Genomic DNA, 72,089 nt, shown 5'->3' with positions numbered 1-72,089 from the left:
ACTGCAATGTATTGCACACTTCTTGCTGACTGATGTAATTAAGCAATATTAGGCGCAGAAAATCGAATATGAAGCATTCAATTGCTTATAGATAAATTAGTATATGAAAATCACAAATCACTAAGGGGCTGTTTGGTAGCCTCTTAATGACCATTCAGATGCTACCTCTTAATGGTTTAAAACTTCTGAATGAATAAGAGGTAACCTCAAGTCTGAATGGTTAAGAGGTAACCTCTGAATGGTAAATCATCACATGTCACATTCTTCTACCTTCTCATTGATAAAATTCTTAATGGTTCCATTAAGAGGTAGCCTCTTAATGACAATTCAGAGGCTACCAAACAGCCCCTAATACTTCTTTATAAACTACATTTGTCGTTTTATTAGTAGGTTTGCCGTCGTTCTCCAAAATCAAAAGTTTAACTCCTTGTCTGGTTTTTACTCTGGATAAAGCAACATACAGCTGACCGTGGGTGAAAAAATATGTATGCTTTCATAAGTTTTTCATACCCAGACTTCCCATGTGCAATACCTTTGGCTTCACATTCAGCTTTACACTACCAACAATATGTAAATGGGTAGACTCATATTTTCACACAAAATTTTCAGGATACTGTAATTCTTATGCACATCAGCACATATATATCCTATTCTTATACACATCAGCACATACATATCCTACGCTAACAAAAAAAAAAAAAGAAACCTTGATTCATATAACACGTATTAACCTCACTTACAGCTACATTAATGGATTTCCACTTCTCTCTACCAGCTTTCCCTAACCTATTAGAGTAACAAATACATCAAATATAACTAAATTTTATGATAAAATGCAAAAGAAGATCTTAACCACACAGAAGTACTTACATCCGACACAACATTGATGTTAGCATTTTATTTCTTGCATGTTACCCTAAACTCCTTACTGAAAAAGAAGATGACTAGAATCAACAACAGTATATATCAAACAATCAACATAACTTACATTTTTTAGTTTTAGTAAATACATAAAGGACAACAAAAAGTGCACTTGGAGGTCTCTTTGGCTTGTGGGGATGTTTAGCTGCCTTAGCCTTGTCTTTGCTCGCTACCGTCTTTTTCCTCCCTGATTTTATAAAAGATTAATACTTTCATCATCTAAAAAACACAAAGCATAGCATTAATATAATAAACAGATTTACGGCTTCTGAAAATTTTTTCCTTATTATAGTCATTACAAAATTAGACGTGTACTTTGGTCTTAGTATTCAACTCAAAAGAGAGGACATTTTTGGCTCGTCAAACCAAAACAACAAACCATGGTAATCACAAATGCAGTTACAGTCTCCCAAATCTAAGTATTGTGGTGCGAAAGGCGCCGAACGTGTCATCTCATGTGGCATGGTGGCAGTACACGCCTCCAAGCCAGCCATATTGTGGTTACATCTCGACATCTGAAGCATAGACGAAAGTGTTAAAAAATTGAAATAAGAGTAAGAACTAAACATCATTTATACCAAACATATTACTAATACATAAAGTTGAATTTATCATCAAAAAAGAGGATGTTTTTTCATCTAACTTTAAAACTTGTACTGTCACACCCCGACCACGTAGAACATACAAAACGTGGCGGAAACGTCGGGGAGTGTTGTAACAGAATCATTGTTTCATAACACATGGAAATTTAAATATTGTTTTATTGATTAAATGAACTCGTTGTTCTATTACAATCACATAAGTACAACTATGATCTTCCAAGTTTTAAAGTTGCTAAGGCACGAGTCCATCCTAAATGTAGCATGCATCAACAATCATCTCAAGACAGCACCTGAAACATGTGTAAAAATAGGTACGTCAGCATAAAAATGCCTGTGAGATACATAGGTTTTGTGAAAACGGAGTTCATGACTTGAGTTTGAGAAAATGTTTAGTCATGAACCTCGTATTTTTGCTTTGTCTTGTAAATCATTTGAAAAACGATAGGATCAGATGATATGTATAAATAAGAGAATAATGTATGGTTAACTGAATAACCATGTAAAATGAGTTTGTATAAGTTAAGTTTGTTTGAAAAACAATGTTTTAATAAAACGTTTATGGTATATATAAAATATACCTTGGTTTTAAGAAAGTTGAATAAGTAATATATTAAAATATATTTCAGTTCCAATATTGTTAACCCAAGTGTACTAAATAACGCCACGGTATGTAATGCAATGAAAACACTTATATATAAGAAGTACCAGCGGCGTATCTACCATGTTTTCATCACATTACACTCGTTCTGTTATCTAAACACTAACCAAAACCAAATCGTTTGATAGATAGTATATTAAATATACTTTAGTTGTTCAAAATAATAGTTTTCAGTAGTATATTACAGGTATACCTTGGATTTATAAATAACACTTTAAACTATGCTTTAGTTTTGTAAGTAACATATCAGAATATGCTTTGGATGTGATAAATAACATATTAAACTATGTCTTGGTTTGTAAATAACATATCAAAATATGCTTTGGATGATTACAAAATATATGTTGGTTCTGTACAACACCACACATGAGAGTATATCAAACTATACTTTAAAGGTGCGATTTAAGAATTCATTCAGACCTGATGCATCAAACTACACCTTTGAGACTATAGGGATACCACAAAGGAAATCCCTATTTGGATGGAGAAACGAATTGGTTTCAGACATTCCATGACAACAGGAATGGGGTGTCTAGTCCTATAGCGCTATATCATACTACCAATCGGTCTGGTGAACAAAATAAGTACTATTCCAACAATTACTTTTGTAATTTTTGAGAAATCAGTGTTTAAACCATAGATAGTCATTTAGTTTGTCAAAAGATAAATACTATCATGTATAATCAATTATACTTTGAAATCATGAAAATAACAGATAGGTACACATGCTTCACCCCAAAACAGTTCAGAAAACAGTAAAAGAGGGGAACTATGTACTCACCTGAGATTGCTTTGGATTCCTTATATAATAACCGGATAATGCTAAAAATCACGGAATATCAACGGCACCTAATAGGTAGCTTATGTTAATATACCGGACCAAATCGGAAGGATCGGACAGTACGCGGGTTCGTAAGCCAAACGAGTATGGAGACTCGTGTAATATGGCTTAGCAAAGCCTACATACTAAAATGAAACCTAATCTAAGTGCTTACGGTCCATCACGACCCGTTTAGGTAGCTTATGCTACCCTAACGCGTCGTTCGCGTAGAACGCGTTCGGAACGCCTAATATTGCGACCACACGGTATAACCTCGGAAGGTTATAGCTATGGTCACCAAATGTGTTTGGTCGGGTCCTAATGACCGACCAAATGGGTCGGGTTCGAAAGTATAAGCGATGGTTTAAATCGCTTACCTTACGACCCTATATAAGCACTAAACTAAAAGTGACGAGCTAAGCATGTTAGAACATGCTTAACTAAGTTTAGAAACAGGTTTGGCATCAAAACAAACGGCTTTGATGCCCACGAGTAGTTTGGTTACAAAATACGCAAGAATGCGCATTTTGGCCGAAACTACGACTCGTCACTGAGCCTAGATAACGTGGTAATCAGTAGGTATGGTCACTATGGACCATAACCATCGTGATCACGCTCACGTTATGAAGTTTCATGAACTTCACATTGACCAAAAGCTGGTCAATGCAGAAAGTCAACAAAACGTTGACTTTCGGACTCGAAAAGCGAATAAAAGAGCGAAAGAAGACTTACGGAGGGTCCCCGAGTGCTAATCAAGACCAAATAGCTCAGGTATGAAACAATGGTTTCAACTTAGAGCTCTAAGATCTGATTTTGTGAATTTTACACTAAAGGGGGGGGGGGGTATTTATAGGAAAAGTAGAACCGTTAGGATCGTTTTATCGAATATCGTGCCTTGATCTCGTGCGTACATGTGTCCAAGTGGATAAGTTCAGTGAACTTGACCCTTGGCTCTTCGTTGGGTGAAAAGGCATCGCCCCTTGATCGAACGAAAGGCCAGATTCTGCATTAAATGCAAAATCTTCTGTCAGACATGTTCACGCGGCCCGCCTAAGGATTTGGCAAATCCTTACGCGCCCCGCCTAAGGTTCCCAGACCAGAATTTTCAATTTTGGTCCCTGCACTTCAGAAACACGTATTTTGGCCCATTTTTGGCATGTTTAAGCCCCGTTAACCTCATTTCAAGGCTCTAAGATGAAGTTAAAGTGTAGGGGACTTGAAATATGCTCAAAAATATTCCGGATGTCGGTTCGTTTGGCCGTACGATCGCGATGTTCGCTTAATTACGACGGAATGCGCATAAGCGTGAAAGACGATCCAAATGACGCGACAAATGGATTTTTCTCATGCCAAACACTAAGGCATAATATAAGGATGCTTACATAAATTTTTGGATGTCCGGATGTATTCAGAACGTGAGTTATGCGCGAAAGTGCAAACTTATGCACTTTTTGACACATTTAGTCCCTGAATGATCCAAAAGTTTGTTTTAGCATACCAAACCCCTCAAAGCCTATTTCTAAGCTATGTAAAGGATATATATGGTATGTTTAACTTATGGACATGTTCCGGAATGTTCGTTACAGTTCAAATTGGCATACTTTCGCAGTTTGTCAAGTTTAGTCCCTGTAAGCGAATTAACTTGTTTTTGCCATACCAAAGCCTTCAAAGCTTATTTCTAAGTTATGTAAAGGTCATTTAAGGTATGTTAAGTGTATGATGGTCTCCCGGAGTATTTGTCGCATTAAACTGAGTACGTTTATGCACCAGTTTGCGTATAATTCTCCAGAAAGCGTTGTAGAGTATGAAATTGAACAAGAATTGATATGTGCAAAGCATACACATATTTATACAAATCCCAAGTATGAAATACAATATTTCCTTGGTTTGGCATTTGTTTGATGGTTGGAGTGACACAGGTGTCACAGTCTCCCCTACTTTAGGAAATTTCGTCCCGAAATTTAATTCTAGAGGAAACTCGTGAGGACAGCTGTGAAGGTTTCGCCTTATAATAGATCCATTGAACCCTTAGGTAAAACCCTGGGCCATGTTAGGATTCTTAGCGAATTTGTTAACCCTCAGAGTGAATTCCTTGAAATAGTAAAACATGAAATTTTGAACTACTGATTGACGAACGTTTCTTATGAAGGCTTATCATAGGAAAACTTGGTGTGTGATTGAGATCAGAATTGGGGGAGTGTGAGAATAAATGACATTGGTCGAGGTCCGAGACTTCTCCCGTATCATTATTCTTGTCACTAGGTCTTAACACATGATGAAACTTCCTGTGGTTCCTGTGCACTGAATTCCATAATTATGTAGGCCTCCATAATTACGTAATTCCTTGCACAGTCCGCACAGTCCATTTCATATTCCGTAGGAAAAATTTCTTGAATAAATATGAAGCGATTTGACTAGACCACCAAAGGATCCTTTTAATTCGATCAACGAACGATCTTTTTAACTAGATCAACACATGATCTTCTTAACTAGACCGTCGTACGATCTCTTTAAATAGACCGCTTAAGGGATCATTTTTATATCATCACATGATATTTCTAATCAGATTTTCAAAATCAATCTGTTTAAGCAGACCTTTCAAGAGGTCCAATTATAGAACAATACTTTATAACCCGAGTGACTTAACTACACTGTTGAAATCCATTGAGGGTTTAAGATAGTATCTTTGGATATCCCATTATGAATCTCTCGTATGAAGATATGAAAGATTCTATGAGGATTTGGATGGATCACATACAACCACAAAACATGTAAGAAAATACATAAGCACAAATTTAGTTAACTTGATTCTTTATTTTGTTATCCTTAGGTATGGATATTAAGGCACACTAGGAATCCAACCTATGGATTTCATTTGGCACTTTAACGATTTATGAAGATCTATCTATAAAGATAGAGGGATTCTCAATAAGTGTTTGACTTTGTTTCTTAAAAGAAACGAGAGTTTAAGGTTCTTGGGGAGATCACAAGTGATCATAATATGACAGAACCATACGAGTAGTTTGTTTTTTGGGTTGACATCATAAAGTTGCATCAAGCATTCACACAAACGCATAAATTTTGCATAAATAAAAACAACAAATCTTTATTTATGTAGCAACGGATTTGTCTTGAAGTGTCAAAAGATAGCAACTAAGGAAATACAAAACACTAATTGTTCACTGCTGCCTCATTGTTCATGTTTGCCTCATTGATGTTGAACACTCGTCCACGCGCTGGAGGTATGTTAACAAGCCTTGGGCAATTGTTTCTGTAGTGGGTAAGGTCACCACAGTTATAACATGACCCTGGAGGGAACCGTGCTTGAACAGCAACAGGGTTTGCAGCAGTTTGATTTGCATAACGACAAACATTGATCAAATGTCCCAACCGCCCACAGTGGGTACATTTGTGACACTGCTCTTGCTCTAGATGATGACGGTTGCATTTGTTGCACAACGGTGCAGTACCAACATAGTTTTGTCTTTTACGAGGTTGTGTTGGCTGGTTTGGTGCAACTTGTTTGTCTTGAGCAGTTACAGCGTAGCTTTGAGAGGCTTTGCGCTTTTCCTTCTTGGACACCTCAGCACTTTCTTCCTTTGGTTCCACATGAGCAGTCTTGTCAGATGGTCTTAAGTCGCCCTTCCGAAACAGCTTGCGCTTCCTGATTTGGGATTCAGTCAGAGTGGCAGCCAATTCAATGGCTTGTCTGATAGTAGTAGGGTTGCTGCCAGTAACGATGTCCTGAACTACGTCAGGAAGCCCATCAATGTATTTCTCAATCGCCTTATCCAGAGGCGTAACCATAGTAGGGCATAACAAGCTCAATTCCTCATAGCGATCAGTATAGGCTCGATGTTCCCCACTGTCTTGCTTTAAATCATCAAATTCCCTTTCTAGAGCCCTAAGCTCATGACGAGGACAGAACTCCTTCATCATAAGAGCCCTAAGCTCGGCCCAAGTCTGTGCTAATGCAACCTCTGCACCGCGGTCTCTCATAACCCCATTCCACCATGTAAGAGCCCTCTTCTGAAACACACTCGAAGAAAACTCGACCTTGCGATTTTCAGGACACTGAACGTGACGGAAAGTGTTCTCAATGCTCTCGAACCATTGAAGAAGACCAGTTGCTCCCTCAGAACCATTGAACTTGAGCGGTTTAGCTGAGTTAAAAATCTTGAAATTGCATGGAGCATTGTTGTTGATGGCTTGAGTTATTTGAGCATAAAGAATTGGGAAGGCAGCAGCCATTTGTTGCGCGATGATTTCCGCCAGTTCGGCATTCGCCATTTGATTGTCGCGTCGAGGAGGCATTCTAAAAGAGGAAACATGAGAGGAAACGAGTGAGAGAATTAGACGAAAAGAATGAGATGGAACAAATCTGATGAAAGCAAGGATAGTGGCCGTCTGTCTGTTACTACAAAGCAACACACGACCTGGTGATTAATCAAAGCAAATAGGTCAAAAATAATGTATCGCGAAGACATGCTCGCCTATAAGTGGACACTCACCCCAAGAGTTCCCAGGTAAGAGTGACTGGTCCGATTATGTGGATTTGTACGAACACTCTAGCCTTAGACAGAAAACTCAGGGTACAGGCACCCACCCTTCCAGTTTGCATGTGTTCACAATATTTAGACCAACTTTGACGAGAGTTTTGAAAATTCAAAGGGGTTCAAAACCTTATAACAGAGGGTTCAAAACCTAGTAATCAATCATCCTAGAACAGATGATTAGTTTTCAAAGCGGTTTTGAAATTTATGTTCTTGTTGCGGTCGTCGCCTAAGGATAGGTGACGGTGTTGTTTTATGACTAAACGCAAGTAAACTCGCGTTAGGGTCCCAGGAAGGTTATAGACTAGGTCAAAGCATTACTAATAACCTAATTCCCTATAACCATGAGCTCTGATACCAACTTTTCTGTCACACCCCGACCACGTAGAACATACAAAACGTGGCGGAAACGTCGGGGAGTGTTGTAACAGAATCATTGTTTCATAACACATGGAAATTTAAATATTGTTTTATTGATTAAATGAACTCGTTGTTCTATTACAATCACATAAGTACAACTATGATCTTCCAAGTTTTAAAGTTGCTAAGGCACGAGTCCATCCTAAATGTAGCATGCATCAACAATCATCTCAAGACAGCACCTGAAACATGTGTAAAAATAGGTACGTCAGCATAAAAATGCCTGTGAGATACATAGGTTTTGTGAAAACGGAGTTCATGACTTGAGTTTGAGAAAATGTTTAGTCATGAACCTCGTATTTTTGCTTTGTCTTGTAAATCATTTGAAAAACGATAGGATCAGATGATATGTATAAATAAGAGAATAATGTATGGTTAACTGAATAACCATGTAAAATGAGTTTGTATAAGTTAAGTTTGTTTGAAAAACAATGTTTTAATAAAACGTTTATGGTATATATAAAATATACCTTGGTTTTAAGAAAGTTGAATAAGTAATATATTAAAATATATTTCAGTTCCAATATTGTTAACCCAAGTGTACTAAATAACGCCACGGTATGTAATGCAATGAAAACACTTATATATAAGAAGTACCAGCGGCGTATCTACCATGTTTTCATCACATTACACTCGTTCTGTTATCTAAACACTAACCAAAACCAAATCGTTTGATAGATAGTATATTAAATATACTTTAGTTGTTCAAAATAATAGTTTTCAGTAGTATATTACAGGTATACCTTGGATTTATAAATAACACTTTAAACTATGCTTTAGTTTTGTAAGTAACATATCAGAATATGCTTTGGATGTGATAAATAACATATTAAACTATGTCTTGGTTTGTAAATAACATATCAAAATATGCTTTGGATGATTACAAAATATATGTTGGTTCTGTACAACACCACACATGAGAGTATATCAAACTATACTTTAAAGGTGCAATTTAAGAATTCATTCAGACCTGATGCATCAAACTACACCTTTGAGACTATAGGGATACCACAAAGGAAATCCCTATTTGGATGGAGAAACGAATTGGTTTCAGACATTCCATGACAACAGGAATGGGGTGTCTAGTCCTATAGCGCTATATCATACTACCAATCGGTCTGGTGAACAAAATAAGTACTATTCCAACAATTACTTTTGTAATTTTTGAGAAATCAGTGTTTAAACCATAGATAGTCATTTAGTTTGTCAAAAGATAAATACTATCATGTATAATCAATTATACTTTGAAATCATGAAAATAACAGATAGGTACACATGCTTCACCCCAAAACAGTTCAGAAAACAGTAAAAGAGGGGAACTATGTACTCACCTGAGATTGCTTTGGATTCCTTATATAATAACCGGATAATGCTAAAAATCACGGAATATCAACGGCACCTAATAGGTAGCTTATGTTAATATACCGGACCAAATCGGAAGGATCGGACAGTACGCGGGTTCGTAAGCCAAACGAGTATGGAGACTCGTGTAATATGGCTTAGCAAAGCCTACATACTAAAATGAAACCTAATCTAAGTGCTTACGGTCCATCACGACCCGTTTAGGTAGCTTATGCTACCCTAACGCGTCGTTCGCGTAGAACGCGTTCGGAACGCCTAATATTGCGACCACACGGTATAACCTCGGAAGGTTATAGCTATGGTCACCAAATGTGTTTGGTCGGGTCCTAATGACCGACCAAATGGGTCGGGTTCGAAAGTATAAGCGATGGTTTAAATCGCTTACCTTACGACCCTATATAAGCACTAAACTAAAAGTGACGAGCTAAGCATGTTAGAACATGCTTAACTAAGTTTAGAAACAGGTTTGGCATCAAAACAAACGGCTTTGATGCCCACGAGTAGTTTGGTTACAAAATACGCAAGAATGCGCATTTTGGCCGAAACTACGACTCGTCACTGAGCCTAGATAACGTGGTAATCAGTAGGTATGGTCACTATGGACCATAACCATCGTGATCACGCTCACGTTATGAAGTTTCATGAACTTCACATTGACCAAAAGCTGGTCAATGCAGAAAGTCAACAAAACGTTGACTTTCGGACTCGAAAAGCGAATAAAAGAGCGAAAGAAGACTTACGGAGGGTCCCCGAGTGCTAATCAAGACCAAATAGCTCAGGTATGAAACAATGGTTTCAACTTAGAGCTCTAAGATCTGATTTTGTGAATTTTACACTAAAGGGGGGGGGGGTATTTATAGGAAAAGTAGAACCGTTAGGATCGTTTTATCGAATATCGTGCCTTGATCTCGTGCGTACATGTGTCCAAGTGGATAAGTTCAGTGAACTTGACCCTTGGCTCTTCGTTGGGTGAAAAGGCATCGCCCCTTGATCGAACGAAAGGCCAGATTCTGCATTAAATGCAAAATCTTCTGTCAGACATGTTCACGCGGCCCGCCTAAGGATTTGGCAAATCCTTACGCGCCCCGCCTAAGGTTCCCAGACCAGAATTTTCAATTTTGGTCCCTGCACTTCAGAAACACGTATTTTGGCCCATTTTTGGCATGTTTAAGCCCCGTTAACCTCATTTCAAGGCTCTAAGATGAAGTTAAAGTGTAGGGGACTTGAAATATGCTCAAAAATATTCCGGATGTCGGTTCGTTTGGCCGTACGATCGCGATGTTCGCTTAATTACGACGGAATGCGCATAAGCGTGAAAGACGATCCAAATGACGCGACAAATGGATTTTTCTCATGCCAAACACTAAGGCATAATATAAGGATGCTTACATAAATTTTTGGATGTCCGGATGTATTCAGAACGTGAGTTATGCGCGAAAGTGCAAACTTATGCACTTTTTGACACATTTAGTCCCTGAATGATCCAAAAGTTTGTTTTAGCATACCAAACCCCTCAAAGCCTATTTCTAAGCTATGTAAAGGATATATATGGTATGTTTAACTTATGGACATGTTCCGGAATGTTCGTTACAGTTCAAATTGGCATACTTTCGCAGTTTGTCAAGTTTAGTCCCTGTAAGCGAATTAACTTGTTTTTGCCATACCAAAGCCTTCAAAGCTTATTTCTAAGTTATGTAAAGGTCATTTAAGGTATGTTAAGTGTATGATGGTCTCCCGGAGTATTTGTCGCATTAAACTGAGTACGTTTATGCACCAGTTTGCGTATAATTCTCCAGAAAGCGTTGTAGAGTATGAAATTGAACAAGAATTGATATGTGCAAAGCATACACATATTTATACAAATCCCAAGTATGAAATACAATATTTCCTTGGTTTGGCATTTGTTTGATGGTTGGAGTGACACAGGTGTCACATGTACCTATATTATCAGCCCAACCTAGAGATTGCAAAGCAGCCGACATTTCAGGGTTGTCCATATCTTCTTCGGTCACTTCAAAGTTGACATCGACATGGGGCCCATCGTCCATGCGAAGAAGATGGTCAAAGTCAAAGTTAGGATTCTGATCATTCCCATGTGATAGAATATCTTGTTTATCCATATCATGCTACGAATCAACGAAGCGAACTCATCATCTTAATCTTCATCGTCACCTAACAATTCTTGCTCTTCAATTTGCTTTTCAAGTATTTTAGCTCTCTTTAACTCTTCTTTAGCTTCGGTAAGCTTCACTTCACGTTAAAGAGTGAGTGTGTTTTTTTTAATAGCAACCACTTTAGATCGGTCAATAACAACAATACCCTTTTCAGGTTTATTAGTCTTTTGAGAAACTTCTTTGAGCAGAGACGATAATTTGTCCTCTAAAGTCATACTTACGGGCTTCTTATCAGCATCATGAAGATCATGATTTGACCATCCAAGTCCTCTCTGACCAATATACTGTCATCACTACCTGTCCATTTAATAAATATTGAATTTAAAAAATTATTTATGAGTTTAAATTGGCAAAAAAAAAAATTAAACTCTGATGTGGCTTATGAATGTTATTATTTTCTATTTGACCAAAATCCCAAAAATATGACATTGAAAAACAAATGAGGCTTATGAATTCCGGTAATGATTTAGACAAACTCTCTTCAACATCAAAAAACCTGAGCAAACAAAAGCAATCGTCATATTGCACAGGGTACCAATGCCCCGGTGTAAGAGTGTAATCAATCGAAACAACGCCATGTACTTTTCTCACCATCCTACACGTGGAGGATTACATAGATTAGCGAATCATTTTGTTTGTTTATCAAGTTATAGTTTATAAATAAAAACTTAATTAATCATAAATAAGGAGGCAAGAATCAATCACCTTAATTGAAGTTGCTTGCTAATCCCACATTTTTCCTTAATGTCTTCAGCAAGTTTCTAAGCCCATAAAAATACATAACTTAGCATAAAAACAATCATCAAGGTCTATATCAGATGCATTATTATAACACATATATAACAACCTAATAGTAAATTTAACAACCTAATTTGGTATTTAGACACACATGCCTCTGGTCACATGCGGAGCAATGATCTGGTATATAGATTCCATTGGCATTAGCACCTGCACCTGCCTCGATGTAAGCCAACTCTGCATTTCCGATAACTATTTCAAAGATCGAACTCTGAAACCCTAGATACGTATGTAAAAGCACTAATGAGTGGCTTATTGGTTCATACTAACTTTCATTATAGTAGCAACCCAATGACTATTGGTGCAAGATGTATGTAATTCAATCAACGCTATAATAAATTCTTCCTAATTCAGCCTATAATATTAATGGGATCTGTCAAATAAAATAACAAATTCGGTGATAATAATTAAGCAAACCAAAACAATTATAAAACATGATGAATAAGCCTTTTTTATCAGCGATGTCATATTTCTGACATAATGATTCAAGTCCACTACTTTTTTTCTACTCTTTTCATCTTCATTCATTTCCTTACAACACAAAAGCTTAATGTAGAAGAGTTTAGAGTGATTCTACAGCTCGATGAATCACTCGATTATTTTGTAATAGAAATAACAATATTAATAATAACTCATACAATTACAGAAAAAGCTTTACGAAACCATTTCTACGCACACAAAAAGAGAAAAAACTGTGAAATTTTGACATTAGAGCTAAAACTTCACTAACCTGAAAAAGGTATAATAGTCTTTGTCAATGAGTTTTTGCTTAGTTCATTCATAGCTTGTTTGTTCTTAACTTGCATCGCTTACATCTCGAGCAGCACTTCTACATTAAAAATGTTTAGATCTCACTGTGTTGAAAATAGAAGTGATTTCTTTTAAACTTTAGAAGATATGAAATAAAAACGGATGGGCAATTGCAAGGTAACACTACAAATAGCATTTGAGGAAAAAAAGTACAACCATTTGTATAACTTCATGGCTAAAACAAAAGATCTCTGTAAGAATAAAAATTTCGATTAATTCACTTATCATGGGTCAATTTGTCTTTTGCTTTAACTCAATCAGGCCAAACATGCCAAAAATATTAGCTGTAAGAGGAGCAGGTGAAATGAGTTGAGAGTTTTAGCAAATTCATGCTATCTAAAGCTAATGATACATTCAGATACATTCAATGTTTCATAGTTTAAGCCAAAAAAATTATAGAAACTCATGAATACTTCATGATGCAAAAAAGTCCAACCAATGATCAAGTCTTATTTGAGGAATAAATTATTTCCTTTGAAGTGGGTCGCTAAAAAAGAGCTCTAGTTTTAGGTGACATCCATATCTAAACAACACGTTGTGAGTCTTTAACCTCGTGTTTTGATGTAGACGGATGAAGGTATCTTTGTATTTGCAGGAAGCTGTATGCATGTACCATGAAATTGTTAAATTAGCGACGCCTAAAAATGCAAAAAATAGGTTAGAAATGTCATAAATTATAAACCAACTTGAGGAATCTTGGTGTATTTTCCCTCACCCTCAAATTCCCAGCCATGGTACAAACATTTTAAGCGGACGTGAAATTTATTGTTTTTTTTTTGTTGCTTTCCAACCTTGTTACAACTTATAGAGTAAGTCCGCTCAGCTGCACATAGGTTAGGTTATCTTCTTTGGAGCCTGACACACAACCTCTAACGCCCTGGTCGAAGTATTCATGTAATTCCAAATAATTATGAATTTAGATGTCAAAATGCATAATAGAACATGAAGTAAATATAAAACTGTATAGGGAATGACAACTTCAATATATTAAATTGGACATAGTAGCCTAACGTGCCAACACATGAAAGATGAACACTAATATGAAGCAATTAACTAATGAAAATAAAAAAGGAATATTAAGAAATTAAATAGTTAAAAGTAGATTCAAACTTAATGAAAATTGCCTCATAATACAAAAGAAAACATACCAGAAAGAAGACATTTCTTTTGGCCCTAGGGTTGTAATTCAATACATTTGATAAGTCAGCTAAATTATACATGTTATAAAATAGAAAAGAAGACATACCATTCCTTTTGGCCCTAGGGTTGTTTTGACTAAGTCAGCTATTGCCATGGCTCCAACAAAGGATGCCTGCATCATGAAAGATAATTTGCATCCAATAAATTAGTAATGATTTTTTACAATAAATAAAAGACATGCTAGTTACTACCAGTGTTTTCGATACCGAACCAAACTGAGAACCGAACACATAATCGGTTCAGTTGTCTCTTTGAAGCGCCTTAATTTAAGCCAGCTAGCTAGAAGCCGAACTGAATTTCATTTTTTTTTCTACATCAGAAATCTCATTTTCTGATTTATTACTTTTTATTATGTTTATTTGAGGCTTTAGATTTTACTAATATTACAAAATCCACAAAAAAAATAAATTTAATATTACTTCATATTGACAACCCTGCTGCTAAGGTTCTTATTGGTAAGCCATTACAGAGAGCTCACTATCATCATCTTCTCCATGTAAGTTAAAAGAAACAAAATCCTAACCCACCCAAAATGGACTAATATTAGCCATTATTTACCCTATAATCAGGTTCAAGTGGCAATTGAGCAAAAGAAAGGTTCATAAAGAATCCTGAAGCTCGAGTTGTTACCTTAAATGAATGAATGACGGATGGAGAGATTTGTTGGGATTGAACCCTGCCAAAAGAACAGATAATAAAAGCCAAAACTGGATCAGAGCAGTGGATCCAGAATAAGCAGATGTTTTGAATGCAAGTCTCTCCCTTTGAAAGTGGTTTCAACATCTGCTGACCTCCTATCTACTGATCATACAAACTGCTGACCTACAACTGCTGAGCAAAGTCAAAGACTAATGAAGAACTGAAGCTCTGCTGCTCAATCTACTACCTTGATTCAAGCACCGCTGATCATGACAAGTACTGCTGGGCTCACAGCAGTGGAAGGATGCAGCAGCTATTTATTTACTTTATGTTATGAAATGTAATATCAGTAGTTAGCATAAGCAGTATTTGTATAGGTCAGTTGTTAGAGTTTGTTAGGAGGTTAGATGTCACTTTCATGGTGACGTCAGCTAAGATGCTCAGTGGTTTGTTGCGTGCCTATAAATAGAACAGTGCTCTGCTCTGTTCTGTTGAGCTCTTCACCATCTTCTTCCTGCACGAACAAATTTATGAGCTCAGGCTGAGGGGGAGTTTACGAATCATACATGCAATTGTAATCAAAGTTTGAAATAAATTTAAGCATTTGGTTCTTTGTTGAAAATGTATGATTGAAAGCATTTCTTCTGTTTGATTGTGAAAGTTTGCTTCCATTTAATTTCCGTTGCACTACTCTTTCATTGTTCATCTTAATTCAAACACAAATCACAATCAATCCAAAGTCAGATCCTAACAATTGGTATCAGAGCTTGGACAGTCAAATTTGATTTAACAATCATTTTGACATAAATAGTTCAGCTCACAATCGTTGATACTGATAGTTTGTTCGTTTCATTGAAAAACAGAGCAAGGTTTAATCACCATTAAAGTTGATTAATCAGTGCCTATAAAACAACCATGATGACGTCACAATCACAAGATGATAAGAATAACATCGGTTCTCTTTTCAAACCACCCATGCTTAAACGTAATGAGTACAACATCTGGGAGAGAAGGATGGGTCACATCCTTGCTCAATAGAACACTGGATGTTGGAGGTCTGTTGTTTTTGGTCCTCATGTTCCTATGGTGCCAAGTGCTGAGGATGCAAAGAAGTTCGTTCCAAAACCAACTGAAAACTATACTGAAACTGATTTTCAAAAGTTCGAACTCGATGCCAAAGCATTTAGCATCATAGCTTCTGCATTACCCAACGAAATCTATGCTGGGCTGTTACACTGTAACAGTGCCAAAGAGTTGTGGGATGCATTGAAGGAACAATTTGGGGGGACGGAAGAGGTTATTGAAAACAATAGGGAAATTCTGAATCAGCAGTATGAAACATTTTGTCACATCAAAGGGGAATCACTAACCCAATAATTTGAGCGTTTCAGCTGTCTCATCAGTGAACTAAGGCTTGTTAAAGTTACATTTCCAAATGCAACTCAAAATAGCAGGTTCCTTAGATCATTGCCCGAAAAATGGGACACAATTGCTTTTGTCACCAGGAATTCAGCTGAGTTCAAAGATCTGACCCTGACCCAACTCCATGGTAGACTCCTGACCTATGAAAGGGAGTTAAACCAAAAAAGGAAGTTGCAAGAGTCTGGTAAAGTTGCTGATGACTATTCATTTTGCAGCACAACTCTGTTTGGTCAGGAAGAATCTGGTAGCAGTAGTAAGGATCAGAGTTATGATCATTTTATTGACATAACTGTTGGTGCTAATTTTAACAACTCTGATTCTCACTCTGTAAATTATGCTTTCACTGCAAATAATGAAAACCAGATGTCAGATAACTTGTGCTTTGAACTCAATGATTTGCAACATTTTGATCCCACTGACTTAGAAGAGATGGACATATTGCATCAATCAGCTTTGCTTAGTGTTAGAACAAGCAAATTCTACAAAAGAACAGGGAGAAAATTCCCAGGGCTTCATGGGAATTTAAGGGTGGGGTTGGATAAGTCGAAAATCAAGTGTTACAAGTGTAATAGGCTAGGTCACTTTGCTAGGGAATGTAGGAGTTAAACCACTGGTCCAATAATTATTCATCCTAGTTCAAACCCTAGACCACAACAGCAAAACACTGTGCACTATACCCAATATGCCCCTGCAGCACATGTTAACACTGCTCATTATGCTGCAACCCCTGTGCCTGTGCATTATGTTCAAACCACTGTTCCATAAATTCAGTATGTTCAAGCCCCTGTTCCTCAGGCACAAGTGCAACCTGTTGCACCTCAACAAGCTGCTCCAATAGTGACATAACCAGATCAGCAAAGCTTTTTCACACAAGGCTTTGATGATTGGAGCAGTATGCCTGATGAACTTGGTGATGAAAATTTTTCTCTCTATGCTTCTAATGATGCTTTTGATGATGAATTTTGTTTGATGGCATTAGAGTCAATACTAGAAGGGGTTGAAACTGAAGGTGAACAGCTAAGTGCTGAAACAGTGGATGAAGTTGCTGAAGCAGTGGTTACTGCAGTTGCTGGTGAACTACTGCTGGGAGAAAATTCAGAAACCCTGATTGAACCACTGTCCGACCCTTGGTCCAAAGATGACAGAGAGAAAGAAGAGTTGAAGAAAGCTGGTGAGGGAGAAGGGAGAGCTGATGGAGAAGATGATCATCAATGTAATTGTGCCATGATGGCTGCTGCCAAGGTAACTCCTCAAGTTCTTGAAAACTGTGTTCAGACAAATGTATCATTGCATTTGCTAACATCAAAGAGGTAAATGAAAACCTTAGGGATAAAGTCTTGTCTGATGAAGTCAAATTTGAAAAGTCATTAAAAGAACTTAGAAACAAATTGACTGAAAAAGATAGAGAGATCAGCAGTTTGAAAGAAGAGCAGAGCATAACCAAAACTCAACTTCAAACTATGGTAGAAAAATACTAAGTTTGCAAAAAAGAGTTGGAGTCTACCCAGATCACCTGTGAAAGATGGGTGGAGTCTTGTAAAGGGTATGAGGTTATGCTTGCAAAACAGCTTGAAAGCAATGTCAAGTTTGGAATAGGACATGGAAAATATGTTGAACTTGTAAACACTGCTGAAAAACAAGCTGGTTCAACTGAGATAATACCAACCAACAAAGATGGCCAAGAGGTTAAAATAACCGACAAACTTGGTAAAAAATTACTCTGGAAAGATCTGTGGGATCCTCAACTTTTGAGGAGATTGAGAAATATCAATTTAAACCCACATGGTCTGATGAGTGTGATATCCTGGAAAACTTCAAACCAATGGATTTCACAACAACTGATGGTGTAAAAGCTCCAGAAGCAAAGATCATTCCAATCAAAGATATCCCAACAGTGGTTCAAAACTTTGTTGCAAAGGAATCTGAGAAAAGGAAGAAAAGAGAAAAGATTAAAAACTTGTTTTGTGATTTTTATGAAAAAATGAATCATCTAACAAAAGACTATTTTCATTTAAAAGCACATGATCTAAACAAAACAAGTAGCATTGTACCTGCTGAGAGCTGCACCATCTGTGGTAAAGATAACCATAAAACTAAGGAATGTGTGTATCTCAAAAACTTTGATGAGAAAAAGAAGGAGTACACAGCAAAAACATTCTTAAGTTCACCAGCATCATCTGTCAAATTCACCAAGAAACAACCACTGTTTGTCCCAGTCCAAATAGTTGTCACAAAACAGCTGAACCAAACATCTGTTCAAAGGGATGTTCAAGTGACTGATGCACCCCCTGCCAATCAATTCAGGAGAGGCAAAGGACAACCATGATACCAAAGGATTCCACATGTTTATGAGGCTTACAAAAAGCCCTCTAAACCAAGAGTGAACATGCATCCTTTTGGTTATCAACAGGTGATTGGCCAAGACCCCCAACAGTGGTTAGAGAAAAACATTCCCAAAAATGTTCAAACCCCTGAGCTAACCACTGTCCATGCATCTGTCATCATCCCAGACACTGTTGAGACCCCATCCAAAGCCTTATTGGCTTTGGAGACCTTAATGAACTAATCCTTTTACTTCATGTGCAGGGAGCTTCTGCATGCTTGGATAGTCTTTGGTATGTAGATAGTGGAGGCTCCAGGCACATGACAGGATGTAAAGCCCTACTCAAAGATTTCAAAATCCATGGAGGGGGTGACATATCCTTTGGGAATAATAGTAAAGGGAAAGTTCTGGGGTCTGGTACAGTTCAGTCTGGAAATATAAAATTTGAAAATGTCAATCTGATAGACAATCTGAAATTCAATCTCCTGAGTGTCTCACAAATGAGTGACAAGGGGTATGGGACATTCTTCACAAAGGAGTGTTGTAGGATTGTTGGACCAGAAATGGTTGAAAAGATTGAAGCAATAATAAAATCAGGAAAAACAAAACTTGTTGCTCAAAGAAGTGGCAATGTTTATGTTGTTGATATGTCAAAAGAGTGTCCCAGAACTGATGCTTGTCTGTTCTCAGCTGCCTCTAACGAAGAGACAGAGCTTTGGCACAAAAGACTGGGGCACACAAATCTCAAGACAATCAAATGGCTTAGTGAGAGGCTTACCACAAAAAATGTTTTCATGTCCTGAGCATTGTGTTTCCTGTTTAAAAGGAAAACAACATAAAAGCTCTTTCAAGCCCATTGAGGAGTCCAAAACAACCCAGTGTTTGCAAATGCTGCACATGGATTTGTTTGGCCCAGTGCAAGTCATGAGTCTCAAAAAGAAGAGATATTGTTTGGTTATTGTTGATGACTTCTCTAGGTTTACATGGACCTTCTTTTTACACTCAAAAGATGAGACTGTAGGCATTTTGCAAGACTTTGTGACACAGGTTGAAAAGTAATTTGACCTTCCAGTGAAAGTCTTCAGGAGTGATAATGGCACAGAATTCAAAAATAAGGAGTTGGATGCCTTCTGTGTGAAGAAAGGGATTGTAAGGCAGTACAACATCCCTAGAACACCAGAGCAAAATGGGGTTGTTGAAAGGAAGAACAGAACATTGATTGAGGCTGCCAGAACCATGCTTGCAGATTCAGGTTTGCCATTAACTTTTTGGGCAGAGGCAGTAAACACTGCTTGCTATGTCCAAAACAGAGTTTTAATCAACCCCAGGCACAAAAAGACTGCTTATGAAATTCTATATAAAATAAAGCCATTAATCTCATATTTCAAAGTTTTTGGTTGCCCATGTTTCATTCTAAACTTAAAAGATTCTATTTCAAAGTTTGCAGCCAAAATTGATATGGGATATCACCTGGGATACTCAACCACTGCTAAGGCCTACAAAGTGTTCAACACAAGGACCAAAGCAGTGGAAGAGACTTTGAATGTAAAGTTCAATGAACTTTCATCAATGAAAATCCCTGCAAATCCTGCAGAATTGTTTGATCTTGAAAAATTCACTTTTGAAAATACTGCTGTCAAGACTAACAGTGCAGGTCCATCAGAAAATTCATCACCAGACTATGGGTATGAGATCATCATTCCTCAACAAAAGTCTGCCACAATGGGAAGAGCAGCAGATGTCCAAAACAGCTGTCAAAGCTCAACCACTTCTATCTCAACAGTTGTTGACCAAAGTAGCCCATCAACCACTGCTTCCACATCATCAAACACTGCTGATAAAAATCCTCAGACAGTGGATCAAAGTCAGCATGTGTCCACACCTTTACCCCCTATGCCACCACCTTTTGAAGCCACTGCTGGGTCATCAAAGTCACCAGCAGTGGTTAGCTCAGATGATACGAGGACGATCGAAGAAATTTGTGAAGGAATTTGATGAAATGTGAAGGAACTGCTTTGAGAAGAGAATTTTTGAGAATTCAATTCGACTGTAAGACCCTGTTTGGGGTATTGAAGGGGGTTTTATAGAGGAAAAAGTGAATGCTGACGTGGCAGCGGTTACAAAAGGTCTGACCACTATGTACTGTCCACGTACCATCCCCTGATGAAGTGAAGGACAGTATTTTTGTGAAACTACTGGTGAAGACAGTGGTTGCAACGGTAATGGAGGCAGTGGATGATTTTCACTATCAGTGGATAGCATATCATTGGATACAACACTGATTTTGAACATCAATGCCCTCACCACTCAATGCCATTGTTCCATACATAAGGGAGTTAATCTTCCTACATACATACATACATACATACCCACGTACTTAATTCATTACCCCGCATACTCGCTTACATACCCCGTTCTTATTCGCACATCTTAAACGCTTTCAAAATATCTATCGGGTATGTTTCGGATCTTAAAAATGAGTTTCATACTCATCTGTAACTTACCAAGCCATTTGGTAGGGTTAAGGAACATTATAAAAACTTAACGAGGCTTGGAATGGGTTCACGGGGTTCGTATTTGAAGAAAAACGAAGAAATTACATAAACAATACTTTTACACCTGACCTCCACCGTAAGCTAAGGTGGCTACCGTAGCTTACGGTGGCCCCAAAAGCATACGGTAGAAATAGTCTGCCTTACGGCAGAATTAAATGTCTAGCACCCACCGTAGCTTACGGTGGGCACCGTAAGCTACGGTGATGCCCAGTTCAGCCATTGTTTTTAATACTAAAACTCGCATAACTTACTTGATTTTGATCCGTGTTACCCGATTCTTTTTCCTACGCGACCGTAATTTAATTCTCCATCACATGGAGTGAAAATCCAATATTTGGATTACCTAACTTTATGACTCTTATGCCTTCGGCATACTTCCCTTTTACCAAATTTTTAACCCGTTCATGCATATCTCAACATAACTTGTTTCTAATTGTCCGTAAAACCTTTCCCTGCAATTTAGACTAAGAATCCTTGCCCCGGGTCCGTAATCTTTACGAATTTCATTACCGCTACCTTACTTATACATAATTATTCGACCCGTTTAAACCCATCAATTTACCTTAATACTTTCATCATTACATAACCTTACATAATATCCCCACAATCATGAACATGAAAATTCTACATGCATACTAAGAAGTGAGTCGGAAGTCACTTACCTTGTGCATCCGTGTTCGTGACCGCTTCCCTGTGTCACACCCCGATTTCCACGTGTTTCACCGGTGGGCCCGGTGGGGGATTACCGTGACGTAGTTGGCAACAATATAGTCAAACCACAATATTTAAATGCACGGCGGAAGCATAAAGATAAATTATATTTCAACCACTGATTGTAATATCCAAGTATCACGAGTAGTCGAAACAAATCCACAGGGGATCAAAATAAGATAGAAAAATAATTGTTCAACAGATATTGGCATCCCAAGCTTGCGAGACTCTAACGATGCTAAGGAGTGGCCAGCCTATTACGAGCAGAACCTGCATTAATCTTTTTGGGGAAAATACGTCAGTTTACACTGGTAAATACATTCAACCGACACTTTTGTAAAATGATTAATAAAATTGATTTGAATGCACATGGCACAAACTCTTTATAACTTGGGATAATTTATAATTAAATCTTGTAAAAGAATTACATGTTCACTATGCGTTCGGTCGCCCGGGTCGTGCCGGGTTAAAGGTTAATAGACACACCACATAGCATAAAACCGTGGCGGGAAAACCAACGGCTATACCTTTATAATTATGGACACATTGTCGGGTGTACGCCGACACCCGCGTGTCAAGGTCGTGGCCATTTTGTAAAATGCTGCCAAGGATATCCGGGACATGGTCATTAAGCTCCCAAAGGCGTAAAGCCAACAAAACCAATTTTTAAACGGGTCACATTGAAAACACCCGACTACTAATGAGTTGGGGTCAATTGCCCGACCAAGCGGTATTTTAAATACCGTAACCCAAGCCCATATAACGAAAAATAAGTTAAAAGTATTTACCTGAGCAAGTAATATCCTTAATAAACAAATGCAAGTTTCTTTTACTGGTCTCCTATTCTGGAACGAAGGTTTAAACAACCTATTAGAATCCTAACGGGTCTTTAATTTAGCCTTAGCTTAGACCGGTCAGTTTCAAAGGATATATACGGTTTAGTCGCGTGAAAGGCGAAAACCGGGAATGGAATGTGGTTTGGGCCCAACAAGTTTGAAGACTTGTTTTATATGGGTATAATAACCACACTCTGGAGTTTGAGGTAAAAACGATAAGGTTTGACCCGTTTCGGCTAGTTTATGTAAACTAGTTACATAAACCGAACCGTGCGCGCAAGAAGGCGTAACGGGTAACTGTGAGAGTCCTACACAGGTTTCCTAAGTTAATATGCTCTAAAGAGGTTGTGGTATCAGTAGGATACCTTCCATAATGCCCGGAATGAGTTTAAGTCCAATAAATGCCCCGTAGGGGTATTTCGGTCACTTTAAAGATTATAAAAGAGGTTTCTGAGTTCTACAGGAAATCTGAGTTCTCCGAACAGTTTATAAAGTCCAAAATACTCTATTTATTATTTAAAATCAGTAGCAACTGGAATCGGGTCAAAATACCATGTAGAACTCAAGTCATGTACAAAAAGGGTATATTCGGTAATTACCGAACCGATGCCATAACTGCAGGTTATGAGCAGGTTAAAATAATTAAAATCTTTAAAAATCCCAAAATATTATTTTACATAAGTGTGTAAAAGGTTTGGTGTCGAAATTGGGTTTAGATAGGCTTTATGCTAAATGCGTCGTTTAATTACTAAAGTTTCCGTAATTGCGCTATTTAGCAAAACTCCTATTCTAGACCTCGGATTGACATGAAATTTTAGGGACATGTTTAGAAATCAGTAACTAAGGTTATTGTCCTTTCACATGTCCCAGAATTCTCGTTTTAAAGTGAAAAGGGCGTTATGGTCAACTTTTGAGCTTTTAACGGAAATGTGTAAAAGACTCGGACAAACCACGAACCGGTCACAGAGGGTTATACCATCATGTAACCTGGTCCTAAGAGAGTCCTAAGGCATATCTAACTCATACCATAACGGGTCAAAACTGAGGTCAAAGCAAAAGTCAAAGTTTTGCGACTTTCGGTTCCGAACCGGGTAAAAATAGCAAATGGTTGGATCAAACAAGCTTAGACTAGTTATTATACTTATTATCATGTTATATGAGTGTTAAAACAGGTTACACGCTATCTGCATTACTGATTATGCATAAAATCGCAAAATAGCATTCTGTTGACTTTTTCTAAGCAAGTTTGACTCGATATTCGGACTAGTTAGAGTGGGAATCAGAGGGTGCCCTTTTAGGGGGTTTAAAGCCCACATGATTACCAACATATAACTACCTTTGATTCGGCTAATCACTGGAGCATTTGTGATAACCGTTAAGTCAATCGTTAATTACGACGGATTGACTTTTAAGCAATAACTAAGCAAAAACTAAACCATAAAGGGTTAGGCACACTTACAGAAGCTTGGTACATGACCAGAGATGATAGAAGAGTTTTCTTGAGCTCCAGAAGTGATCAAGAAAGCAGGTTTGAGGTGTGTTTACTAAGTGCACAACTCATGGCCTTTTATAGTGAAAATGGAAGCACAAGATCATCACAACTAAGGCTACAAGGGTTCCTTGATCATCAACATGTGTCCCTGGGTGCTAGGGGTCGTTTAGGGGGCGCCCATGCTCTCATAATGGCATTCTAAGGCGGTTAAAATAGCAAACAGTGAACCTATCCTCGTATTCTGCATCTGGCGGTCTGACGCGGCCCGCATTAAGGATCAGGCTACCTTTACGCGGGTCGCCTGGATCCTATTGTCAGTAAACGAATTTACACATGGCTCGCGGCCCGCGTAAGATCACTCATATCTTTAACGCGGCACGCTTGAGACTTGATTTCCAAGATTTTCAAATCTTTTGCCATTATTGGCCTGGCCTTTCGGTTTCGAAGGGGTAACTTTGTGTTTTAGGGCCTCATTTATTTACGAATAAGGGCCTCAGAACTTTTACCCAACATTCTTAACTCCATTAAGTTTTTTTAACTGAGGAGGTGGAGGAAAAATAAGTGAAAGGTGGGACTGGCATGGGGAATATTCAAAGGTGGGACTGACAATGGCCAATGATATCTAGTTGGGATTATTATAGGCTAATTTTCCTTTATTATATAATTATTACTTATACCATACATGCTATCAGGGGATTTTTGGATTATCCAAACTGTTACGTCTCGGCTAGTTGTACTTGATAATCTTCGCAACCAATGAGTAATCTCTTCTATTTTCCCCTTTTTAATTTTAAAAACTTTGGGGCCTCATGTTATACTCGTTTTTTATTTAATCAGCATGCCGCACGCACAAAAAACCTATTTTTTAAGCTATAATTTAGAACAGCTCAAAAAAAACCATTTTTTTGAGCCATGTAGCTATTTTTTTGAGCTATAATTTACAACACTAAAAAAACCATTTTTTTGATCCATATAGCTCAAAAATGTGCGTGTAAGTTTATTTGTGCTGAGTTTTGGGCGGTTTATGTGTCTAACCGCCTAAATTAATATTTTTTGAGCTCAGAAAAATCATAATTTGTACTAGTGTAAAACGCCAAAAAATACCTAGTTCAAAAAAACGCCATGAAAAAACTCAGTTGAAAACGCCATAAAACACTCAGTTCAGAAAAACGCCATGAAAATACCTAGTTAAAACGCCATAAAAACACCTAGTTTAGAAAAATGCCATGAAAATACCTAGTCTAAAATGCCATAAAACAGCCAGTTCAAAAAAACGGCATAAAACCCAGTTAATTGTTTTTCGAAAAGTATATCAATAGTATACTCGTTGAAAAGATAAAAAAATTCTGAGTTTTATGGTGTAATTTTTTTTCGAAAAATAATCACGTATAAAAAAGTTATTGTCGTTTAAATATGATGGGGGAAATGGCATGTGATTAGCATGTACACCTTTGTTTGGATCTTCCTATTTTACCCCTCCTGGTAGTTCCAAGGCCCCTATTATTTACAAAAATGCCATCGCGTCAATCTCAGCCACAAACCACTAAGATATTGTGGCTGAGAATCGTTCTCACCGTTCTCACACTTTGAAGCGTTTTCTCCTGATCCTGTTCATATATATATATATATATATATAATTCTCATAGTAAAGCATAGCTTAAATTAATTTTAATTTAAAGGCAAATTGGAAAATAATAATTCCATCTTTCTGAAATTGGCTGATAATAATCCCAAGTAAGTTATTAGCCAATAATAATCCGACCTCGTCCAATTTTTTTTTTTGTAAAATAGACCGTCGTTAAAATAAGCTTAACGGAGTTAAGTTTTTTTCCGAATTATAAACCGACGTTTTAGGGCTTTTGATCAGAACGAGGATACGAGTCGATTGATGTAAAACTTACCTCGAAATTGTGTTCGAAATGGCTTGAATTTTGTTAATTGGAAGTTAAACACCCGAATTGAAGCACCGTTTTCGTGGGTTGGAGGCAGTATTTAGTAACACCCCAAAAACGGGTTTGGTAAATTAGAACCCGGTTGATATAAAGAAATGAGTTTTTAGTCTCTTATATAATCAAAATGAAACTTGAGGGACCAAAACCGTTAAGTGGGAAACATGAGTTTTATAAACTAAGGTCAAAACACCACACACACATAGTATGTGTGTGTGTATCGATGTCCAGGAAGAAGAAAAAGGGTTCAAACCCTAGTCTCTCTAAAATCTTCAAAGTGGAAGGCTAAATGAAGCTTAAATTCATAACCGAACATGGATTAATGATCACCTTCACAAGTGGATCATAAGGTATGTTTTAAAACTTAGATTGGCGATCTTGCACGAAGTGGGTTATGTTCTAATCCGTGAATTGGTATGAAATTGAGTATGAGCATGTGTTAGAATCATCATATAGAATATGGATTATGAACGATTTGGAGTAATTTGATGTTTGGAGGTGAAACCCACTTCTAGTGGTGAAGATGGCGACATGGGTGTGTCACCCATGTCCAATCCTTGTTCAAATCTTGTTGTGCTATGTTGCATGTAATGCGTTCTTGTTAGGTAGATTGAATGTAATATGAATTTGTTGATGTTTTTGTGTTAATTGATGAATGAAAGCATGAAGTAGGAAGTAAAGCATGAAACACTTGTACATTATGCATAAATTGTGGTATGCACACCAAGTGTTTGATGAAATGCCTAGGTGAGATTAATAGATGAAATGGTATGCAAGTAACGGATGAAATCGTATAATATGGGGATATGATGTATTTGATGATAAATAAACATGAGAAATCTATTTTTAGATGGAATTCATGTAGGATTTGGTTGGCCATGTTATTTGGTAAAAGTATGCATTAGAATATTGTACTCTATGTTGGAGTGGTATGATGTTTACTACATGTTTGAATAATTGCTTAATCAAAATTGATAAGTAAAAGTACACTGAATGTGAAGCATATGAGATCATTAGAACAGGATGAAGTTAGAATGATGTTGGGTTGTTAAGCATGGGTCATGGTGTTAGTTGTAGAATTATGTTACTAGAATGAACGGAATTAAATATGTTTGGTATGTGCATATAACTAGATGATCATGTGGTTGTATGCTTATTGCATCGTGAGTATGAAATGCATATAGTGTCATTAGTATAGTCTACTATAATGACATGGATGTATGAGGTTAAGTTGAAAGTTCATATGATAAATTGTTGACTTTTTGAAAATCAACTGTGCATAAGTAGCAATGTTAGACTTTTGTCACAATTGTAATATTATAGAAAGTCATATGATGCGTGTTATATCAATATGTGTATTAGTGACGACATGAAGAATTATGTGGAATGAAAAGATACGACTTCTAGCTTATACTTTGTGTTGTTGGAATTTGATGAGTGAAGTTTAATGTAAGATGTGAATGTGAAATGAATGCAATATTAGAATGTGCATTTATACTAATGAAGTGGTAACCATGATGACAGGAAAGTATAGGACCATGTCAAGATGGGGGAAAGCATGGAAGGCTAACGAAAAGGATATGAGGAAGCATGTACGAAACAGGCACTCGAGGTAAGTGATTTCTGAAATCACTTCTTATTTATAATGAAGTTTAGTATGTGGTATATAGGGAAACCAAGTAAGAATTTACAGGTAAGGGTAAGTACCAAGGTAAGTTCATATGAACTTCGTCTATCCTTAATGTAAATTAAGATGATGGTTTCATCATGTTAATGGAATGTGCATGATGTTGCTGAATGTTCATTGTGTTAATGGAATGTGCATTATGTTGCTGAATGTTCATTGTGTTAATGGAATGTGCATTATGTTGCTGAATGTTCATCGTGTTAAGGGAATGTGCATTTTGTTGCTGAATGTTGACCGTGTTAATAGAATGTTCATTATGTTGCTGAATGTTCATCGTGTTAAGGGAATGTTCATTATGTTGCTGAATGTTCATCGTGTTAATAGAATGTTCATTATGTTGCTGAATGTTCATCGTGTTAAGGGAATGTTCATTATGTTGCTGAATGTTCACCGTGTTAATGGAATGTTCATTATGTTGCTGAATGTTGTGTTAATAGAATGTTCATTATGTTGCTGAATGTTCACCGTGTTAATGGAATGTTCATTATGTTGCTGAATGTTCACCGTGTTAATAGAATGTTCATTATGTTGCTGAATGTTCATCGTGTTAATAGAATGTTTATTATGTTGCTGAATGTTCACCGTGTTAATGGAATGTTCATCATGTTTGTTGGAAGTTAGTCGGTTATGTTTGTTTGTAATTGCATTGATTTATGTTGATAAGTTTATAGATAAGGCTCAACTTACAATAAGTGAATGTGACATGTATGTAAGTACGTATGTGAAGACGTAATCATGTATGTATGTAAGTAGATGTGTATGTATGTAAGCAAAGGTATGTATGTATGTACGTAGTTATGTATGTATTGTATACGTGGTTTCAATACATTTAAGTATTGACCTTATTAACAGTGTGCCTTGAGAATGAAATGTAATGCAAGTACATTATTGGAGTTTCGCCAAGGATTAGACACCCGGATGGAATGATTAAATCTAGAAAGATAACTGGATGGGAAGTATATGTGGATAGAACGTAACGAGACTACATGATTGAGAATCTTGTTTGTATATAATGTATGCTAATGTTGCGAATGTATGTGGTGGGTGCAGATTGTACGAATCACAGATTATCATCACGAGGAGTAGCGATCAAAGACCGAGTCACAAGATAGATTGTACGGGAATGCTTGAGTATGTAATTTGATAAACATAAGTTATGCTTTTATTTTATTAAATGAGTACGAAGGATGCATATATTGTAAAAGAGTTATTTTAAAATGAACTTTCAAGTAAGTCAAAAAGTTTATAATGAAAGAAATTTTATGGTACGTATTTCCGCTGCGTCTTTTCAGTCAGAGCGTGTTAGGGTCTTACAAGTTGGTATCAGAGCCCTGGTTTGAGGGAAATCAAGTATGAGGAGGTAAATACTTGAACTCAAACCTGTGTGCTCTTGTGACAAGAAACCCGTACAATCCGAGACTCGATCAAGATCTAAGGGTAGAAGCAAAGGTAAGTATGTACTTAAGTATGCATTTGAAGAAATCTAACAGTATGTTATGTGTAAGGTAAGCATGATTGCTTGGAAAGGATGGTCCGTGAATGCGGTCTAGGACCAACGTCAAGGCATGAGTGACCCCAGGTACGTAAATTTAACATGTGGGCGCACGTAATGGTATGATCTAGCAAATGAAAGAAAATTTTGAATGAAATATAATAATGGAATGGTAATGAAGAGTTGAAAACGTTACACGTGCCGAAACTTATTTCTTCGGACATAAGGTGGCGATTACACGAAGACACGAAACTAGTATGTGGATTGTGTACCTGGCCAGTACACAAGAAACATATGACATTCGTGAGACCGTGATAATTGTTACAGGTATGTCCGTTAGAATTAGGTAGTAGGTGGACGTGAGGGTGAAGAGAAATGTAAGACTTTCAGGGATGAAAGTATGAATGACATGTTAGAATCCGCGAGACGGATTCAAAACATGAAAGGAATGAAAGTATGAATGATATGATAGAATCCGCGAGACGGATTCGAAACATGAAAGGAATGAAAGTAAGAATGATATGATAGAATCCGCGAGACAGATTCGAAGCATGAAAGGAATGAAAGCATGAATGATATGTTAGAATCCGCGAGATGGATTCGAAACCAAGAAGGAATAAAAGTATGAATGGTATGTTAGAAACCGCGCGACGGGTTCGAAACATAATGAATGATAAGAATGAAAAGATTTGAATGTGTAAGTAATTACAGACTAAGTAAGTAAGTATTCTTTAAAAAGCGAATATTATCGAAGTTATGTCTTAAACTTATATATATGAATAAATGTATACATATATACAAATATGTTTGTATGCAAGAATGGTTGGAGAGATGAATGAGTCATGCGGGTCAAATGGTAATTACCATTTAAACCCGATATATTTAATGTTGTGATTTGTTAAGTTTTATACTTGTAGATGAGCATAATGTTTGGCACGCAAACCTAAATTCTGACGAAAGAAAGAAGTTTTGAACATGTTATGTGTTAGAAGTGTTAGTAATCGACTCTTAGGGGTCGTAATGAATGACGGGCTACGACCCGGACATTAATTTAAGTATGATTGAGAAGGGTAAGTTTTGGCAAGAATGCTGAAATGATATAATGAATGTCTTGGCAGGTAAGCATGAAAGGAAAGAAGTAAGAACGTGTACTTCAATACATCTACAATAAGTAAGAAATGTCAGTTTAACCTCGAAAAGTCAAAATGCAAAGGTTGCCGAAATAAGTAACCAGAATAAAGGAATTGCATGTAAGGGATGAAAAGTGGGATGTGTTATAGCATGTATGTAGGAAGATGTAAAAAGGATTATAGGTGAGTAATCACCTAGTATGATGAATGTTTGAATGAAAGGTGCTAACCGCCGATTTTGTAGATGTTAATGGTAGAATTCTGAATGTGATGAAACCAATCGAATTGGTGAAGGAATGTGCACGAGTGGAAGCCCATTACAAGGATGAATGAAAGCTGGCCTGGTACGGTTAGTACTCGTGAAGGAGCGGATCGCTCTGGTTTACGGATCGCTGAAGCATGAAATGAAATCGAGGTAAGTAAAATGTTTTAACTCATGCCGGATATATATGAATTAGTAAATTGAAAATGACCTACGAGATGAATGATGGAATAGTTATAGTATGGTATGGAATGCTTGATTTTAGCAGTTGACATAAGAAGAAAACTATGTCACTAAGAAGTAAATCTTAAAAGTTTTGAGGGAAATTTCGGGTATTGATTAAACTCTCGTATGAAGAACCTGCATGACACGCTTGCTTATGCAAATTAAGTAATGCATGAAATGAGAGGAATAGTAATGTATAATGAATTAGGTGAGTTGAAGGTAACGTAAGGGTACGAATAGTACAAATAACTATAGGAAACATAGAATGATGTTAACTTTGGAGTTAAGCGCGTATATGTGACCATGAAATAGTAGTTTTGTTGCGATAACAAAACAAGAACTAAATGTTATATGATATATGTGTAGAATATAATCTAAGAGGTGGGATGAAGGTATTAGATCTGTTATAAACAGATCATACGAATGTAGGTACTATTACATGTGTGAAGAAGTATGTATGTTGACCCATTGCAAACGGGTCAAGGGAAATAGGATTGCCATATGAAAGTAAGGTATGGGCGGTATGGACTTGTTGGAAAGAAGTCGATTATACGAATAGTTTATGAATAGAGAATGGATAGTTACCTATTATTATGATGTACCTATCAAAGTTAAACATAGAGGTGTATGTATAAGTTACGAAGTGAGATCGTATCGTAGACGAAAATAATATGAATATTGGAAATGAACAAAAAGGAATGTTATTAATGGGATTGTTTCGAGTAAACAAAATGGTATATTGTTCGTGATATACGAGTATTGGAATGATGAATAAACAACTAGCTATGAAGCATGATAGACACTAGCAATATTTAGTGAAAGTGACACTAATAAGAACTCTGGGACGGGTTCTTAGATGGGCTCGTCGTCTTGTTGATGGTCCGGGAAGGAAAGATAATTAGTGTTAAATGGAAATGAGAAAGGTTTCGGGGACGAAACCTCATTTAAGGGGGGGGGGAGACTTGTAACACCCCAAAAACGGGTTTGGTAAATTAGAACCCGGTTGATATAAAGAAATGAGTTTTTAGTCTCTTATATAATCAAAATGAAACTTGAGGGACCAAAACCGTTAAGTGGGAAACATGAGTTTTATAAACTAAGGTCAAAACACCACACACACATAGTATGTGTGTGTGTATCGATGTCCAGGAAGAAGAAAAAGGGTTCAAACCCTAGTCTCTCTAAAATCTTCAAATTGGAAGGCTAAATGAAGCTTAAATTCATAACCGAGCATGGATTAATGATCACCTTCACAAGTGGATCATAAGGTATGTTTTAAAACTTAGATTGGCGATCTTGCACGAAGTGGGTTATGTTCTAATCCGTGAATTGGTATGAAATTGAGTATGAGCATGTGTTAGAATCATCATATAGAATATGGATTATGAACGATTTGGAGTAATTTGATGTTTGGAGGTGAAACCCACTTCTAGTGGTGAAGATGGCGACATGGGTGTGTCACCCATGTCCAATCCTTGTTCAAATCTTGTTGTGCTATGTTGCATGTAATGCGTTCTTGTTAGGTAGATTGAATGTGATATGAATTTGTTGATGTTTTTGTGTTAATTGATGAATGAAAGCATGAAGTAGGAAGTAAAGCATGAAACACTTGTACATTATGCATAAATTGTGGTATGCACACCAAGTGTTTGATGAAATGCCTAGGTGAGATTAATAGATGAAATGGTATGCAAGTAACGGATGAAATCGTATAATATGGGGATATGATGTATTTGATGATAAATAAACATGAGAAATCTATTTTTAGATGGAATTCATGTAGGATTTGGTTGGCCATGTTATTTGGTAAAAGTATGCATTAGAATATTGTACTCTATGTTGGAGTGGTATGATGTTTACTACATGTTTGAATAATTGCTTAATCAAAATTGATAAGTAAAAGTACACTAAATGTGAAGCATATGAGATCATTAGAACAGGATGAAGTTAGAATGATGTTGGGTTGTTAAGCATGGGTCATGGTGTTAGTTGTAGAATTATGTTACTAGAATGAACGGAATTAAATATGTTTGGTATGTGCATATAACTAGATGATCATGTGGTTGTATGCTTATTGCATCGTGAGTATGAAATGCATATAGTGTCATTAGTATAGTCTACTATAATGACATGGATGTATGAGGTTAAGTCGAAAGTTCATATGATAAATTGTTGACTTTTTGAAAATCAACTGTGCATAAGTAGCAATGTTAGACTTTTGTCACAATTGTAATATTATAGAAAGTCATATGATGCGTGTTATATCAATATGTGTATTTGTGACGACATGAAGAATTATGTGGAATGAAAAGATACGACTTCTAGCTTATACTTTGTGTTGTTGGAATTTGACGAGTGAAGTTTAATGTAGGATGTGAATGTGAAATGAATGCAATATTAGAATGTGCATTTATACTAATGAAGTGGTAACCATGATGACATGAAAGTATAGGATCATGTCAAGATGGGGGAAAGCATGGAAGGCTAACGAAAAGGATATGAGGAAGCATGTACGAAACAGGCACTCGAGGTAAGTGATTTCTGAAATCACTTCTTATTTATAATGAAGTTTAGTATGTGGTATATAGGGAAACCAAGTAAGAATTTACAGGTAAGGGTAAGTACCAAGGTAAGTTCATATGAACTTCGTCTATCCTTAATGTAAATTAAGATGATGGTTTCATCATGTTAATGGAATGTGCATGATGTTGCTGAATGTTCATTGTGTTAATGGAATGTGCATTATGTTGCTGAATGTTCATTGTGCTAATGGAATGTGCATTATGTTGTTGAATGTTCATCGTGTTAAGGGAATGTGCATTTTGTTGCTGAATGTTGACCGTGTTAATAGAATGTTCATTATGTTGCTGAATGTTCATCGTGTTAAGGGAATATTCATTATGTTGTTGAATGTTCATCGTGTTAATAGAATGTTCATTATGTTGCTGAATGTTCATCGTGTTAAGGGAATGTTCATTATGTTGCTGAATGTTCACCGTGTTAATGGAATGTTCATTATGTTGCTGAATGTTGTGTTAATAGAATGTTCATTATGTTGCTGAATGTTCACCGTGTTAATGGAATGTTCATTATGTTGCTGAATGTTCACCGTGTTAATAGAATGTTCATTATGTTGCTGAATGTTCATCGTGTTAATAGAATGTTCATTATGTTGCTGAATGTTCACCGTGTTAATGGAATGTTCATCATGTTTGTTGGAAGTTAGTCGGTTATGTTTGTTTGTAATTGCATTGATTTATGTTGATATGTTTATAGATAAGGCTCAACTTACAATAAGTGAATGTGACATGTATGTAAGTACGTATGTGAAGACGTAATCATGTATGTATGTAAGTAGATGTGTATGTATGCAAGTAAAGGTATGTATGTATGTACGTAGTTATGTATGTATTGTATACGTGGTTTCAATACATTTAAGTATTGACCTTATTAACAGTGTGCCTCGAGAATGAAATGTAATGCAGGTACATTATTGGAGTTTCGCCAAGGATTAGACACCCAGATGGAATGATTAAATCTAGAAAGATAACGGGATGGGAAGTATATGTGGATAGAACGTAACGAGACTACATGATTGAGAATCTTGTTTGTATATAATGTATGCTAATGTTGCGAATGTATGTGGTGGGTGCAGATTGTACGAATCACAGATTATCATCACGAGGAGTAGCGATCAAAGACCGAGTCACAAGATAGATTGTACGGGAATGCTTGAGTATGTAATTTGATAAACATAAGTTATGCTTTTATTTTATTAAATGAGTACGAAGGATGCATATATTGTAAAAGAGTTATTTTAAAATGAACTTTCAAGTAAGTCAAAAAGTTTATAATGAAAGAAATTTTATGGTACGTATTTCCGCTGCGTCTTTTCAGTCAAAGCGTGTTAGGGTCTTACAAGTTGGTATCAGAGCCCTGGTTTGAGGGAAATCAAGTATGAGGAGGTAAATACTTGAACTCAAACCTGTGTGCTCTTGTGACAAGAAACCCGTACAATCCGAGACTCGATCAAGATCTAAGGGTAGAAGCAAAGGTAAGTATGTACTTAAGTATGCATTTGAAGAAATCTAACAGTATGTTATGTGTAAGGTAAGCATGATTGCTTGGAAAGGATGATCCGTGAATGCGGTCTAGGACCAACGTCAAGGCATGTAATATGAGTGACCCCAGGTATGTAAATTTAACATGTGGGCGCACGTAATGGTATGATCTAGCAAGTGAAAGAAAATTTTGAATGAAATATAATAATGGAATGGTAATGAAGAGTTGAAAACGTTACACGTGCCGAAACTTATTTCTTCGGACATAAGGTGGCGATTACACGAAGACACGAAACTAGTATGTGGATTGTGTACCTGGCCAGTACACAAGAAACATATGACATTCGTGAGACCGTGATAATTGTTACAGGTATGTCCGTTAGAATTAGGTAGTAGGTGGACGTGAGGGTGAAGAGAAATGTAAGACTTTCAGGGATGAAAGTATGAATGACATGTTAGAATCCGCGAGACGGATTCAAAACATGAAAGGAGTGAAAGTATGAATGATATGATAGAATCCGCGAGACGGATTCGAAACATGAAAGGAATGAAAGTATGAATGATATGATAGAATCCGCGAGACGGATTCGAAGCATGAAAGGAATGAAAGCATGAATGATATGTTAGAATCCGCGAGATGGATTCGAAACCAAGAAGGAATAAAAGTATGAATGGTATGTTAGAAACCGCGCGACGGGTTCGAAACATAATGAATGATAAGAATGAAAAGATTTGAATGTGTAAGTAATTACAGACTAAGTAAGTAAATATTCTTTAAAAAGCGAATATTATCCAAGTTATGTCTTAAACTTATATATATGAATAAATGTATACATATATACAAATATGTTTGTATGCAAGAATGGTTGGAGAGATGAATGAGTCATGCGGGTCAAATGGTAATTACCATTTAAACCTGATATATTTAATGTTGTGATTTGTTAAGTTTTATACTTGTAGGTGAGCATAATGTTTGGCACGCAAACCTAAATTCTGACGAAAGAAAGAAGTTTTGAACATGTTATGTGTTAGAAGTGTTAGTAATCGACTCTTAGGGGTCGTAATGAATGACGGGCTACGACCCGGACATTAATTTAAGTATGATTGAGAAGGGTAAGTTTTGGCAAGAATGCTGAAATGATATAATGAATGTCTTGGCAGGTAAGCATGAAAGGAAAGAAGTAAGAACGTGTACTTCAATACATCTACAATAAGTAAGAAATGTCAGTTTAACCTCGAAAAGTCAAAATGCAAAGGTTGCCGAAATTAATAAGTAACCAGAATAAAGGAATTGCATGTAAAGGATGAAAAGTGGGATGTGTTATAGCATGTATGTAGGAAGATGTAAAAAGGATTATAGGTGAGTAATCACCTAGTATGATGAATGTTTGAATGAAAGGTGCTAACCGCCGATTTTGTAGATGTTAATGGTAGAATTCTGAATGTGATGAAACCAATCGAATTGGTGAAGGAATGTGCACGAGTGGAAGCCCATTACAAGGATGAATGAAAGCTGGCCTGGTATGGTTAGTACTCGTGAAGGAGCGGATCGCTCTGGTTTACGGATTGCTGAAGCATGAAATGAAATCGAGGTAAGTAAAATGTTTTAACTCATGTCGGATATATATGAATTAGTAAATTGAAAATGACCTACGAGATGAATGATGGAATAGTTATAGTATGGTATGGAATGCTTGATTTTAGCAGTTGACATAAGAAGAAAACTATGTCATTAAGAAGTAAATCTTAAAAGTTTTGAGGGAAATTTCGGGTATTGATTAAACTCTCGTATGAAGAACCTGCATGACACGCTTGCTTATGCAAATTAAGTAATGCATGAAATGAGAGGAATAGTAATGTATAATGAATTAGGTGAGTTGAAGGTAACGTAAGGGTACGAATAGTACAAATAACTATAGGAAACGTAGAATGATGTTAACTTTGGAGTTAAGCGCGTATATGTGACCATGAAATAGTAGTTTTGTTGCGATAACAAAACAAGAACTAAATGTTATATGATATATGTGTAGAATATAATCTAAGAGGTGGGATGAAGGTATTAGATCTGTTATAAACAGATCATACGAATGTAGGTACTATTACATGTGTGAAGAAGTATGTATGTTGACCCATTGCAAACGGGTCAAGGGAAATAGGATTGCCATATGAAAGTAAGGTATGGGCGGTATGGACTTGTTGGAAAGAAGTCGATTATACGAATAGTTTATGAATAGAGAATGGATAGTTACCTATTATTATGATGTACCTATCAAAGTTAAACATAGAGGTGTATGTATAAGTTACGAAGTGAGATCGTATCGTAGACGAAAATAATATGAATATTGGAAATGAACAAAAAGGAATGTTATTAATGGGATTGTTTCGAGTAAACAAAATGGTATATTGTTCGTGATATACGAGTATTGGAATGATGAATAAACAACTAGCTATGAAGCATGATAGACACTAGCAATATTTAGTGAAAGTGACACTAATAAGAACTCTGGGACGGGTTCTTAGATGGGCTCGTCGTCTTGTTGATGGTCCGGGAAGGAAAGATAATTAGTGTTAAATGGAAATGAGAAAGGTTTCGGGGACGAAACCTCATTTAAGGGGGGGGGGAGACTTGTAACACCCCAAAAACGGGTTTGGTAAATTAGAACCCGGTTGATATAAAGAAATGAGTTTTTAGTCTCTTATATAATCAAAATGAAACTTGAGGGACCAAAACCGTTAAGTGGGAAACATGAGTTTTATAAACTAAGGTCAAAACACCACACACACATAGTATGTGTGTGTGTATCGATGTCCAGGAAGAAGAAAAAGGGTTCAAACCCTAGTCTCTCTAAAATCTTCAAATTGGAAGGCTAAATGAAGCTTAAATTCATAACCGAGCATGGATTAATGATCACCTTCACAAGTGGATCATAAGGTATGTTTTAAAACTTAGATTGGCGATCTTGCACGAAGTGGGTTATGTTCTAATCCGTGAATTGGTATGAAATTGAGTATGAGCATGTGTTAGAATCATCATATAGAATATGGATTATGAAGGATTTGGAGTAATTTGATGTTTGGAGGTGAAACCCACATCTAGTGGTGAAGATGGCGACATGGGTGTGTCACCCATGTCCAATCCTTGTTCAAATCTTGTTGTGCTATGTTGCATGTAATGCGTTCTTGTTAGGTAGATTGAATGTGATATGAATTTGTTGATGTTTTTGTGTTAATTGATGAATGAAAGCATGAAGTAGGAAGTAAAGCATGAAACACTTGTACATTATGCATAAATTGTGGTATGCACACCAAGTGTTTGATGAAATGCCTAGGTGAGATTAATAGATGAAATGGTATGCAAGTAACGGATGAAATCGTATAATATGGGGATATGATGTATTTGATGATAAATAAACATGAGAAATCTATTTTTAGATGGAATTCATGTAGGATTTGGTTGGCCATGTTATTTGGTAAAAGTATGCATTAGAATATTGTACTCTATGTTGGAGTGGTATGATGTTTACTACATGTTTGAATAATTGCTTAATCAAAATTGATAAGTAAAAGTACACTAAATGTGAAGCATATGAGATCATTAGAACAGGATGAAGTTAGAATGATGTTGGGTTGTTAAGCATGGGTCATGGTGTTAGTTGTAGAATTATGTTACTAGAATGAACGGAATTAAATATGTTTGGTATGTGCATATAACTAGATGATCATGTGGTTGTATGCTTATTGCATCGTGATTATGAAATGCATATAGTGTCATTAGTATAGTCTACTATAATGACATGGATGTATGAGGTTAAGTCGAAAGTTCATATGATAAATTGTTGACTTTTTGAAAATCAACTGTGCATAAGTAGCAATGTTAGACTTTTGTCACAATTGTAATATTATAGAAAGTCATATGATGCGTGTTATATCAATATGTGTATTTGTGACGACATGAAGAATTATGTGGAATGAAAAGATACGACTTCTAGCTTATACTTTGTGTTGTTGGAATTTGACGAGTGAAGTTTAATGTAGGATGTGAATGTGAAATGAATGCAATATTAGAATGTGCATTTATACTAATGAAGTGGTAACCATGATGACATGAAAGTATAGGATCATGTCAAGATGGGGGAAAGCATGGAAGGCTAACGAAAAGGATATGAGGAAGCATGTACGAAACAGGCACTCGAGGTAAGTGATTTCTGAAATCACTTCTTATTTATAATGAAGTTTAGTATGTGGTATATAGGGAAACCAAGTAAGAACTTACAGGTAAGGGTAAGTACCAAGGTAAGTTCATATGAACTTCGTCTATCCTTAATGTAAATTAAGATGATGGTTTCATCATGTTAATGGAATGTGCATGATGTTGCTGAATGTTCATTGTGTTAATGGAATGTGCATTATGTTGCTGAATGTTCATTGTGTTAATGGAATGTGCATTATGTTGCTGAATATTCACCGTGTTAAGGGAATGTGCATTTTGTTGCTGAATGTTCACCGTGTTAATAGAATGTTCATTATGTTGCTGAATGTTCATCGTGTTAAGGGAATGTTCATTATGTTGCTGAATGTTCATCGTGTTAATAGAATGTTCATTATGTTGCTGAATGTTCATCGTGTTAAGGGAATGTTCATTATGTTGCTGAATGTTCACCGTGTTAATGGAATGTTTATTATGTTGCTGAATGTTGTGTTAATAGAATGTTCATTATGTTGCTGAATGTTCACCGTGTTAATAGAATGTTCATTATGTTGCTGAATGTTCATCGTGTTAATAGAATGTTCATTATGTTGCTGAATGTTCACCGTGTTAATGGAATGTTCATCATGTTTGTTGGAAGTTAGTCGGTTATGTTTGTTTGTAATTGCATTGATTTATGTTAATATGTTTATAGATAAGGCTCAACTTACAATAAGTGAATGTGACATGTATGTAAGTATGTATGTGAAGACGTAATCATGTATGTATGTAAGTAGATGCGTACGTATGCAAGTAAAGGTATGTATGTATGTATTGTATACGTGGTTTCAATACATTTAAGTATTGACCTTATTAACAGTGTGCCTCGAGAATGAAATGTAATGCAGATACATTATTGGAGTTTCGCCAAGGATTAGACACCCGGATGGAATGATTAAATCTAGAAAGATAACGGGATGGGAAGTATATGTGGATAGAACGTAACGAGACTACATGATTGAGAATCTTGTTTGTATATAATGTATGCTAATGTTGCGAATGTATGTGGTGGGTGCAGATTGTACGAATCACAGATTATCATCACGAGGAGTAGCGATCAAAGACCGAGTCACAAGATAGATTGTACGGGAATGCTTGAGTATGTAATTTGATAAACATAAGTTATGCTTTTATTTTATTAAATGAGTACGAAGGATGCATATATTGTAAAAGAGTTATTTTAAAATGAACTTTCAAGTAAGTTAAAAAGTTTATAATGAAAGAAATTTTATGGTACGTATTTCCGCTGCGTCTTTTCAGTCAAAGCGTGTTAGGGTCTTACATATTTTGAGTTAAGTTTTACATCCATCGACTCGTATCCTCGTTCTGATCAAAAGCCCTAAAACATCGGTTTGTAATTCGGAAAAAAACTTAAATCCGTTAAGCTATTTTAACGGCAGACTATTTTACAAAAAAATTGGACGAGGTCGGATTATTGTTAGCTAATAACTGACTTGGGATTATTATCGACCAATTTCAGAAAGATGGGATTATTATTTTCAAATTTGCCTAATTTAAATGATATTTAACTGAAAATAATAATATTTAATTAATAAGAGAGAGAAAAAATCCATACTTATTTCGATACGAAAATATTTAATATAGAAATTAAATAACTTCATAATTACTCATTCAACAAATATGGAAAATACATAACTACTAAACATGCTTATATAATTTTAAACACCAAGATAAATGCGTGTCTAATCTAATCAATTTATATTTTAAGATAACACGTCTCACACAATTAACAAAACAATATTTTTCAAATCAATCAACCAATTAAAATCAAACCTATAAAAATAAAAATAAATATAAATATTTCATGTTTCTAACATGTTATTTGTTTATGATTACCAACCCTTCAACTGGTTTAGACTAACAAGTTAAATATGTCATCTTCAAATCATACATCTTTAGATAAATAGATACGTATAAGCTTAAATTAAATTAAAAAAACCCCCAAAAGTCAACTAACATCATTTGTAGTTATAAACAGACGTTCATGGACATAAACGAACGAACATAACCTCTGTTTATGTTCGTTCATTTAACTTAACGAACATAATTTTCTGTTTGTGTCTATTCACTTATTAAACCAACGAACATAAATGAACTTCTACCATATTCACCAAGTATTCGTTAAACATTCGATTCGTTTACAATCATACACACGATAATTAGATGCATATAAGCAGTCGCGCATAAAGATAAATACTTATAGGGGCAACATTTCATATAAAAAGGGTAACGAAATTAAAAAAACATCGACATCGAATTTTTCCAAAATTTACACTAACCCCGTAGTAACATGCTAGGTCCGCCCTCTGCGTATAGGCTAAATTAAATTAATAAAAAAAAAACCCAAAAAGTCCACTAATATCATTTGCAATCATAAAAATATTAGAAAAAAAAACCAAGCGTAACACGTGGTTCAGGTGCACGGGAAATGCAAGCAGTGAGATTATCAAAAAAACCCAACAGCAGAGAGAAAGAGTATTAAAAGGTCACACTCTTTTTGTCATGTTTCTCCATCACCTCACGCATTTACATACTCACATGAACAACATTCAACACTTCAAACCCTAATTTCACTTCTTCATCCTCATAAACTCAAACATTCCGTTAAATCTGTTCATTCTACAGGTTATCACTCGTCACCTTCTTCAAATTCCTCTGTTTTTACACCTATTTGTTGCATTCATGTCCACAATTTCTCCATGTTCGCATGAGAACTTCAGAAATTGAGAAATAAAAGTTTTTTTTTTAAACTTTAACTGAATGTTTACAGCTAGCGTCTGGTAATTAACGCGTTTAATACTGCAATTATTGCAGCGATGATTGTGTAATTGTTTCGAACGACTTTTTTTTTTAATGTTTATTGATGTGTGATGAAGACGTTTTTAGGTTTTAAACTTTTAATAACTGTTGAAAATTTTGAAATTGAGTAATTATTTGAGGCGTTTTTAATGAATTGTGGTGGAAAATTTGTGCAGTGTAAACAAATTGATGGAGTTAATGCTTGGAAAGTCAGTGATTATTGGGTTACATTACTGACCTAGTGGTATTATAGAGTACTGCATATGTTGTTTGACTGTTTCTCTCTCTAAAATAGGCGCACACGTTTTTTGAACAAGTTTTGTTTGTGTGTGTGTGTGTGTGTTGGATGAGAAAGAGGGAGAGGAAAAGGGGAGACGATGGGGCGATTACCGTGTTGCGATAAAGGTGAGGTGAAGAAAGGCGCGTGGACTCCGGAAGAAGATAAGATACTTGTTGATTATATAACGAAGAACGGTCATGGCACGTGGCGTTCGTTTCCTAAACTTGCAGGTTTGTTCTTGTTCTCTTGTTAGTTAAGCGTGCTTGGGTGGGAATCGTAGCGGGGTGGGCAAAAAAGATAATATTAGTTGATGGATGTTACATAGCACTAATGGTGTTTGTGGTTCATTGCATCCTGCCTTGAATCCCCAATCTGTTGGTGGTAATATTATCAACATAACTTTGTGTGCGTATGGTAATATAATAATTTTGGTGTTGTAGGTTCTGACACCTTAGGTAAACGTAAATCTGACTCGATATGTTATGTTTTGTTTTGTTCACTGGAGCGATAGTGGGCCTTGACTGTGGATGAGAGTAAAACTCCACAGTAAAATGCGCTTGGGCCATAGTTGTTAATAGCGCTCATAGTGGGCGCTATAGCGAAGCACTCACGTGTCGCTATCTGGTTTTGGCGCCTCCATAGTGGGATTTTAGGTTTTTTGTTTTTTGTTTTAATATAAAAATTGCGATATAATATACGTATAAAATAGGATTTCAGGTGTTTTGTTTAATATACATATAAAAACAGTGTGTTTGGTATAATATACATATAATATTTCAAAAAAGTTCTTCTGGTGTATTGCTAAACATAAAATAGCGTCCGTTATTTCATTGCTAATGCTACATAGCGTATAGGTAGCTTGTCGCTATCGTCTGCTATTAACAACTATGGCTCGGGCGGGAGTGGGCAAATCCCACTTGTTCTATTATGTTTTATCCACCGGAGAGATACTGGGGCATGACTGTGGGTGAGAGTAAAACTTCATAGTTAAACGTGCTCATGTGGGAGTAGTAGCAGGATGGGTGACCTTCTGGGAAATTTCCACACGGGCAATCAAAAACTAATCCGCGGGCTCCTTTGGACAAAGCGGCCAATATTGGTCGGTGGATGTTGGTAACTTCATCCATACATTCGAATGTATGTTGTGTGTGTATATACATATACGTACATATACATGTGCATAAACATTTCTTTAGGCTATATAGAAGAAGAAAAATCATAAATCAGCATCGTTCACTATACTTTCAACATCCCAATGTTTGTTTTGCTAAAAAAAGTTATAATGAGAGTACTATCTTTATTGATGCATCATGGAGTGATTAATGATATGCCTGTAAGCACTAAGCATCAAAGTAGAAGCTCAATAAAATCCCAAAAGCATTTAGAATTAGACAGCAAAGTCTGTTTGTACCACATCATAATTAATACCAAATTGGTCCCGATGCAGAGAATTCATTGGACCACAAAGAGCCGTTGTTTCGGCCCATTATAGCTGTCCTGGTATGTATGTTATACCATATCATGATGATTGTGGGCAAGACCCACAGCGGCAAAATCTGTAATTTGTTAAAACTTTGGTCCTTACTGAGCACGGTTATCACATGATAAATGTTAAGATTGATCCAGGATTAACGTTTAACCGAGGGTAGATTAAGAAAAAAAGTTAATCTCCCTATTTTTAACTGAAACCCAAAACCCGACCTGAATCCAAATTAAAGAATACTTGAAAACCCGAACCTTCTATGGGTCGGTTATTGGGTCACATTTTCCCTGCAAAAAACCAGAAACCCAAAACCCGGAAAAAGGTGGTCTTTTTTTTTTGAGTTAAATGCCATTTTAGTCCCTGTGGTTTTGGCCATTTTGTCAATTTAGTCCAAATGTTTCATTTTTTGCCTGTGGGTCCAAAAAGGTTTCACTATTGCCATTTTAGTCCACTGAGTTAACTTCATCCATTATTTCTGTTAACGAGAAGGGCAATTCGGTCATTTTATATGTAATTCTGTTAACTAGAAGGGCAATTCGGCCATATAAAATGAGCGAATTGCCTTTCTCGTTAACATAAGTAGTGGATGAAGTTAACCCAGTGGACTAAAATGGCAACGGTGAAACCTTTTTGGACTCACATACGAAAAATGAAACCTTTGGACTAAACTGGCAAAATGGCCCAAACCACAGGGACTAAAATGGCATTTAACTCTTTTTTTTAAAGATGTGTTTTGGTTTGGAGTATCTACTGTTTTGAACATTAAGTTTTGAGACTTTTGAACATTATAATATCATATGGTCAAATGATGTTTGAATTTTGATGATATTTTTTTATCAGTAATATGAATTTTGATAATATTATGTACAAAAAGAAACAGTTATTTTCATTGTACATCTAAACCCGGAAACCGAACAACCCGGCCCAAACTAAATCGAACCCGAACTTTAGATGATCCGGCCATTTTTTCCCAGCCAAAAACCCAAAACCTGAAAGAAAAACCCGAAGAAGCATGTTCTTTAAACCATTTATACTATATAATTGGTGAGTTCTAGCCTTGGGGACTAGTTTGGCAATGAAGGGTAAAATTGTAATTTCCTTATCCAACAGGTCTTCGACGATGTGGAAAAAGTTGTCGGCTTAGGTGGACAAACTATCTTCGGCCTGATATTAAACGAGGCGCCTTCAGTTATGATGAAGAACAGAAAATCTTCCAGTTGCACGCCTTGCTCGGTAACAAGTAATATACTACTTCATCAACTCTGTTAATTTAATATTTTTTTGTTCATCAAACTGAAATTGAATTATGCAGATGGGCATCCATCGCATCACGCTTGCCAGGAAGAACAGATAACGAGATAAAAAACTACTGGAACTCCCATTTAAGAAAACGTATCCCCGACAAAGACACTGCGACCCTACAAGCCAGCTCAGCGTCCACGTCAGCGGATATAAAACCCAATCTGCTGTCAACTGCAGAACACGAGAGCGCCAGTGTGGAGGCCGATGCCAGGCTGTCGATGGATCCAATCCTTCACACCTCACCACCTGGACTACCCGATTGCGACTTCTTTCTTCGTGCATGGAATTCTGAAGCCGGTGAATCATTTCCAAAAGCACACGCGATAAAAGTCGAGTCTGATTATGTGGTGGGACCCGCTTTCAACGCCAGCTCGAGTGGCGCATCTGTTGATGAAATCTGCAAGATTGAAGCTGAAGACGCAACAAACAGTGGTTCGTATTCGCCAAACTCGTATAAAGTGGATAAATCGTCGGACATAACATTGGACCTGCTGCTTGATTTTCCGAATGACGGTGAATACCTACAATATCTACAAGGTGACCCTGATGATAATAAAGCCTCTACTTGACAGGTTAATTACTATAATGCCCTCACCTTGTTAAAAATCCAGGTTAAAGACTCGTTAGGACCATGGGGTTTTATGTCTAAATTAGGAACTAAGAACAGTAGTCGAAAACTTGATGATATAAATGTCACTTTCAAACTTTTGTTACAAACAGGTTACAGTTCTACACACAAAAGCACACAAAATGATGGAAAAACATGAATGCAAACTTTTCAGAAAACATACAATTATATGAAATGTTTAGCTCGAAAACCATCGTGTTAGTTTCTTCGGAGACAATCCAGTAGCCCGACGCTTGGCGGCTAATTCCTCTGCTTTCAAAACACCTTCTCCGCGTTTAGCTTCGGTGATTGCTCTCTTTTCTTCTGCTGCTTTGTGTAAGAGAGCTATTTTGTTCTTCATCTTCTCTATGTACTTAGCCTTCTTCTTTTCCAGTTTCTCCTGTTTTCATATGTTTGAAATTCAGTAACTAAACGAGTAAATTCCGCAAATTGAAATGTTCGAAAATAATAAAAAACGCGTGATTGTGACCTCAATTAGGGCTGTTCATTTTTATCAGAAACCCAACCTGAAGTTGAAACCACCCAAACCCGAAAACCGAACAACCCGACCTGAACTGGCCCGAACCCGACCAACCCAAGCTTTAAATGGTTCGGTTATCGGGTCACTTTTTCTCAGCCAAAAACCCGAACAACCTGACCCGAAAACTCGAAACCCGAGAAAAAAAACCGAAGAACACCCCTAACCTCAATCTTTCTCAATTCAGCTTCTAGCTCTGCTTTCTTGCTGTTCTCCCATGCTGTAATGGCAGCTAGCTTCTTCTGGGCTCGGTTTTCGATTTTTGATATCTCACTTTCTTCCCATGCTTTGACGAGTGCATCTTTCTTCTCCGTTGCTACGCGCGCAAGAACTTCATCTAACCAAACAATCAATCGATTTTAGATCATAATCATAATCAAACTCAAAACATTTTTGGATGCTTGAATTATGATTTATGAATCATACAACACTAGTACACTACCTCTGTGCTTAGAACCTTCTTTGGGTTTCTCCTCAATTGGCTTTTCTAATTCTGACATATAAATCAAACAGTTAGAAGGCATAGTTGTTAATAGCGAATAACAACAAATAACGATAAGGTACCTATATGCTACGTAGCGATAAATAGTGTACGGCTATTTTATAAATAGCGATACACTAGAAAAGAAATTTTAAAAAAAATTATATGTATGTTATATCAAAATAAGAAATTTTAAAGAAATTTAAAAAAATATATATATGTATATGCTATTTTACTTGTATATTTAACTAAAACCTAAAATCCAATTATCTTAAAGCTATTTAATTTCTATTTATATTAAATAAACAAAAAATAAAAATAGTCTGTCGCTATTATCGCTATGTATCGTTACAGCCCTAATAGCAAGCCTAGACCGCTATACAGTGGCGCACTATATAGCGATTGCAACTCGCTATTGACGACTATGGTTGATAGTTGATAATGTCGAATAGCACAACTTACTTTCAACCACGGCTTCATCGGTGGGCTTTTGTTCAGGAACAGGAAGAGCTTTGTTGTCGTCCACCGCGGTCGGTGGTGGTGGCGGCTCCGCCGGACACTCGGGTTGAACCTCCACCTTGTTGACTTCTTCTGCCACCATGTCTGTTTTAGAAGAGGTTATGAAAGTGAAGGGTTTAGGTTGTGTTGGTGTGGGGTATTGGCGGTTTGTGATGGTTATATATAGTGTGCACGACTTAGAATGAGCTGGAAACATCTGCCATTTAACAGACTGTTTGTTCCTTGTGTTTGTTTATTAATCGATTTTTTCTATTGTATGTTTTCTATATATCTCGTAAAAGGGCATATTTTTTAATGCTTACAAGAAAATTTATAAAAATATATAAAGTTAACAAAATAGATTTATCCAACAATGATTCTTGTTAGACAGGAGTAAGAAAGATTCTATGTCGATACTTGCCAAGCAATCATGCCACCCTTTTAGTTATTAACAAAGAGAACAAACAGAAATAAACTTGTTTTATAAATAAAGAAAATACAAACAAGTTTGTATTTTCTTTTTGTCTGGTTTAACAAATGAACATTAAAGATTTTATCTGTGTTCGTGTTCGTTTAGTTCATTTATGCAAAAGATTAGTGTTAGAATTTCGGATGGTAATGAGCAAGACAGTCTTCTACAAGGCAAACAATGAAGGAGAGAGATAATTTTGTTTACTAAATTTCGTATCTCCACCAATATATGTATAAATTTTGTAACAATATAAATAAATGTTAATTAGTTTTTTTTTTTTGAACATCAAATGTTAGTTAGTTGCCCCCCTCATTTCACCCACTTAAAACGTACCCACCAGCCAACCAAGCCCCAACGTGGCCATGTTTTAAGCTCATTTAAAATTTAAAATTCAATTTTATATATATATATATATATATATATATATATATATATATATATATTGATTTCGAGGGACGATTAATAGTAACTGTATTTTTATAATAATATATATTTTTTATTATTTTATTATTTAATATATTATAATAGTTTATTATTATATTTACTTTTAATAACATATTTTTCTTTTTTTTTAAACATCTATTTCCTTTACATTTTTTTAATAATTGTTTTTTTCTTCTTTTAACATATATTAATTTATCGAGTAATTTGATATTTTTTTAATAAGTTACGTTTATAACTTTTTTCTAAAAACTTAAGTATGTAGTTGTGCTTGATTTCTTTCCCTGACATTCCATTATAAGTTTTGTTAAAACAAGGTTATACTCAAAATAAAATATTTATTTGGTATCATAAAACGGTACGATAATAAACCAAATCGTTCTAATGGTTTGACTTTCTAAACAACATGCTTTATTTTCAAATCACGTTTGTTTTACATTATCATTTGCTCGATTTCGTCGCAACGCGTGATATAAAAAAACTAGTAAATAATTAAATATGATAAGTGATGATCATATAAAATTTGTTTTTATATAATATCTTACCATATTGCTTAATATGGAATATTGATTTACTTAATACAAACATCAACGTATGAGCAAATTACATCTCGTGTTAATTGTTTTATGAGTAAGTTACAAGTTTTGTGTTTTATGTTAACACCCTTTTTTTTAGACGGTGTCTTTTATCATGAAAGTTGACAAGTTTTGTACTTAATTTTTAAAATTTTGCACGTTATATTCTTTAGCCATAATCTAATTAAATTTTTTAGTTAAGTATGATCATGTGTCTTGCACATAAGAGTAGTTTAGTCTTTTGCCCTGTATATATAAAGGCCTGGTCTATTCGCACACGCCATTTGTCTTTTTGCACATCCAAAGCGCCGCGCTATGGCCAAAGCGGGACGCTTTGGCCATAGCGCGGCGCTTTGGATGTTTTTTTTTTTTTTTTGGAAACAGGTGGGATGTGGGTTAGTTTGGTAGGGATTTTTGGTTGGATTAGTTTGGTAGGGATTTTTGGAGGAAAAATTTTTATTTGAGTTTTATTACATATAATTCATAGTTGTTTTATAATTACGTCATTACGTCATTATTTTTATAGAACGTATATAATATAAGTTCTTAACGTAGTTTATTTTGTTAAATTAAACGAACACGTTAAATAAAATGTACAGAAAGCCATAAGAATTAAACGTAAACAATCCAAAACCAACGTGATGTAAATAGAAGATTAACTGCAATATATATATATATATATATATATATATCAGTTTGTGCATACAAATACATAACAAAACACTAAACAAACAAACTAAGGTACTAATCCTCGTGCGGTGGGGACGGTGGGAGGGGAAGTGGAGGCAACCCAGCGAGCTCTCGTAGAGCAACGAGCGTCTCGACGATCCAGTCAATGCGTGCGCCCTGGCGTCTGAGGCGCCGGTCGAAGTCCCGAGCCACCTCAAGCGCTGCCGGAGGCAGGTCAGCGTAAACGTGCTGCGGGTACTATGGTGGCTCAGGAGCTGGCTGAACTGGTGGTACCGGGATCTCCTCGACCTGCTTCTCCTGAGCCGGATCCTCGAATACAGGCTGAGCCTGAGCCTGAGCCTAAGCCTGAGGCTGAGCCTGAGGCTCGCCCTGAGGCTGATCGAGGTCCAGGCCTCACCTCAATAACAACCGGGATGACCTCCGGCTGCCAAATCAGCCCGTCACGACCCTTGAACCTCAGACCAACATCAAAGACACGGGAGATCTGCATGCTAGATACTGACGCGCGGCCCAACGTAGTCGACGGGATCGGCGCGGACAGCTCCGGGTCACTCTCGGGCACGATCCCTAGCGAGCGTGCAATGACGGTGATGTATGAGCCACCGTGCAGCTTTTCGCGAAGCTGCCGGTGGTATGCTGTGGCAAAGTGATCTGCCAGGCAGCCTGCTAGATCGCAGGTCTGGCCGCGAAGTAGGCAGTATAGAAAGAAAAGGTCACTGAGGTTGACCTTCTCCCTGCTGGTACCCCGCGGCACGATAGATGACCCGATAATATGGTGCAGGTATCGGTAAAAGGGGTCTCTAATAGTGGTGGCCTTTTGCCAGGATTTCCCAAAGGGAACCCTGGAAATGGCCCTCCAGAAACTAATAAGCGTCTGCCTGTCCATCTGCCTAACCCCCTGCGTATATAAATCAGTATCAAACTCGGGCTCTGTGTACAAACCTGTATGGACAGCAAACTCCCGCACACTCATGACAAACTGCTGACCGGCGAGACGGAATGTAACCTCGTGGACTGGAAAATCCGGGTCCTCCACGTAATCCGCCGGATGCGGCTCGTATGTAAACGTAGAAAGAAACTCGACCATAAGCTCACGGTACGAGTCCTCCATCGCTGTCTGAAAGAGGCGCGACCAAGGAGTATCTAGTCCAAGTATATCACGCGTCCGCGCAGCCTCTCCCACGGTCTCTAGCAGCTCCCAGTCTATCCCTACATGCCCCCCAATCTCCATGGTGCGCAACCTAGCGCATCTCTTCCTCGCCCGTGACCCCTGCGGAAACTGCAGGTACGGACATGCCTCCTCTCCCTCGTCTCCCACCTCTCCCTCAGCCTCCATATGCTCAATCTCGTCATCGGAGAAATCCATCCCTGCACATTTAAAAGATAATAAATAAATAATATTATTAAACAATTTAAATAATAAACAAATAACATTAAATATAAAATAATAAAAAATAATATTATTAAACAGTTTAAATCATAAACAAATAATATTAAATATAAAATAATAAACAATAATATTATTAAACAATTTAAATAATATTAAATATAAAATAATAAACAAATAATATTATTAAACAATTTAAATAATAAACAAATAATATTAAATATAAAATAATAAACAAATAATATTATTAAATAATTTAAATAATATTAAATATAAAATAATAAACAAATAATATTATTAAACAATTTAAATAATAAATAAATAATATTAAACAAATAATAGATAAATAAAAAAAATAAACATGAACCAAAGCGCCCCGCTTTGGCCTCGGCGCGACGCTTTGGTTCTTCATTTTGAAGAACAGAACCCAGCCGGATCATCAAAACCCGCCCCAATCAACACAAATTTCAACATGTACATTTAACCAAAACGATTAAGGGTGTTTGATACCTTTTAGCGGTTGAAAGCTTGAAAACGAAGATCTCCGGCTCAAGTGTGTGAAATCGCACATTTGTGTGTGTTTTTGTGTTTGTGGTTGAAAGGGGGAGAAGCTGCCCCGCTTCAGCTTAAACGATGGACCGAAGCGCCCCGCTATGGCCATAGCGCGGCGCTTTGAGGTCCAAAGCGCCTCGCTTAGGTCAAAGCGCGGCGCTTAGGGCCTTTTTTTATTTTTTTAAAATTGTTTTTAATTCACAAACGCGTCGATAATAGTCTAAATTTTATGCTTTTTCCATGATACATCATTTTTTAATATATATGGACTATACTGCAAGTTCCGGATCAAACCGGTTATGTGTGATGTCATATTCCATTATATCGTATCATTTTGGTTTGAAAGCACAAGTACTCCTATGAGTAGTGTTATGTGTATCAGCCGCCTACCGTACATGAACATGACGTTTTTTTTCATTATTTGTAGTATTATGATGTATATTGTCATTTTGGGTCGTACAAGTGCGTATTGAATCTGATTGGGTCGTGTCGGTGACATTCGGTTTTTAACGTGATGTAACGCATATATTGAACAAACACAAACGTGATTATTATTAAACACATTTAACATACATCGTGAACATATGGGGTTACATTAAGGTCAGGGGGACGATACGTAAGCATTTCGTACGCGTTGATCTGATCCCTGTATAATGTATGCCAGGCTGCTGCGCGCTCTGTTCTGTTCGCTGTCCAGAGTAGGTTTGGGGGAGGCATTGGATAACAACCTCCAAGCTCTACATGTATGAAATGCCCATGGTCGACGAACACAACCGCAACCACCAGGTGAGGTTGTTCAACTTCGTTTGGCCCGCCCAGCAGAGGGAAAATTTATCGCTCCCACGAATGTCGAAGGTGTGAACAATCACACCGTATCGTTGGGCAATAAGAAACCCCGTCTCAGGCATCGTCATGTAATTTTCGATATCTGCTCGTCCCACCCCCTTGAAATCGATCCGTCTAACCAGCGCATCATAATGTCCTATGTTTTCCGGATCGAAAACCTGCCTCCAAAGCGATTCGTTCATACGTAACTCCATTATAAGTTGTTTCCGGATCATCAAATATGAATTTTGTTTCACTCCTAACCCAACAGCCACCGATCGAAACCCACAATGACCATCTGGTTTCACGTCCTTTATTCTAACGATGTATGGATGGATTACTTTGGGAATCTGAGAATGCGTAGTTGCGGATCGCTATATCCGTCTTAGGACCGAGCTTGATCATCGGGAAATCAGGGTGTAGGTTGAGCGGTTTGGTATTCTTTTGTCTTCTAGAATCTTCGGGTGATATGTACGAGCTATGACGGGGAAGATCGTCTGAGGCCTCGACCCAAGTTTCTTCCGACGGAATGTACGAGCTTTTTCTAGCGGCTTCAACCTTCCTTTCTTCCTGCGTTTTCAATGTTGGGCGACCACGAGTTTTCTTCAGAACAGTAGGAGGTTTTTTGTTATTGTTCCCTGGATTGAGGATTTGCTGAAACTTTTCAAAGAAGCTCCTTTTCACTTGAGGGGGTGTTGGATCGATCTGTTGTTTCAATTTTTCAAATTCCGCGTCTACATCGATATCCTCTATGTTATTCCTTGCAGGCTTGAAGTCAAGCTTCTTCCAGAACACGTCTATGTGTGTGATCCGGATTTGCTGACCTGTGGATGAAAACAAATTAGGTGGCAAAATCATAACGAGAAAGGTCAAAAATATTAATTACCGTTATTTTCCATCTTTTCCAAACGACAGGCACATGGCAAACCACAGCTGGTAAAAAGTTGGCAACCACAACTTGCTCCATAGGCTCTCAACCCGTCTTCCTTACGTTTTAGTTCTATACTCAAAAGCTCAATCGCATATATTGAAACCTTTCTGAGAATATATGCAAGCATGGGCTGATCCTTGTGGTGCTTCATCACTTTTCGGAGGCTTGTTTCAAAGCTAGTTCTAATCTCGGCGTATTGTCTATCAACAACATGATCAACATACAGTACAAGTTTATCCAGTGTGTTGCGATGACTTGGAAAGTGACTTTTTAGTGTTGCATGCATGCTCTCAACCCTGTTGGTCATAGTTTGGTGAAAGTTGATAGTTTTGTTAATCTAGCAAGATACAAACTTTTCACGGTACGAATCCAACCAAGATTTCATCAAATAATCAAAAACCTCTAAAATTAAAAAACGTAAATAGTCAGTTTTTGTTATTATATAAAATTTGAACATAATTATGTAAGAAATACTCATGTTCACGGCCATCTTCTTTCAGCTGTGCTTCAAGGTTTTCCAAGTTATACCTGTATATTTCCTCGGTCGTAGACTCGCAAAATGTCCAAAATGTACGTACGAATTCTTTCCACTCATTGTCAGAGAATTTCCTCTTGCTGTTCTTATTAATATTTTGTTGAATATGGAACCGACAAAGATACTTATGCGCTTTTGGAAAAACTTGTTCACACGCGTTCATTAGCGCAAAATCCCTGTCTGTTAAAATCACGCGCGGTTCCATACATCCTACCAGCATAGACTTGATCCTCTGCAACACCCATAGGTAGTTCTCTGACTTCTCAGCGGAAATTACCGCACAAGCAGCCGTAAACGATTTGTTTGTCGACGTCATGCCTACGACCTGAACAAATGACAGGTTATACATATTCGTTTTGTATGTAGCGTCAATCATTAGCACATGCGGGAAGGCACACCACATAGTGAATGATTTTTTTGTGAATAAAGAAGACATCTTCAACTTCGTTCGATATCTCATTCGTGCGCATGTAATAAGTGTAATCTTTTTCGAGAAGAATGTTTTCAAGTTTTTGCATCGGAGACTTACCGACATTTTTTTCGGCGTTGATCTTCTGAACAACGTTGTGTATATCTTTCGGAATAAGCTTTCTATCCGGATTGTTTTTTGTCAGCGTTCGCTAGATACTTTGGTTGGGAATATCTTGCTCTGCCAGCTCCTTAACCAGTTTTTTATCCTCCGAAGAAAGCCTTCTCGCATACGCGTGACCCTCTAAGTTTTCAATAGGATTGTGGTTATGCTTCGCCTTCGTCACCTCGATCCTCCAAACACTTCCGGATGATTCCGAAAACCCGATCATCTCGAACGGGCAACCTATTTTCTTGCTACCCATTTTCCTCTGTGTAGCTATACTCTTATGCTCCCCACCTAAAGTACATTGAAACCAAATCTTGTAATTCTCTCCTCTTTTATTCGACCTCTTAATCACAATGAGGTAACCATTGTCTTTTGCCGTGTCTTGTACCCAACGCACCAACTCTTTACGTGACGAAAAGGTCTGCGTTGTATCAAACGAAAATGTAACCGGGTAACAGCCTTCCTCGTCAACAGACACATCCTCTGGCTCACCATCGTCACCGAGGTCCGAATATACTTGATGTTCAAAGCTCGGTTGACAACCGTAACTGTGGTTTGGATAACACTCCTGCTGTACAAAGCTGTGCTCGCCACCGTAACCAAAATTCGAATAACCTTGTAAGCTCTGTTGACAACCGTAACTGTCGTTTGGATAACACTCCTGCTGTACAAAGCTGTACTCGCCACCGTAACCGAAATTCGAATAACCTTGTTGTGCGTAAGGGTCCTCCACAGGGGTATTCAAATCCAGCTTCATCGTGTTATCACGATAACGAATGCCAGATACAACCTCTGCCTCCCTCAAGTTGGACGAGACCGGTTTCTCATACGAGTCAGAAATAGCGGTCCCCTCGTAAGAATCAGGAACAACTGACTCGTTAGAATATTGACCGAAAAGATAGTTGCTTAACCACGACATCGTTTTTTCAAGACACGTAACTAATACAGCAAAGAAATCAACAAACAACAAAACACTTGAATACCCTCGAATGCTAAATGTTCTGTCTATGCAGGTTTAAATAATGAAAATTTGGGGTCGAAGCGCCGCGCTTTGGCCATAGCGCGGCGCTTAGGGTTCACGGGACACTGCAATCTCGTATCACCTTTATGTCTCTGCAACCTCGTATCACCTTTATGTCAGTCAAATCAACTTTTGTCATGCAAAGCGCCCCGCTATGGCCATAACGCAACGCTTTGGGGTGTGAAAATAATTTTCCCCGTGTGAGAATAGCATGACCCTATATAAAATCTTAAAAGATTCCTTCTCCCTATATATAAAATCTTAAAAGATATATCTTTCCTTCTCCCTAAACAAACACACACCTTCTATCTCTATGTTATCTCTCACTATAAACAAGATTTCCAGCCATCACCACTACCGCCTACCTGTGGTCGATCACCGGCACCCCTAACCCGCACCTGCCATCTCCGTTAACTACCACCACCGACTCCGCTTTTACCCTTCTGTCAGCCGCAGCCGCAACCGTTTCAGATCTTAATGTGAAGAAAAGATGGTTTTTTTCACCTACAAGAACAAATCTTAAATCATGAGTAGCTGCATTTCAAATAAAGATGGGTCCTAAACTTGCAACCATTTGGGCTAAACTTACAAATTTTCATTCCCGAAGACCAGGCACATAAAAGCATTTGACTAATGTAGCTATGAAATTCATGATTTTCTAAGCATATTTAGAAGTAGTAGAATTGATTCTCCCAGATTATAGCAGCTATTAATCATCACCCAAACAACAATAAAATAAAACCTCAATCAAAATCTTAAAATCTAAAAAAGTTATTTATGATTTCAATTCATTGAATAATTCCAATAACACACAACAATGAAAAGAGTCGGTCTAACCGATGAATAGGGGTGTAAACGAGTCGAGCCGGAGCCCGGCTAGGCTCGAACTCGGCTCGTTATGTTTTTACGAAGTTCGAGCTTGGCTCGGTTTGAACCTACTTCTCTGAGCTCGAAAATCTCCGTCAGCTACCTTAAAACAGGGCCGTCTCCGAAAATCTTCGAAAATATGTAGGCCATGTGCGAAGATAAAATACGGGCCCCTAAAATATAAACTTCTTAAAAAGAATATACAAAAATGAAATAAAAAATTGTTGAATCACCGACATGTTGCGGCGGGCTGCTTTTTTACATGGAAACGTAGATAAAAAAGCACATCATACGCGCATTTGGACAAGGAAACGTAGAAAGAAAACACGTTGTAATGGTAAATTAAGAAAATATGAAATAATTACATCGTAATTTTAAAAAACGTTATTTACTATTATGTAAAATCATCGCAACCTATCCAAATTTATTTAGAAAATACACATAGTTGAAAGAAAAAAAAACAAAATAAGACTTTTTCATAAAAAAATAGAACACACAAAACTAATTGTAGACTTAATAATATTGTAAGAAATTAACATTAATAAGCATTTTTAAACTAGATTTAAGAATAACTACAACTTTCATTTTGATTTAATGTAACATAAAATTAGTCAATTAATGCCATTTGCATTTAATACATAGGTAACAAACATAAAGAAAAAAAATCAGCTAAAAAAAGCTATCAAGATTAGAACCCAAGACCTACTTGCTAATAAAGTGACATGAGAACCACCAGACCATGGACATCATCTTGTCATTTTCCAATTCGGTACTTATATATTCTAAGTTCTATGTAGGATCGTTTGCACAACCAGACGAGTCGTTCAGAAGAGTTTTTGCTCGATACGAGAGGCGGAAACAAACGTATTGAGGTAATTCAGCTAGATATTCACTTTAAATGTCTTTTTGATTGATATAACAACAATTTACAGCGAGTAGACACTTCGGCAGCAGTTCGACACTGAAACCGGAAAGTTACAAATGACTTGGCACAACACATATTTATAGGCCTGGCTATTTCGCACGAAATCATTCAAACGAAATGACCAAGCTTATTTCATACGAAATGACAAAGTCATTTCGTACGAAATAGCTTATTCATTTCGTGCGAAATGAACCTTTTAACATGTTTTCTCGTTTTTCGTGCCCTGATCTATCTAATCTAATACAAGACTCAATACAAGACGAAGCCGACAGACATATGCACCAACAGTCTCCCCCTTGGATGTTGACGAAGTCTTTAGTGTCGAGTCTTCAATTTTCAGTCTTTATCAGTCTTTTCACTCTATTCCGAAGTATCTGACAATGTAAAGCATCCTCAATCCTCTCTCTTCTCTCTATCAACTAATCTCCCCCTTGGATGTTGATCTATCATCTTCACAGTTTTTGAATCTGAATCTTGAGCTTTCTAATTCTCTTGATCAGATCTCTTGATTCCTTAAGTTCATCAGCATCAACAGTATCAAGATCGTATCCTGGCTTACATTCTGCTCAGGTTAATCACAAGAACCTGCACACATCTCTACCTCACAATAAATTTCACAAATTTAGAATTTGACAAATTTATATACCACTTGCAGATATCAATCAACCAAGAAATGATTTTACAATTTTAATCTCTGATGAACCACTTGTAGAAATAACATTTTTCTTTTCAAATTCAATTTTTCATCTCAAACAAACTCTCCTAAACCTTTTGTTCATCATGTTTAGCACTTAGAATTTTGAAAATCAGCTTTTCAACATCAGTTGTCGAAAATAAGATGAAATAAAATCTTTTTGGTTTTTTTTTCAAAATTTTATGCTAAAACACACTCTTTTTTGAATTTTGTTTTTTTTAAAGAAAAACAACAAAGAAATATTTACATACAATATTTTTGTGAGTTTGTGTAAGAGGATCATATCAGTTTATGAGACAAATCACTAACACCGTTAAGCTTTAAACATTTTAAGTTCTAAACGATTCACTTAAATTGTCAGTATACTGATCCACTTAAATTTTCACACAAAGTTCAACTGTTCAGAGATATGTGATTAGTGTTTTAAGCACTTAAACTTATTCACGTGTACCACCTCAGAATATACTCCCGTATCCAGACTTCTATATTCAGTCTTACAGGTGAATGTACACTAATGATATCTGTAAACGGGTAATGCGAGACCATGAGAGCTCAGGTTAGAACTTCCGTTCAGACAAAGAGATGATGGCTCGTCTTTAGGTGTGTCCCGTTTGGGGATCTTTTCTTCAACAGCAAATGATTAGCATTTTTCAATGTTTCATCATTTTTTTATGCTGAAGGTGGGCTTTATGATTAAAGCTATGCAAAGTATTATACGAGGACTTGGCTATTGTTTCCGCAAAATCAGAAGTCAGGATTTTTAAGAAACATTTTTAAGAAAGATGATGATTCCTGCTTCACGATTATCAAACTTGGGAGCTCCGGCAAGTCAGGATTTTTACATAAGAAAAACTGACATCCAAGCCTGACCAAACTTGGATGTAACCTCCTCAACTTCATTCAGGGTTTGAACGTTCCTTTTTTCTTCATAAAAATCTTTTACCCCTTTGGCCTTCCCCTCGACCATTTTTCCAAAAATCTTTTTAACATTTCCATTGAATGCTTTCTCGACATCAAATTCTTTCTTTTCAGAATAGAATTGATTCGAGATTTCCACTTTACCAACTTTTGATTTTAAGTTTTCAGCCCGCAATGGTGGAAAGTTAACATCATCCAATGGCGGTACTGAATTTTCACTCTTAACCTCAACTTGTGGCTCTTCTGACTTTGACGAGTCACATTCATCGCCGGATTTCACATCTGATTTCTTAACAACCCATGTTTGGTTGTTAAGATTCACCCTTCTTTTTTAAAATCTTTTTGAACTCTCACCAACTTCAAATGTAGAATTTTTAAACACTTTGAATTTTTCAGTTGGTGGTTCAGTTTTATCAACAACTTTTTCTTTGAGTTTAGAAACAACTTCCTGTGTTGTGTTGGTTGCCTTTGGACAGTTCCAGGTGATGTGACCAACTTCTTGACATCGGTAACAGGTTCTTGTCTCTTTTCTCTGATGAACTCCATTCTTCTCATGTTTCTGTTTTTCAGCAAAGAACGCTTTGTTCGATTGCTTCCAGAATGAGTTCTTTTCTTCTTCCTCAGAACTTGCTCCTGAAACAAATACAGTTTTTGTTTTAGAAATTTTCTCATTTTTATGATTTTCGGGTGGAATATATTCTAAGCCTTTCTTTTTGAAATTACTGTTATGGTTTGGTTTCTTTTGAAAACCAGAACCAGAACTGTAACCTTTTTTCTTGTTCGATCTTTGTTGAACTCTTGAAATGTATTTTTTAGGTTTTTCATTAAGATTTACATCTTTTATTTCAGAAATATTAATTTCCGTTAATTTGAAAACCTTTTTAATCTTTTCAATTTGAACACTTCTTATTGGAAATTCCTCATCAGAAAATAATTTGTCTGAATCATTCAAAGTATATGTCACTTTTATTGGTTCATCATTCAAATTAGATTTTGATAACAAGAATTTTTTATTATAAACCCGTTTGACCGACGATTTTGGACTGTTGACCGATGAACTCGAACTCTCTGATTCGGACTTTGACTCTGACTCCTCATCTTTATCCAACACCTGATCGACCACCTTTTTAATTAATTCAGACTCATGATCAGTGTCAGACGATGTGAACGTGATGTCAATATTTTCTGGTAAATCATCAGTTGTTTCGGACTTTAACTTTATATTAACTGCCTTTTTGACTTGCTCCTCATTTGGTTTTCTGGGAGAATAACCTTCCCAGATCGAAGGCGGACACTTGTTATAACTTGAAATTTGTTTCTTACCAGTATCCTTGTCTTCAATCTTCTTATCTTGAAATACTTCAAAACCTGCAACAGTTGGATAAATTCGATCAATCAAATAATCAGAACTAGAATAACTTTGCAGTAATCGTTTGATTCTTTCATTCTCTGTTTTTTCAGTTTCCAACTCTTGTTTCAACTAAGCACACTCCTCAATGTAATGGTTGATAGCCTTTTGCTTAGACATCATCACTGCATTCATCATGTTTAAAGCATCTTCTCTTTCAGAATTTGTCTTTTGCAAACCATTCACCGTTCTGTTCAAAACATCATATGATTCTTTCACATAATTGATATCAAACAATAACTTTTCTTTCATCTTGTCAAGCTCATTATACTTCACATCTTTTTCTACATACTGCTTGCATGGCTCCAAACACTTTAGACATGGTTTTGTAATCTCAACGACCTTTTCAACTTCGACAATTTTTTCAACTTTAACTATCTTTTCAATTTCAACTACTTTCTCCACTTCAATCACCTTCTCAGCTTCAACCGTCTCTTCAACAACTTTAACACCTTCATTCTGTTCAATTTTCTCTTCCTGAGCATCCTTTTTATAATTTGCCTTTTTCTGATCTTTAGCTGCTCGTTTCTCCTTCAGCTTCTCCAGTCTATCTGCAAAATAAAATTTAAAACTTTCAGGAGATAATTGAGTTTTTCCAATGTTTATATGCATTTCTTCTTCATCATCACTGCTATTAGATGATGATTGATCAAAGACTGTTGTCTTTTCTAAATTTTCATCTAAAGATCTAGATTCTTCATCTTGTCTTTTCTCAACATTTGCAAACATGCCCATCCATTCCTTCATCAAATCTTGTTCTTGAATTATCTGTGCAATGAATGCTCCTAACTTTGAATTAGGTGGAACATATTTGTCCCAACTAAAACCTTCTGCCACTTTCTCATCATCTTGATCAATTATGCCATAATAAGCTTTCTTATTTGACTCTTCGATCGCCTTCTTCTTTCCATCTTCAATAACATTTGATGATGATGGTTGTTGAGCAACTTGTTGGTATATAACTTTTCGATAGTAATCATTATTCCCGAACGGATTCTTAGCTCCACTTGCTTCTCGATTGGTACATTCCCTCTTGAAATGTCCTTTTTCCCTGCATCGAAAACAAGTAACTTTAGATTTATCAAAACCTAAAGTAGACACATTAGCATCACTAAAATCATCTCTTCCTGTAATTATCTTAAATTTCTCAGCTCTCCTCAACACACTCGCTAAACACCACTTAATATCCATAAGCTCCATTTCCTCAGCATCGATCTGATCGTAATCCTCTTTTGTCATCATAGGATTCCCGATCCTTCTAGCAATCAACCCCTCATATGATTCTAACATTGTAGCAAGCAATGCCATATAGCGACTTCTTCAGAAAAACTTTGACCATTCTGAAGTTGCAACGCGATGTTGCATTGTATCAGATAACCATTTCCATTGTTTGAGCCCTGAGACTGATAACTTGAGGTTGAAACATTTGGATTAACATTCGAGTATGGAGAAAATCCACTACTACTGTTCGGGCTTTGATTAACTGATCCAGATGAGTTTTCTGCGCTTAAAGCAGTTTGGACTTTCGGACTTGCTTCAACATTCTGAACACCACCTTTGAAGTACATCTTAACATCCTGTTGACCACTAGGATTATTCATTCTCGCAATCTTTTGTTGTTCAAGATCTTGTCCTTCAATCTTTTTAATAAACTGGGAGATTGTCAATTTATCATATTCTCCAGTGTTCTTTAAGATCATCAGATAGGTACCCCATTCTTTCTGAGGTAAAGCATCAGCTAATTTGTCAACCCATTCTTCACGATCTTTGTTGATATCTAACAGTGACATGGATCGGACTAAATGACAATATCTTTCAATCAGCATCTTTGTTGTTTCACTCGGAAAGCTTGTAAACAAGTCAAACTCTTTCTTTAATAGTGATTTCTTGCTCCTGATCATCTTCTCACTTCCCTCAAACTTAACTCGAAGTGCTTCCCAAATTGAACGTGAAGTATTATCATGCTGAAGTAAAACGAAAATGTCTTCTTTCACAGCTTGTTTTAACAGACTAATCATCATCTTTTTTGCTTTATACATGTCTCGTTCTTTGTCTGTCAACTCAGAAATCGTTTTGTTAACACCCAAATCTGTACGAGGCTTAACATACTTCTTCTCAATACACTCCCAAGATCTCAAATGATTAGCTTGAACCCAATTTTCAAATCTATCTTTCCAACCATAGTATTCTTCTATACCCATTAGTTTCGGGGGTTTTTGCAAAGTTCCAGTTTCGTTTTCCATGTTCACACTTTGAGCAATGGTAACCGGAGTACTCGGGGCAGTAGCAAACGCGTTATAAAATTCCTCTTCCATGTTTTGATTTTAAAAATTTCTCAATCACAACCTGAAAAACAAATCCCAAACAAAATGATAAGATCAAACGAAATAACCTTCTTCACATGAAATGACTCCTTCAAACGGAATGAGCCTTCACACGAAATGACCTTTTCAAACAAAATAGATCCTTTGGTACGAAATGAGTGATTTCGTACGAAATGAATCCTTTTGATGCGAAATGAATGATTTCGCACGGAATGACTAACACGAAATGGTGATTCCGCGCGAAATGTACAAATTTTCACACGAAATGAGCTATTTCGTGCGAAAGAGAACAAATACTTGTCAATTCGTACGAAATGACACCAATTTCCAAGCGAAATAGATCACCAAAGGTGATTTCGTCGAAATGAAAGATTTATTCCGCGCGAAATGCTGCTGATGTCATCTTTTTTATCAGAATTTTGTCAAATTAATCAGTTTTTAGTTCGAATTTAGGTCCAATTCTTTCAAGGCTTTGTTAAAACACTGTTTCACTTATAATATGTAAAATTCAAACCATTTTAACCGCCAAATCTTGTTAAATTTTGAAAAGAAGGTGTAGAAGTCAGAAAAATGATGAAATCAAGCTGAATTCGGTAAGAACTCCTCCTCCTGAGCTCTGATACCATTTGTAGGATCGTTTGCACGACCAGACGAGTCGTTCAGAAGAGTTTTTGCTCAATACGAGAGGCGGAAACAAACATATTGAGGTAATTCAGCTAGATATTCACTTTAAATGTCTTTTTGATTGATATAACAGCAATTTACAGTGAGTAGACACTTCGGCAGCAGTTCGACACTGAAACCGGAAAGTTACAAATGACTTGGCACAATACATATTTATAGGCCTGGCTATTTCGCACGAAATCATTCAAACGAAATGACCAAGCTTATTTCATACGAAATAGCTTATTCATTTCGTGCGAAATGAACCTTTTAACATGTTTTCTCGTTTTTTGTGCCCTGATCTATCTAATCTAATACAAGACTCGATACAAGACGAAGTCGACAGACATATGCACCAACATTCTACAGTGTAACTTTATTTAAAAAAAAATAATTTTTTGGGCCCCCGGAGGGTTTGGGCCCTGAGCCGTCGCTCATTCCGCACCCCCTCCGGGCTGCCCCTGCCTTAAAAGATGATTATTCTTAACAGCGGCTAGGGTTTGAAGGTGAAGAGAAAGGGCAGGGGGTGGTGGTGACTGGGGCTGGTGGTAGCGGCTTGTGTAGGTGGTCAGGTGAGGGTGGTGGTAAGTGGTGTTCGGAAGGTGCAAGGAAAAGGCGGGGGTAGGTAACTGGGTGTGGCGTTTGGGGGTAAGGTGGGTGGGGATGGCGTTTGGGGCTGGTGGATGGTGGTTGCGGTAGTGGATGGTGGTTGAGACGGTGGTGGATGGTGGTCTTATGGTGGTAGAAAGAGTGTGGTAAAGGGAAAGAGTTACAGAGAGAGAAGAGTGGTACAATAATATTTTGTTTAATTTTTATTAATTAATATTAAAGAAATTAACATGACCTATTAAATATCTTTTTTATTTTTACAAAATAGTCATTGTATATAAGTTATTTACACAATAACCCCTCGAAAGGTGAAATGACAAGAAAGCTCTCATGTGTAAGGCACATGATCATACTTAACCAAAAATTCTAACTGGGTTAAGGCTACATGACATAACGTGCAGAATTTTAAAACATTAAGTACAAAACTTGTCAACTTTCGTGCCAAAGGACACCGCCTGAAAAAAAAAGTGTTAACATAAAGGACAAAACTTGGAATTTACTCTAGTTTTATTGATGTTACGGATTCTGTTGTTTGTTAAGACTTCTAAGTTATATAGTCAAGTGTATTATAAAAGTTGAATTATGGAAACTGTTTTTTTTCTTCTTCTAGAGCAGAATAAGATAAGTAGATGTATATGATAATCATCCTATAAATTTGTAAGCTCTTTTCATAGTAATCAATACCCAACTCGTTTCTAAAATGCTTAATTTTCAATTCCTTAGGAATGTTCTTTATCATATTTTCATCATGTAGTTAAAAGTTGAATAAATATTTAAATAACCCATAAACTTATTCTCCATCATTTTGTTATACAAACCCATATTCTCTCACATATAATTTCAAAAACTATTGGATTATATTGATAATTATATAAGTTTGTAAATAAGAAGATTAAACTCTTGATCACAAAATAATGTAATATGGGTTAAATATGAAAATTATTTAAACGCATATATGGGTTTAAATTATGATTTTTGTTAATTTAATCCAAAGATATCATTATCATTATAAATAATATAAAAAGTTCATAAAAATATGGTTTTTAAGCTTTAATTCAAAAATATCATTATCTTTATAAAATATAAATCAAATATATATTTTAAGTAAAGGCGGATGTTGTGAGAATGTTTAGCAAATCAGATCTAACAATAATGTTGGCCAACTTAAATATAAATATGAAGTAAGGGCAGTTATTAATTTAAGAGTTTTAAAATAAGCAATATTGTCATTCTATTATATTAACTCGATTTTAAAAATAATAAAAAGTCAAGTTTGACTAAATTATTTTTCGAGGGATTATATGGTGTTGACACGTGACATTCTTTGGAATTGTTTTTTTTTTTTTTTTATAATGTCTATTTCAAAAATATCATTATCATTATAAATTATTAATTAAAGATATATTTGAAGTAAGAACAGATTTTGTAGAAATGTTTAGCAGATCTAATCTAACAAAAAAAGTTGATCAACTTAAACATGTATTTGTCGTAAGGGTGAGTATTAAGGTAAATATTTTAAAATAAGCAACGTTGCCATTCTATGATATTAATCTGATTTAATATATTAAAATGATTTTTTTAAAGATGATATGGTGTTGACATGTGATATTCTTTAGAATGATTTATTAGAAGTAAGGTTTATAATTTAAAAAATGTAATATTTCATTTTGCTTTAGTTATTAAGTTTGTTTATTATTTTATATATTAATTCCAATATATATTATTTATGTTATTAAGTTGCTAAAAATATAAAAGTTATGATAATCATTGGTTTATCTTAACATTATTTATGTTATTAAGTTGCTAAAAATATAAAAATTATGATAATCATTGGTTTATCTTAACATGTAGCTAGTTTTGATTTTTTTTAGTCTTATTACCTTTGTTTTTAGATTTTTCAGTCAAGTGATCAGGTCAGGCCAGATCACATAATACAAAGATGAGTTGATCACAACGTATATATAAGCTAAATATATAGATGATGGAGGCCTAAAGTTACTCAAACTAGTGGATTCACAACATGCCTGATGTCGTTTTGAGAATTGGACAATAGACAAGAAACATATTAGCCACATTAAACAAGAAACGTATATTCAAATCAATTAACCAAACTTCCGAACATTCAAAGGAGATTCCAAACAGCTTAGAATAACCTCAAACACAACCCGAACACCTTCTGGAATAATTCGAACAACTTATAGCACTTCAAAACAACCCGAACAATTTAAAAACCAGTCCGAAATAATCCAAAATCTTTCAAAACTAAACTGAACATCACTGAAACAAGCAATACACATTTTTTCTTAAAAAATTATGAATCTTGATATCAGACCGAGCCCTTGAATGACTTCAATGACTCTGATACCAATTGTAAATCCCAAAAATAATAGATATTAGGTAAACACAACAGTTTGGCGGAATCAAACAACTATGCCATTCAAGAACACGAAGACATACTTTAAACTTGCGTACGATTATGATTAGAATTCAACTCGTCTAGTACAAAGCCTTTGACACAAAACCGCTAACCTAGTTATGAATGAATAACAACTTTATATACTATCTAGGCTAACTCGCCCCACATGGGCGCACATGGTCCCACCGGCCCAAAAGCCCTACATGGCCCAAACTGTCTTTACTAACCCACCCGACCCAGTAAAAATAGCCATTAACCCGTAAATGACTAGACTCGATACACAAACCTATAATTTGGACCTTACACTAATGTTGTCACACCCGCTCGTAGGGGAGGCACGGAGTGTGAACTTAGATAGGTTCTCATTGCATTCGAATAAGGTAACCATACTATATGATTAAAACAAACCAAGAATGTCATGGCCATATGTAGAATCAAACCACGTCATAAGTTAAGTACATTGTTTACAAATCCCAAATGTATAAGTCTCTAAAAATATTTCAAAGAAAATGTAGATTTTCATGAATCAAGGTTTTGACCGCTATATCTCCGTAAAGAGGCAGCATATAGAAGGCAAATCCTCCAAAAGTTGGCATCTTTCTTGGTTTTCCAGTTCTAGTGTCCACGCTTGAACTTACTTCCCAGAAATACATGTAAGTTAAAAAGTCAACAAAAGTTGGTGAATTCATGTGTTTTGGTTAGTATCAAATGAAACTTTGAAACATTTGAAAATCTTGTATCGAAAACCCAGTATGTAAAGCGTCTATGAAATTTGTTGATCATTAATGTTTTGCAAGGACATTAATATGTGTGGCAACATAGGAAGCAACCAAACCTAGACGATGTATGTCGATTCTCCTCGAATTGGGACACAAAAGCACTTTTCAAGGTCTCATGGACCAAGAGCGGTTCTCGCCAAAACTCAATAGATCTACCCCTTTCGTTCCTTGGTCTGTATGTGTGATTAATGGCTACTTGTGTATTCTAACCTATGTGCACATGATCTACGGTTATTTCATTCCCTAGCTTATCATACCATTAGTAACATGTATCTGTAATGCCCATAAATTTAAAATCATTATTCTAGAAATAAAAAGAATAATAGTAAATATAAACCACTAGAAAACCCTAATTAAGACACCCAAGCATGTCAATCAAGCAAGTAGGTAGGCATGTCAAGCAAGTAGGTAGGCATGTCAAGCAGGTAGGTAGGCATGTCAATCAAGCAAGTAGGTAGGCATGTCAAGCAGGTAGGTAGGCATGTCAATCAAGCAGGTAGGTAGGCATGTCAAACAGGTAGGTAGGTATGTCAAGCAGGTAGGTAGGCATGTCAATCAAGCAGGTAGGTAGGCATGTCAATCAAGCAGGTAGGTAGGCATGTCAAGCAGGTAGGTAGGCATGTCAAGCAGGTAGGTAGGCATGTCAATCAAGCAGGTAGGTAGGCATGTCAAGCAGATAGGTAGGCATGTCAAGCAGGTAGGTAGGCATGTCCCAAAAATTAGTATAAATAGCAGGCTTTGGGACTTGCTTCTGGGCACAAAAACGACGCTCAAATTCTCAATTGACGTCGAGTTATACTTCTTCCACTACCCAAACACACACACACACACACACCTCGAAACGCTGCCGCAATCAGGGTAATAACTCGATCGCCATTACGATTCAACGTCCGATCGATTATAACTATCCAACGATTGTCTGAGTGCTGCTCAAATTGAGCTTCTACTTTGATTATTCATCGTGATTTCAACTTGAATATTTGAGTGCTGTTCGAATTCGGACTATGCTCTGTTATTCGTTGTGAATCCGATTGAATTGTTAAGTATTGCACTTGATAATAGTTGTGAGGGTTTGATCTCGTGAATTGACGTAAATGTTGTATTAAGTTACTAACCTAGTTTGTGTGCATGTTATTTAAATTAGGTTAAAAGATTAATCAGTAGTCTAAACTCTGCCCATATAAATCTAAAATATTAGCACAGGGTAGCTTCACTTTGGAGTTATTAAGGTACGGATCCTTACCCCACTCTTTATTGCTTCATATTCAAATTGTTATAAACCACTAAGTTACTATATCTTCTAAAAACTCCTCACGTCTTTGATTATCGATTCAGTTGACAGTCCGTTCGATTCCTATCCTAATCATTTGATTTAACTTTCATGTCATGCGATAGTATTATTTGTTATACTCATTATCGCATGTTCCAATATATGTTCCGTTTTGTTATGAAAATAAGTTTTATAAGTTATGTGAATAAGACCATTTGTACTATGATACCCTGAGTGTCGCTTCTCGTGGAGTGTCCCACGAGCATGTTGTTGTGGCATCAACATCATGTGCTCCATCCGTGACGGAGAGATCAGTTCACGGCGTCTCTTAAGTACAAGTGTGGTACATAAGGCTATTAGGAGGCGTATGGATCGATCCTAGAATTTAAGTATAAGGAGGTGGATAATGGGTATGCCAATTCGCCATCTCATGTGATAATTATGCAGGAGTAGCTACCTGTGTATTGTCACGTTTTAAGTTTGCTCATGGGTACATCCGTAAGATATGATTATGAAATTATGTTCTTGCATCGTATCATTTTCGCATAAAGTTCCATCCGGATAAGATTTCATATAAAGCATTATTTGTTATTTGAGCCTAAAATTCCGTACTGAGCATTCGGCTCATTCCGTAAACTTTTTGTATATACAGGTCCACAGGTTACTTTGGGAGGGGAAAAGAGAGAAAGAATAAAGTCTAGGAATAAATCTGAAGATGTTAGTTAATTAAGATGAATGTCTCCGCTTGTATATTAATCTTAATTTTAATAGTCATGTGGTTGTATCCTTATCAAATAAATAAATGGAATTAGGACTATTGTTTATGTTACCGTTATTGTGACACGTCAGCCCTTCCGGGTTGGGGTGTTACAGTATCTCCCCTGGATTTGGAAACATAAAAATGTATTTGAAAGAGGGGACATGAACTCACAGTTTTCTTTCGTGCAAATAGCTAGCAATCACTTGTTCGCTCTGTTTTGAATCCAACCTACAAGTGTCCTAATTTCCTTAAGGCACTTAGGTCCATAGTTTAATCATGTGCAAGTCTTTCATCATGAGTCTTGTTTATTTTAGACTTAGCCTTTGTTTTTGTGTGTTTGAAAACCTTTGTTTGTTTTGGACTCATTTAGTTAAATATAATTTTCTATATTTACGCTAAATATATAACACATAAATATACACATAAACACATTTTTGTGTGATTGCTATATATATATATATATATATACATATATATAGGTAGAGGATCTTGTACAAAGTCCATCTTTTGTAAGAAGTGTAAGAAATAATTTGGGAATGACAAGTGTCCCTCTTCTTAATTAATTCAAAAGGGTATATTAGTAATTGTACATTCTTGTCAATTAATTGATTTACAATATAACTGGAAAAAAAAATAACTGGTGATGAGAATGTTTAGGGATTGATTCGAATTTTGTATTTTTTTGCAAGATCCAATACGATTGTTATCTACGTATCATTCATCATCAATTATAAATACAAGAAGTCGTATGAAATCGCTAGAGACAATATAGTTGTTTAACTTCTGCGCCCTTCTTCGATGCTGGTGTTTTATATCAATTTCAATGGAGTCCGGCGATGCAGGTACATGTGTATCATAGTAATTTAATCTGTTAATAGTTATCATGTTCCGATAATTAGTGTTATTTGTTCGATGTTTTTGTTTTTAGTATGCCGTTTTTACAGGACATTAGTATGGTTTGATTTTGTGTGTATGTAGTGTTTTATAGATTAAGTTGTTTAGGGTAAGTTGTTCTTTTAGTGTTTTTTCATGATCATGTTTTTTATTTTTTTTTATTTTTAGATGTGTAGTGTTATATGCATGATCAATAGTGTTATATTCTGTTCACACGTCTTATTTTCCTTTCATAGTGTTTTATACATTGAATTGTTTACCCTTATTTTAGTAAGTTTTTGTAGTGTTTTATAATTAACAAAGATATTTTTTTTGATATTTAGATGTATAGTGTCATATGTATGAACAATAGTGTTATATTCTATTCACACATCCGAGTTCCCCTTCATAGTGTTTTATACATTGAATTGTATTAGGGTAAGTTTTTGTAGTGTTTTATCATTAACAAAGTTATTATTTTTTTTTGATATTTAGATGTATAGTGTTTTTATCCACAATTTATAGTGTTATATTATGTACAGGCATCTTAATTTCTTTTCATAGTGTTTTACCCCACACCAATACTGTTATATTCTGTGCAGACATATTTATTTTATGGTTCATAGTGTTTTAATATTATTAAGTGTTTTAAATCAACAGATTATTTGTTAATTAAGCTGTATAGTGTCTTTACAGTAAACAGATAGTGTTATATCTTCATATAGTGTTTTATCAAATTTAGAAACATGTTCTTATCACTGTTTTTATAAACGACTGATGTGTCGATTTTTTGCTGTAGATATCCCTACATACCAGCCCGTTGGTAATGTTCAGGTGTCCCCAAATTCTGGAAGGAAGACATTTATAACCAGATGTCGATGATTTGATTATACCTCAGATGCATATGATGTTTGATTAGCTCGAAAATGCCTTTCTTTTTTACCAAAGATATGCTAAGGCGGGAGGTTTCACAGCTAGGAAGGGTACTGTAACACCTCGAATTTTTGTGTCCAATGATGTGTTAACACGTGTCATTTGTTTACACGTGGCATCTATAATAAATAAAGGACTAATTTTGACAAACCTTGAAAGTATATAAATTCGAGGGTTATAAATGTCAACAAGGGTAAATATACTGTATAGTATCCCTAAATAATGCTTAAACCTTCAAACGAATAAATTATAGATCGTACAAAAATAAAACGCGGAAGAAAGTGAGAGATTACAAACTACAGGGGTTAACTGTGTCAACATGTTTAATAATACCTCTGAGTGACCCTTTAACGTCCCAAAGACTTTGTAACGGTATTATACCCTCACTAAAATAATATATATGAATTTCGCGAAGTTTCGATATAAGACGAGAAAGTTACGATCGAATTCGTAGAAGAAGGGTTAAAAGCGTCAACAGTGAAAGTTAAGGCTTTCCAATATAATTAATAAATAAACCGGGGACTTAATAATGCGGGTAATTAACACGAGGCCCCTATCGGTAAATAATCGAGGGCCAAACCGTAAAGTTACCCCTTCAAAACCGAAAGGTCAGGCGAATCATTACGAAAGATTTCGTTATTAATGGCCAGATTCTGTAATCATTACAAAAAGATTTAAAAATCCTGAAATCTTAACCTTAGGCGACCCGCGTGAAGGTTAAGGGTTAGTTGAGGCGGGCCGCGAGCCTCCTCACTAATTCGCCTGATTTCTTAACCTTTAGGCGACCCGCATTAGAAAGCATGGGAACTCCCATGCGGGCCGCGTAAAGTGCCCAGATGCAGAATGGTTGTAGTTTCTTGACTTTTGGAGCTTGTGAACGATCATGCACATAATTATGGGGCATGGGCACCCTATGCTCGACCCATAACACTTAGGGAACACCTACAATCACCTCTGGTCTGATTGTAAGAGTTGTAATGATCAAAGATGCTTGGCATTGGCTATAAATAGCCACCTTAAGCTCATATCATTCACACAACTCAAACAACTTCCATCTGATTATTCTAAGTGCTCCCAAGTGTTCTTCTTTGCTCCATATTCAAGTCCTAACTTCTGTAAGTTGCCTTGATCATTCATACTTCAGTTTATGCTTAGTATTTAGCTAAAAACCAAACCGTCGTAAGTACGGTTTGACTTTAAAATAACTCAGTGATGGTTCAGTCTTATGACGAACCAAAAGTAGTTTTGAGTTGGTATTTATGTGGGTATTAAACCTCTAAAATGGTT

General features: G+C 36.3%; 2 protein-coding genes across 3 annotated transcripts; one reads left to right on the top strand and one right to left on the bottom strand.

The window, feature by feature from the left end:
- Positions 1-41,836: 41,836 nt before the first annotated feature.
- On the top strand, positions 41,837-47,633 carry LOC110897970 (transcription factor MYB17). 2 transcript variants are annotated; one of them, XM_022144706.2, is made up of 5 exons: positions 41,837-41,994; positions 42,345-42,678; positions 45,042-45,171; positions 45,244-45,805; positions 47,358-47,633. In XM_022144706.2, exons 2-4 carry the CDS (start codon positions 42,546-42,548, stop codon positions 45,800-45,802), a joined length of 822 nt encoding a protein of 273 aa, XP_022000398.1. In that variant the 5' UTR covers positions 41,837-41,994; positions 42,345-42,545; the 3' UTR covers positions 45,803-45,805; positions 47,358-47,633. The 2 variants fall into 2 exon arrangements, with proteins under 2 accessions (XP_022000398.1, XP_035837428.1); XM_035981535.1 differs by lacking the exon at positions 47,358-47,633 and having other exon boundaries at positions 45,244-45,946.
- LOC110897971 (remorin-like) lies at positions 45,901-47,590 on the bottom strand. Its single transcript, XM_022144708.2, has 4 exons — positions 47,322-47,590; positions 46,821-46,871; positions 46,546-46,715; positions 45,901-46,240 (listed from the first exon to the last, which is right to left on the bottom strand). The coding sequence occupies exons 1-4, from the start codon at positions 47,572-47,574 to the stop codon at positions 46,040-46,042; spliced, it is 675 nt and encodes a 224-aa protein (XP_022000400.1). The 5' UTR covers positions 47,575-47,590; the 3' UTR covers positions 45,901-46,039.
- Positions 47,634-72,089: the final 24,456 nt, after the last annotated feature.

Source organism: Helianthus annuus, chromosome 13, assembly GCF_002127325.2.
Source record: "Helianthus annuus cultivar XRQ/B chromosome 13, HanXRQr2.0-SUNRISE, whole genome shotgun sequence".
Classification (NCBI taxonomy): Eukaryota; Viridiplantae; Streptophyta; class Magnoliopsida; order Asterales; family Asteraceae; genus Helianthus; species Helianthus annuus.
The sequence above is the reverse complement of the archived record's forward strand: the minus strand, read 5'-3'. Positions and strand labels throughout refer to the sequence as shown.

What these genes read in the sequence shown, in the direction of transcription:
- LOC110897970 (XM_022144706.2), top strand. Translation starts at nt 42,546, where the DNA reads ATGGGGCGATTACCGTGTTGCGATAAAGGTGAGGTGAAGAAAGGCGCG. An exon ending in TTCGTTTCCTAAACTTGCAG is followed by an intron (nt 42,679 to 45,041) that starts GTTTGTTCTTGT and finishes CTTATCCAACAG; the next exon opens with GTCTTCGACGATGTGGAAAA. An exon ending in CACGCCTTGCTCGGTAACAA is followed by an intron (nt 45,172 to 45,243) that starts GTAATATACTAC and finishes TGAATTATGCAG; the next exon opens with ATGGGCATCCATCGCATCAC.
- LOC110897971 (XM_022144708.2), bottom strand. Translation starts at nt 47,574, where the DNA reads ATGTTTCCAGCTCATTCTAAGTCGTGCACACTATATATAACCATCACA. An exon ending in AGAAGGTTCTAAGCACAGAG is followed by an intron (nt 46,716 to 46,820) that starts GTAGTGTACTAG and finishes TTGTTTGGTTAG; the next exon opens with ATGAAGTTCTTGCGCGCGTA. An exon ending in CTGAATTGAGAAAGATTGAG is followed by an intron (nt 46,241 to 46,545) that starts GTTAGGGGTGTT and finishes ATATGAAAACAG; the next exon opens with GAGAAACTGGAAAAGAAGAA.